General features: G+C 42.5%; 1 protein-coding gene across 2 annotated transcripts; it reads right to left on the reverse strand.

The window, feature by feature from the left end:
- Window positions 1–270: 270 nt before the first annotated feature.
- On the reverse strand, window positions 271–39,033 carry rgs9a (regulator of G protein signaling 9a). 2 transcript variants are annotated; one of them, XM_060901319.1, is made up of 17 exons: window positions 38,917–39,033; window positions 34,340–34,436; window positions 28,874–28,924; window positions 28,683–28,789; window positions 25,303–25,354; window positions 23,268–23,326; window positions 23,101–23,177; window positions 21,806–21,887; window positions 19,038–19,100; window positions 11,411–11,440; window positions 11,265–11,326; window positions 9,629–9,742; window positions 5,828–5,943; window positions 5,654–5,741; window positions 3,407–3,545; window positions 3,137–3,219; window positions 271–990 (listed from the first exon to the last, which is right to left on the reverse strand). In XM_060901319.1, exons 1-17 carry the CDS (start codon window positions 38,980–38,982, stop codon window positions 834–836), a joined length of 1,443 nt encoding a protein of 480 aa, XP_060757302.1. In that variant the 5' UTR covers window positions 38,983–39,033; the 3' UTR covers window positions 271–833. The 2 variants fall into 2 exon arrangements, with proteins under 2 accessions (XP_060757302.1, XP_060757303.1); XM_060901320.1 differs by lacking the exons at window positions 34,340–34,436; window positions 38,917–39,033 and adding an exon at window positions 29,074–29,144.
- Window positions 39,034–59,275: the final 20,242 nt, after the last annotated feature.

Genomic DNA, 59,275 nt, shown 5'->3' on the forward strand with positions numbered 1-59,275 from the left:
ACTCAGGGTCCTTCCAGAACAGGTTGATTTATACAGGTTGTGACTAATGAAGTTAATTGCTTGGACCAACTCTTATTTAGGGGTTTCATACGAAAAGGGGGTGAATACCTATGCACACTCCAGATTTCTGTTTTTTCACTGTAATTATTGTTTGTGTTGCAATAAAACAACAATGTGCACCTTTAAAGTGGTAGACATGTTGTGTAAATCAAATGGTGCTATCCCTCCAAAAATCCATTTTAATTCCAGCTTGTAATGCGACAAAACAGGACAAACACCAAGGGGGATGAATACTTTTGCAAGACACTAGCTGACAGTGACATGGTGCAGACTTTTGTGTGCATGTAAAGTCATATTATTCCTGAGTAGTCAGTGTAACATCAAAAATATGATAGAAAGATACTAAAAAAAACATAAAACCTTCAATCTGTTGGGCATTCTACGGTATAATTTTCTGTAAAGCTGCTTTGCGACAATGTCTGTTGTTAAAACGCTATACAAATAAACTTGATGACTGTTGTGATCATGTTTTTAAAAAAAAATTATTTCCTCAGTATCCAGACTAGCAATCTGAAGATCAGAATATACCATATGACCAAATATAACCAAACACGTCTACTATGTCATTTATATCGGAAAATGGACATTTTTAGCTTTTAAGAAATCAACAAAAGAAAAACTGCAGTCGTTATGAATCATTCTGCCCTTTCTCTAAATATCAAACACAGTTTCACTAGTTAGAGCTAATGTAGAGATGATCATACAGCATATAATGAGATTCATATCTAAAGCCTCATATCAAAGTCGATCAAAATCAATTACATTAAACTGCATCACTTGCGGTCCAGTTTGCTGGCCATTAGTTTTTTAATATCAATGGGTCCGGCCGCAGCAGCCGCTTTGGCTTTTTCCTCTTGTTCCTGCTGCCACAGGATGACTGGGTCGATGCTGGGCTTACGTTTTCTAGCGTTTTGCTCCAGCTGAGCATCACTGCAAAGGAGAGAGAATAACGACTAGTTTGAATCACAAAAACCCAGTCACAAAAATACTAGTTTAGATGAACAATAATGATTTGTTCAGTGTATACAGAAGAGTTAGTGAACATAACATCACTCAAGTGAATCAAACCCAGTGTACATGACAACAATATTATCCATTTTCAATATTACAGTGACTGATCATCACATGGATAATTAGTACTTACTTATTTAAAGGATGTGCCAAAGTCGCTTCCAAGAAAATCTAAGCATACAGTGGTGTTTGAAAGTTTGTGAACCCTTTAGAATTTTCTAAAAGTATGTGAGCCTTTGCTTTCAGTATCTGGTGTGACCCCCTTTTGCAGCAATAACTGCAACTAAACGTTTGCGGTAACTGTTGATCAGTCCTGCACACCGGCTTGGAGGAATTTTAGCCCATTCCTCCGTACAGAACAGCTTCAACTCTGGGATGTTGGTGGGTTTCCTTGCATGAACTGCTCGCTTCAGGTTCTTCCACAACATTTGGATTGGATTAAGGTCAGGACTTTGACTTGGCCATTCCAAAACATTACATTTATTCTTCTTTAACCATTCTTTGGTAGAAGGACTTGTGTACTTCAGGTCGTTGTCTTGCTGCATGACCCACCTTCTCTTGAGATTCAGTTCATGGACAGATGTCCTGACATTTTCCTTTAGAATTCGCTGGTATAATTCAGAATTCGTTGTTCCATCAATGATGCCAAGCCGTCCTGGCCTAGATGCAGCAAAACAGGCCCAAACCATGATACTACCACCACCATGTTTCACAGATGGGATAAGGTTCTTATGCTGGAATGCAGCGGTTTTCCTTTCTCCAAACATAACACTTCTCATTTAAAGCAAAAAGTTCTATTTTGGTCAAATCCATCCACAAAACATTTTTCCAATAGCCTTCTGACTTGTCCACGTGATCTTTAGCACATTGCAAATGAGCAGCAATGTTCTTTTTGGAGAGCAGTGGCGTTCTCCTTGCAACCCTGCCATGCACTCCATTGTTGTTCAGTGTTCTCCTGATGGTGGACTCATGAACATTAACATTAGCCAATGTGAGAGAGGCCTTCAGTTGTTTAGAAGTTACCCTGGGGTCCTTTGTGACCTCGCTGACTATTACATGCCTTGCTCTTGGAGTGATCTTTGTTGGTCGACCACTCCTGGGGAGGGTAACAATGGTCTTGAATTTCCTCCATTTGTACACAATCTGTCTGACTGTGGATTGGTGGAGTCCAAACTCTTTAGAGATGGTTTTGTAACCTTTTCCAGCCTGATGAGCACCAACAACGCTTTTTCTGAAGTCCTCAGAAATCTCCTTTGTTTGTGCCATGATACACTTCCACAAACACGTGTTGTGAAGATCAGACTTTGATAGATCCCTGTTCTTTAAATAAAACAGGGTGCCCACTCACACCTGATTGTCATCCCATTGATTGAAAACACCTTCAAATTAACTGCTAATCCTCGAGGTTCACATACTTTTGCCACTCACAGATATGTAATATTGGATCATTTTCCTCAATAAATAAATAACCAAGTATAATATTTTTGTCTCATTTGTTTAACTGGGTTCTCTTTATCTACTTTTAAGACTTGTGTGAAAATCTGATGATGTTTTCGGTCATATTTATGCAGAAATATACGGTAGAACATTCTAAAGGGTTCACAAACTTTCAAGCAGCACTGTATATCCGTAGTGATTTTGTTGTTGTTTGCCAAAAAACATTAAGAAAACAGCGAGGCAAAAGTATGTCGTCATGGCTACTCAATAATAAGCAGCTTTTTTTTTTTTTTTGCCTGCCCACCCAAAGGTTTCATAATCTCACCAACTTCGTTTCTATTGGCTCACAAGACAAGGCAAAGTTCATTGAAAGAAATTTGGCATGAGGCTAACAGAAACAAATCCTTTTCCCTTCAGTCAATTGACTTTTCTGTTGAATAAATTATTTTCATTCATTTTTGTCCTAACCACAGCTTTATTTGTCACAACAGAAAAGTGTAGCCTTCAAGGTCTCTCGTAAATGCTATGACTAATCTGTGCATGTTGACACCTCTGATTTATAGCTCCTTGAGCTGAATGACTTCATTTCCCTCAGTACAAATGCAATCTGATAAATCATAACACTTACGTGAAGTTATGTGGCATGGGTGAGATCGCCTTTTTCTGAATGTCCTTGTAAACTGGTGACTTCAGATAGCGATAAAATGTGTCCTGCAGGATTACAGAACAATCATTAAGCAATAATCATTAACCCCCCATTTAGAAGGTCAGCAAAAATGGACGGTTTGTGGGCAACACTCATGACGTCTCCTTTTCAAAAAGTTTTCTTAATACTCACACCTGTAAACACTACAAATTAGGGAGGTTTATTCGGTGGACCTCAAAATATGTTCCAAACCTTTTTCATCAGCATGAAGATATGAGTTTGAGCTGCATCCAGGACATAGCGGTGTGGATGTTCTAAACCCTTCACTGTCAGTCCCATCGTCCGACCATCAATGTTAATCCAACGTGGAGCTCCTGGAGCTAAAAACATCCTGCATACAAACAAATTTCAGAGTTTCATTACATCTTGTTTGTTTTCCAGCAACATCCCTCATGGCTTTTCTTTGGGGTTTGGTTTTGCTTTGCTTGACAGGAACACCAAATGGAAATGGACTTGCAGTCATGGCCACTTATGTCTGCCAATACTAAATACGTACAGTGTCTTGCAAAAGTATTCATCCCCCTTGGTGTTTGTCCTGTTTTGTTGCATTACAAGCTGGAATTAAAATGGATTTTTGGAGGGTTAGGACCATTTGATTTACACAACATTCTTTAAATGTGCCAGTTGTTGTTTTATTGTGACACAAACAATAATTCAGATGAAAAAAATCTGAGAAATCTGGAGTGTGCATAGGTATTCACCCCCTTTTGTATGAAACCCCTAAATAAGAGCTGGTCCAACCAATTCACTTCATAACTCTCATAATTACTTGATTAACAGCCACCTGTGTGCAATCAAAGTGTCACATGATCTGTCACATGATGTCTGTATAAATCAATTTGTTCTGGAAGGACCCTGACTCTGCAACACTACTAAGCAAGCAACATGAGAACCAAGAAGCCTCCAAACAGGTCAGAGACAAAGTTGTGGAGAAGTATAGATCAGGGTTGGGTTATAAAAAATATCCCACGGAGCACCATTAAATCCATTATAGCAAAATGGAAAGAATATGGCACCACTACAAACCTGACAAGAGAAGGCTGCCCACCAAAACTCACAAACCGGGCAAGGAGGGTATTCATCAGAGATGCAACAAAGACACCAAAGACAACACTGAAGGAGCTGCAAAGATCCACAGTGGAGATGGGAGTATAGGACAGAACGGGGCTTTGTGGAAGAGTGGCCAGAAAAAAGTAATTGCTTAAAGAGAAAATAAGAAAACATGTTTGGGGTTTGCCCAACAGCATGTGGCAGACTCCCCAAATACATGGAAGAAGATTCTCTGGTCAAATGAGACTAAAATTTAACTTTTTGGGAAACACTATGGGTGGCACAAACCCGACACCCTGAGAAGACCACTCCTACAGTGAAGCATGGTGGTGGCAGCATCATGCTGCAGGGATATTTTTCATCTGCAGGGACATGCAAGCTGGTCAGGACTGAAGGAAAGATGGATGGCACTAAATACAGGGCAATTCTGGAGGAAAACCTGTTTGAGTCAGCCAGAGGTTTGAGACTGGGACGAAGGTTCACGTTCCCGCAGGGCAATGACCCTAAACATAGTGCTAAAGTTACACTGAAATGGTTTAAAGGGAAACATTTAAATGTCTTGGAATGGTCTAGTCAAAGCCCAGACCTCAATCCAATTGAGAATCTGTGGCATAACTTGATTGCTGGATACCAACACAACCCATCTAACTCGAAGGAGTTGGAGCAGTTTTGCCTTGAGGAATGGGCAAAAATCCCAGTGGCTAGCTAAGCTAATAGAGACATACCCCAAGAGACCTGCAGCTATAATTGCAGCAAAAGGTGGCTCGACAAAGTATTGTGAGTGTGTTTGTGGGTGTGGGGGGGTGGTTTTGGAATATCTATGCACATTCCAGATTTCTGTTTTTTTCATCGTAATTATTGTTTGTGTCACAATAAAACAACAATTTTCACCTTTAAATACTTTTGCAAGACACTGTCATGTTAAAGGCAGCACGGTGGTGTAGTGGTTAGCGTTGTCGCCTCACAGCAAGAAAGTCCAGGTTCGAGCCCCGTGGCTGGCGAGGGCCTTTCTGTGCGGAGTTTGCATGTTCTCCCTGTGTCCCCGTGGGTGTGCTCCGGTTTCCCCCACAGTCCAAAGACATGCAGGTTAGGTTAACTGGTGACTCTAAATTGACCGTAGGTGTGAATGTGAAGATGTGTGAATGGTTGTCTGTGTCTATGTGTCAGCCCTGTGATGACCTGGCGACTTGTCCAGGGTGTACCCCGCCTTTCGCCCGTAGTCAGCTGGGATAGGCTCCTGCGACCCTGTAGAACAGGATAAAGCGGCTAGAGATGATGAGATGAGCTCAAAATAAAATATCATTATTCTAAAAGTAAACAGATTATTCTTCATCCCTCAGAAAAGGCCAAGAGAGGAAATTCCACACATTTTTTAAATAAAAGTCTCACTTAAAAATGGTCTCAGCTTTCTCAGACATGGATGCTGCCGCTCCCCACTTCATCTCCTCAGCAGCCTCCCAAAAAGCCAAATTCTCCCCTGCAAATAATCATAAATCTCTCATAATCATTCATCTAAAAGCATAGTTCCATAGTCCAGAAATATCCTTAAGTCGAAACACACACCGCTGAATTCCTTCTTCAGGAAGAGTTTGAAGTCGACGCGGCCACGTGGATCGTTGAGTAATTCATAAAAGCTGAAGGACCAGCGCTCAACTCTCATCTTTGTAGGGATTTCAACACTGTGACAAAATCACATGCAAAAACATCATTACAAATAACGGTCCTTGTTTATCAGTTATCAACAGTTACCATGGGTACATCATCGAGAACTACATAGGCTACAAATCCATAACTCTGCCTTTTTAATGAGAATATATCTACAGCATGATATGGACCATGTTTTCAGTCATGTCATTTTGAAAGTGAAGGAGAATTCTCTCTGGATGGGACTTTTTTAACAAGTTGTTCAAAATGTTTTTTTTTTTTTTAAGATGACAAAAGTAGTTGAACAGGAATATGAATTTTGTCTATGCTCACATTCTTGGTTAAATAAAATAATTTTTTCTATGGAGTCTTTAATAAATGAACATTTTTGCCAACGTTTTAAAACGAAATAATCCGAAATTATATGTTCCAGTTTTGAGATGTTAAAAAAATCAGAATCCTAATTACAAATCACATTAGTTATAACATCTATTTAGGCGTCCAGTACAGTAAAAGTGAAGAGACAGTAGTGTCAAAACTAAAAGGGTGGTATATAGTGGTTCGCACTGTCACCTCACAGCAAGAAGGTCCTGGGTTCGAGCCCAGCGGCCAGCGAGGGCCTTTCTGTGTGGAGTTTGCATGTTCTCCCCGTGTCTGCATGGGTTTCCTCCAGGTGTTCCAGTTTCCCCCCACAGTCCAAAGACATGCGGTTAGGTTAACATGGGGCAGCCTAAGGCTGAAGTGCCCTTGAGCAAGCCACCTAACCCCCAACTGCTCCTCTCTCTCCTCATCATTTAACACATTAGCTCCTCTTGTTTCCAGGCCAGCAAGATCTCGTCCTGGATGTCCAAAACACTTTGCTCCAACAGAAACAGCCTACAAGCAGCAGAGAGGGAGTTACCCAAGTTACCCCTCTGCTTGCTGCCATTCACTGGCTACCTGATGTAGCTCGCATCAAATTTAAGACATTGGTGCGAGCTTACCAGGCAGTCAAGGGGTCCAGCATATCTCCAGAGACTGCACGACCCTACGCACCAGCCAGATCCCTATGCTCTGCTACTACTGGTCATCTGACCATTCCTCCTCTCTGCTCCTGCCCAGCCCACTCAAGACAGCTGTCTGCCCTGGCTCCCTGTTGGTGGAATGACCATCTTGTTACCTTGCCCGGGACGGAGTCCACCAGGGGGTGAGGTATTGTTTTCAGTGGGGTTTCTTTGTTTTTCTGTTAGCAACATTACGGGAAAACGGCTGGACCAACTTTCAGAATAGATCGGGATTGGTCTCAAATCGAACCTCCAACATTTTGAGGTTCATCTGGTCAAGGTCAAGGCCAACAAAAAGGTAAAAATTGTTTTTTTCGTGATATCTTCCTTCATATTCATCATATTTACTTCAAACCAATTCCAAAATGTTCATCTTTCAATTCTGCTTCCATTGATATGCTACAACCCCGATTCCAAAAAAGTTGGGACAAAGTACAAATTGTAAATAAAAACAGAATGCAATGATGTGGAAATTTCAAAATTCCATATTTTATTCAGAATAGAACATAGATGACATATCAAATGTTTAAACTGAGAAAATGTATCATTCAAAGAGAAAAATTAGGTGATTTTAAATTTCATGACAACAACACATCTCAAAAAAGTTGGGACAAGGCCATGTTTACCACTGTGAGACATCCCCTTTTCTCTTTACAACAGTCTGTAAACGTCTGGGGACTGAGGAGACAAGTTGCTCAAGTTTAGGGATAGGAATGTTAACCCATTCTTGTCTAATGTAGGATTGTAGTTGCTCAACTATCTTAGGTCTTTTTTGTCGTATCTTCCGTTTTATGATGCGCCAAATGTTTTCTATGGGTGAAAGATCTGGACTGCAGGCTGGCCAGTTCAGTACCCGGACCCTTCTTCTATGCAGCCATGATGCTGAAATTGATGCAGTATGTGGCTTGGCATTGTCATGTTGGAAAATGCAAGGTCTTCCCTGAAAGAGACGCCGTCTTTATGGGAGCATATGTTGCTCTAGAACCTGGATATACCTTTCAGCATTGATGGTATCTTTCCAGATGTGTAAGCTGCCCATGCCACATGCACTAATGCAACCCCATACCATCAGAGATGCAGGCTTCTGAACTGAGCGCTGATAACTTGGGTCGTCCTTCTCCTTTTTAGTCTGAATGACACGGCGTCCCTGATTTCCATAAAGAACTTCAAATTTTGATTCATCTGACCACAGAACAGTTTTCCACTTTGCCACAGTCCATTTTAAATGAGCCTTGGCCCAGAGAAGACGTCTGCACTTCTGGATCATGTTTAGATACGGCTTCTTCTTTGAACTATAGAGTTTCAGCTGGCAACGGCGGATGGCACGGTGAATTGTGTTCACAGATAATGTTCTCTGGAAATATTCCTGAGCCCATTTTGAGATTTCCAATACAGAAGCATGCCTGTATGTGATGCAGTGCCTTCTAAGGGCCCGAAGATCACGGGCACCCAGTATGGTTTTCCGGCCTTGACCCTTATGCACAGAGATTCTTCCAGATTCTCTGAATCTTTTGATGATATTATGCACTATAGATGATTATATGTTCAAACTTTTTGCAATTTTACACTGTCAAACTCCTTTCTGATATTGCTCCACTATTTGTCGGCGCAGAATTAGGGGGATTGGTGATCCTCTTCCCATCTTTACTTCTGAGAGCCGCTGCCACTCCAAGATGCTCTTTTTATACCCAGTCATGTTAATGACCTATTGCCAATTGACTTAATGAGTTGCAATTTGGTCCTCCAACTGTTCCTTTTTGGTACCTTTAACTTTTCCAGCTTCTTATTGCTCCTGTCCCAACTTTTTTGAGATGTGTTACTGTCATGAAATTTCAAATGAGCCAATATTTGGCATGAAATTTCAAAATGTCTCACTTTCAACATTTGATATGTTCTCTATGTTCTATTGTGAATACAATATCAGTTTTTGAGATTTCTAAATTATTGCATTCCAGTTTTATTTACAATTTGTACTTTGTCCCAACTTTTTTGGAATCAGGGTTGTACATGATGGGGTATCGCTCATAGTTTTCTTTCAAACTTTCATTTGTTTGTTTGTTTGTGTGTGTCTAGCTGTTAACAATCTAGCTTCTAGACGGTTGCACCGATTGACTTCAAATTCTCAGGCTAGGTGGGCAATGGTCTGTAGCTTACCTGATTAAATTTTGGGGGTAATCGGGTCAAGGTGAAGGTTAAGGTCACCAGAAAGGTCAACCTTTTGGTCAAAATAACATTTTCCATTATCACTTAAAAACGGTTGCCGATAGACAGATGCTTACTATTATGAGCATATATATGAGGAACTCCTATATGGTCTTTCAGTTGGCACCATGATCGTTGACCTTGAATGACTTTGAAATGTCAAACTCAACGTCATGGATTTTCATAGGACTATAACCTGACAGCTGATGATTGAGAAATATTACCATTATCAACGTATAGGTATAAAATGAGTGCTGCCGGGCGAGGTTTGTTTTGCCTGGCAATATTTGTCTTTGTTTTGTATTCAAATGAATATAGGTTGAAAATAATTTGCAAACCATTGCATTCTGTTTTTATTTACATTTTATACAGCATCCCAACTTTTTTGGAATCAGGGTTGTATTATTATTATTATTATTATTATTATTATTATTATTATTATTCATAGTAGTAGTAATATGAATCAAAAACTCACTTTCTCATGTTCAAATCCCAGTATGCGGCATCGTCGGTCTGCCAGGGGTTGCTGGGAAGACAAGGTTTGAGAAACGGATCGTGGTCCTGATATGTTGTTATGCGTTTCATAAGGCTGAATGAGTGAGAAGACAAAAGTACACAAACATAAATTTTTATCAAACAAAACCCAACAGACAGATATTTCACAAAGTCCACAAGTTAAAAACACTAAAACACTTCACTTAAACAATATTTCTCTGTTAGGACTGCACCAGTCTTCAGGAATATCACTCTTCGCTTATGTATAAAGTCAATTACTGAGTTCTTATAAACTGAATGCACTAGGGATTATCACATATAACAACCAAAAAGGAACATACTACCGACTATTACCAACAACAACTCACAAACGTGGGCACCTGACGTTCACACCCACATATGGACCTTCCCCAAACTGTTCTCACAAAAGTGGAAGCATGCAATCATCTATGTATGCTGTAGCATTAAGATTTCCCTTCACTAGACCCATAGACACTATGTGCCAGCATGGAAATGTCCCCATGCACAAATCGAGGCCCATAGAGACATGGTTTGCCAAGTATGGTACTCATGTAGCCTGCAGAACACCCTGACCTCAACCCCATTAAGCCGATTTGGGATGAATTGAAATGACTGATCTCATGGGAACAACACTTTGTTCATGAGAGAGATCAGAGGAGAATGCCTCGACTGGTTCAATCTGCCAGGAAGCCTACAGTAACTCAAATAAGCACTCTATACAACTGGGGTGAGCAGAAAAGCTTTGCAGAATGCACAACACATCGAACCTTGACGCAAATATAGTGGTATAAATTCATGACTTGACTTGGACTTGAGCACTGATGACTCAGACTCGGACTCATACATTAACTGCATTGGGACTCGTAAATTGGAGACGAGGACTCTGACTTTTTCTTAATTTTTTTGTAACATGCTATAATAATTTGGCATAAGATATTTCTATCTACATTAATTTTTATACTAATTTTGTGCAAGAGAATGCACTTTCACCTGTTCATACGTCATGTTCAGGAACAAACTAACGTTAATGGCGCTAAAATGCCTGGAGAGACGCCCCTAGGATTGTCCGCTTTGGTTATACAGACTTCTCGTGCAGTGGGGAAAAATACACTGCTATGTGCTCCATATGTAGAAGAACTATCAAGGAGACGACGGGGACAACCTCGAACTTCAATTGTTATTTGACAAGACTCCATCCAGAGAAGGAAGTGACACGCTGTGTTCATTGCTCTGTTTGATAGCAGGGCTTGTTTACTGACCGATGAACTAGCTAGTGTTAACCCTGTCATGTTATTTGCCCTGTTGATAGTGGGCGGGGCTTGCTGAGCGATGAACAAGCTTTTTATCTGTAGCCTATTCACTAAAACGGGGCAGTCGGGCAGGAACGTTGGTCCAACACAGTAGCAGAGACGGTTTCACATAAAGGCAGCAACAGCTACCGTCAAACGGTGCGGTTGGAGTCTTGTTCTCAGACTCGACTCGGATCAATAGTGGACTCGACTCGAAACTTTCTTTCGAAACACTGGGGACTCGAGACTGGACTCGGACTCGAGGTTTAGTGACTCAACTACAACACTGGTCTCTATTATACTTACGCTCCCAGGGACACTGAGGATTTGACCCTTGGTCTCATGATTACCTGCTGCGTGTAGATGATCTACAAGACAAAAGTGCTTAGAACAGCCGAAAACAAGCTCAACCTGATCAAAACACGAAGCACACTTCAACAGATTCCACTTACGATTCTTCTATAGTAGTCAAAGGTTTTTTTCTAGAAAAGAAAGACAGATTTCAGTTTTAGTATTTTAACAACGTGCCACTAGTCTTTGGAACAAACACAACAAACATACACTTTACTAACCCACATAATATCAACCTAACACAATTACAGTCACCATTTAACACAAGAGAGTTACAGCTAATATGTATATCTAATTTAAAGGATACTCAAAGCCACAATAGATAATAGTATCAAGTATTAAGGAATGTTCTCTCTCTCTCTCTCTCTCTCTCTCTCTCTCTCTCTCAAAAAAAATCATGAACACATTCAAGCATATTTTAACAAACAGTACAATTTATAAAAGCCATATTTTTGGAAAAAGGTGGAGGTTTGAGATTCTTTATATAGATGTTAGATGAAAAGTACTAACATCACGTCTCTTCAAATTAACTTTGTAAATTACAGGAATTATGGCTTCAAGCTGTGAGACTGGTTTATGAAGAACGTAGTGCACACTGTATAGTGTATTAGGAATGCACTGGAAGTGTATGGGATATGTGTTTAGGGTATTGGGGGTGTATGGGGTAAACGGGGAAGAGTTTATTTGTCGTGTTTGGTGACCATCTAAACGATTGTATAGGAATGTACGTATATTATATGGGAAATGTCTGGGGAGGATATTTGTGGTATAGTCGGAGGTGTGTATGTGTCGTGTATAAGGAATGTAAGGAATGTATGTGTTGTGTATGGCAGTCTATAGGGTGTATATGTATGGTGTATGGAGGGTTAGGATTTTACACACACACACAGTCCCCTCTGAAAGTATTGGAACAGCAAGGCTAATTCATTTGTTTCTGCTATACAATGAAGACATTTGGGTTTGAGATCAAATGTATTAAATAGCTTAGAACACACAACGGTGGTGTCGTGGTTAGGACTGTCGCCTCACAGCAAGAAGGTTCTGGGTTTGAGCCCAGCAGCCAACGAGGGCCTTTCTGTGTGGAGTTTGCATGCTCTCCCCGTGTCTCCGTGGGTTTCCTCCGGGTGCTCCGGTTTCCCCCACAGTCCAAAGACATGCAGGTTAGGCTAATTGGTGGCTCTAAATTGACCGTAGGTGTGAATGTGAGTGTGAATGGTTGTTTGTCTCTATGTGTCCAGGGTGTACCCCGCCTCTCACCCATAGTCAGCTGAGATAGGCTCCAGCTTGCCCATGACCCTGCACAGGATAAGCGGTTATGGATAATGGATGGATGGAGAACATGCGACTGATAGGTGTTTACTGTTTCCCAGGTGTGCCCTGATTTGAGCCCTGAGTTTTGCCTGTGAAGACTGCATTTGTTGTTACAAAGAATAAACCAACATGAAGCCCAGAGAGCTGATGATGACAGAAACACTGAGAGCTGTGAAGAAAAACCCAAAAACAACAGTCAGTAACCTTTCCATCAACCTCCAGAGGGCAGGGGTAAAGGTATCACAATCCAGCCTTTGAAGAAGACTTTGAGAGCAGAAATAGAGAAGCCCTACAACAAAATGTGAACCACTCATCAGCAGTAAGAAACAGAAGGCCAGGTTGAAATTTGTAAACAAATACAGACATGAGCCATAATAGTTCTGGAACCAAGATTAACCTCTACCAAAGTGATGGAAAGGCCAAAATGTGGAGAAAGAAAGGATCTGCTCATGATCCAAAATGTACAAAGTCATGGGTGAGGCATGGTGGAGGTATTGTCATGGATTGGCAATATATGTATGGCTGCTTCTGGAATGGGCTCACTAATCTTTATTGATGATCAAACTCATGATGGTAGCAGCAGAATGAATTCAGAAGTCTACAGAAGTATTCTGACTGACAATTTACAGGCAAATGCATGTAATCTAATTGGGAGGAGCTTCATCATGTAGCAATACCGTACAATGATCCAAAACAAACGCAACAAAGGACTTCATCAGCAGAAAAAAGGTGGAAGATTTTAGATTGGCCGAGTCAATAATCAGAGCTTAATCCAATTGAGCATGTATTTTACCTCTAGATCAGGAGACTGAAGGGAGAAACCCCCCAAAACAAACAACAACTGAAAGAAGCCTGGAAAAGCATCACAAAAGAATACAACGGTTTGATGGTGTCACTTGGTGACCTGATGCAGTTATTCCAAAAATGAGAGATCTCATCTCATCATCTCTAGCCGCTTTATCCTGTTCTACAGGGTCGCAGGCAAGTTGGAGCCTATCCCAGCTGACTATGGGCGAAAGGCGGGGTACACCCTGGACAAGTCTCCAGGTCATCACAGGGCTGACACATAAACACAGACAACCATTCACACTCACATTCACACCTACAGTGGTGCTTGAAAGTTTGTGAACCCTTTAGAATTTTCTCTATTTCTGCATAAATATGACCTAAAACATCATTAGATTTTCACACAAATCCTAAAAGTAGATAAAGAGAACCCAGTTAAACAAATGAGACAAAAATATTATACTTGGTCATTTATTTATTGAGGAAAATGATCCAATATTACATATGTGTAAGTGGCAAAAGTATGTGAACCTTTGCTTCAGTATCTGGTGGGACCCCCTTGTGCAGCAATAACTGCAACTAAACATTTCTGGTAACTGTTGATCAGTCCTGCACACCAGCTTGGAGGAATTTTAGCCCATTCCTCCGTACAGAACAGCTTCAACTCTGGGATGTTGTGGGTTTCCTCACATGAACTGCTCGCTTCAGGTCCTTCCACAACATTTCCATTGGATTAAGGTCAGGACTTTGACTTGGCCATTCCAAAACATTAACTTTATTCTTCTTTAGCCATTCTTTGGTAGAACGACTTGTGTGCTTAGGGTCATTGTCTTGCTGCATGACTCACCTTCTCTTGAGATTCAGTTCATGGACATATGTCCTGACATTTTCCTTTGGAATTCGCTGGTATAATTCAGAATTCATTGTTTCATCAATGATGGCAAGCTGTCCTGGCCCAGATGCAGCAAAACAGGTCTAAACCATGATACTACCACCACCATGTTTCACAGATGGGATAAGGCTCTTATGCTGGAATGCAGTGTTTTCCTTTCTCCAAACATAACGTTTCTTATTTAAAGCAAAAAGTTCTATTTTGGTCTCATCCGTCCACAAAACATTTTTCCAATAGCCTTCTGGCTTGTCCACGTGATGTTTAGCAAACTGCAGACGAGCAGCAATGATCTTTTTGGAGAGCAGTGGCTTTCTCCTTGCAACCCTGCCATGAACACCATTGTTGTTCAGTGTTCTCCTGATGGTGGACTCATAAACATGAACATTAGCCAATGTGAGAGAGGCCTTCAGTTGCTTAGAAGTTACCCTGGGGTGCTTTGTGACCTAGCCGACTATTACATGCCTTGCTCTTGGAGTGATCTTTGTTGGTCCACCACTCCTGGGGAGGGTAACAATGGTCTTGAATTTCCTCCATTTGTACACAATCTGTATGACTGTGGTTTGGTGGAGTCCATACTCTTTAGAGATGGTTTTGTAACCTTTTCCAGCCTGATGAGCATCAACAACACTTTTTCTGAGGTCCTCAGAAATCTCCTTTGTTCGTGCCATGATACACTTCCACAAACATGTGTTGTGAAGATCAGACTTTGATAGATTCCTGTTCTTTAAATAAAACAGGGTGCCCACTCACACCTGATTGTCATCCCATTGATTGAAAACACCTGACTCTAATTTCACCTTCAAATTGACTGCTAATCCTAGAGGTTCACATACTTTTGCCACTCACAGATATGCAATATTGGATCATTTTCCTCAATAAATAAATGACCAAGTATAATATTTTTGTCTCATTTGTTTAACTGGGTTCTCTTTATCTACTTTTAGGACTTGTGTGAAAATCTGATGATGTTTTAGGTCATATTTATGCAGAAATAGAGAAAATTCTAAAGGGTTCACTAACTTTCAAGCACCACTGTATGGTCAATTTAGTGTCACCAGTTAACCTAACCTGCATGTCTTTGGACTGTGGGGGAACCCGGAGGAAACCCACGTGGACACGGGGAGAACATGCAAACTCTGCACAGAAAGGCCCTCACCAGCCACAGGGCTCAAACCAGACCTTCTTGCTGTGAGGCGACAGCGCTAACCACTACACCACTGTGCCGCCCCAGAAAGAGAGATATGCAACCAAATATTTAAATTATATTGGCTGGCTTTGAGTGGTCTATCATAGAAATTCCATTCAGCTAGCATGACACTGAACAAGTTGAAGAAGAGTTCAATATCATGCGAGCTGAATGAATATCTGATAGACCACAGAACAAGCCAGCCAATATTATTATCATTATTATTATTATTATTATTATACATTCACACTCTTTTCATATCAGCATTCTCGAAGGCCAGTGCTAGCTTACCCACAACTTGGTGCTGTTCGCACAGCAGTCCAGTTACCTTCCGGCCAGTGTAGCAGTACCATTGGCGAAGGCCAACGCCAGCTTACCCGTGACTCAATGCTGTTAGCGCGGCAGTCCAGTTATCTTCCAGCTGGTGTAACAGTCTTGTTTGCGAAGGCCAACACTAGCTTACCCACAATTCAGTGCTGTTATTATGGCAGTCCAGTTACCTTCCAGCTGGTGTAGTGTTAGCAAAGGCCAATGCTAGCACAGTCAAGCTGAATATTATATTGTTATTATTATTTTCCCTGTCTAATTTACTTAGTTACTTTTAAACCCGACGTTGACAGCTACACACAACGGCACTACCTGGCAGCCAAAATTCTCTCAAAATCTTCCGTTTTTAATGAAGCAAACCTGGTAGCCATGTTTATTTACAAATTGTCACTGTCGCTCACAAGCGCAGAAGTTTTACATCTCTGACGTGTGATGTCGTGTTGTCCTGATAACATGCAATATCATAAGAATATTGCATGCTCATTCTCCATTGGGTAGAGCAGCGTAATACAAGGAGGATACGCGATATGATAACAATACTGCATGCTATCAAACCAAACGAATGAAACCCGCCAGAAGGGAATCGAACACGTTTTTATTCCATCGAAAAAGTGTCCTGTATGTATAATAATGTGTTATTTACTTTACGACTATCTGTTTCAATACTTTGGCTCACCTGAAAACCGGGTGGTTTGCCATCAAAGGTGTCACGTTCTAAGTTGTTTAACACATTGCGATGTAAACATCAGGAAATTAAAGCTGAAATTCCGATCGATAGGTTGAGATCTCTCTCTTTTAACCTCAAACACAATGTCTTCAGTGTATCGCAAAAGCAAACGAATCGGCCTTGCTGTTCCAATACCTTTGGAGGGGACTGTATTAGTGTTACGTATAGTACTGTATCTGGGCAGTGTATGAGAAATTCACAGAGGTGGACAGTAACGAAGTACATTTACTTGAGTACTGTACTTAAGTACACTTTTTGAGTATCTGTACTTTACTTGAGTATTATTTTTTTGGAAACTTATGACTTTAACTTCACTACATTTGAAAGGCAAATATTGTACTTTTCACTCCACTACATTTCTATCAAGGTCCTCATTACTATGAAGCGGCTTTGAAAGTGGATGTTTTTTTCTTTTCTTTTCTAAAACGTGATTGTTTTTTTGCAGGTGACACTGAGACAGACTATCAGTAATCACTAGGGTCACATAACATCCATAGACTGGATAAAATCAAGTTCAGTAATTTCTCAGCAGTGTTATTTGAACTTGATCAGTTGATGGCAGAATGGAAAGAAGCGGTTCTTCTGGAGAATACACGCACCCATGGCCCATGAATCCATGTTTCAGTTTTCCGAAAGGATTAAAGATTCGTTTCGTTTTAAATGTTTGCTTTGTTTGCCGAAAACAAACCACATCACGGCCTACAAAAACTCGCCGTCCAACCTGCAGAAGCATATTGAGGTATATAAACGTTTTATTCCAGAAGAAAGCTTGCAATGAAGTTGTCTGTGCTTTTAGAGCTAGCGATAACGTTGCAGTAGCTATGCAGTCTGGTTAGTCAAATGACTTTCTATGGATTTGCCACCAAGTTGCCATCGCCTTGTCCACGGCTAACGTTAACACATAGCTAGTTAACTTGGACACTGTTAGTTAGCATGTAAAAACGGAGTTATGCTAATATGAATAACGTTAACTTATCTGAAGTCCTTTCAGAAATATGTTTCAGCATAATCTTGCCAAATAAATAGAATGTAGAAATCTTTCTTTTCTAGTAGCGTTAGCTACCCAGTATGATTTCGAGTTTGAAAAGAGTTTGCTAGCATGTCAGCTGGCGCTTCACTGACTAACTAGCTTAACGTTAAACCACCATGATGGCACAGCATGCGTTCATTTTGTGAATTCACATTTCTGTCCTTGATAGTGGCATTAGGTTTTGTAAGCACTGTGGCAATAATACAACGATGCATTGACAGAAAATGTACTTTTAATACTTAAGTATTTTTAAAAGCAAGTACTTCAGTACTTTAACTTAAGTAAAAAATTGACTGGACAACTTTCACTTGTATCAAAGTAACATTTGACCAGTGGGATCTGTACTTTGACTTAAGTAATGAAGTTGGGTACTTTGTCCACCTCTGGAAATTCATGGTTAGTGGAAAGGGAGTAGCTAAAGGCTTAGTTGATATTCTTAGGTCAGTAACCAGACTTGTTCTTGAAAACCCATGCAGACTAAAGAGAAACAAACTGCCTGGAAAGAACAGAGAGAATACAAAGAGTTTATTGGAACCAGTCCACACCTGTGCACATAGTGAACATTCAAATATCACAAGAATGAACACACACCCTTAACAAACAGCAAACACAAACTGTCATCTGGATCTTGGATTTTGTCTGTATTAGCTCCGAGCAGAGCCGAGTAAGCTATTTAATCTGCTAAAAGACAGATTATTGCAAAAGAGGCAGTGTGTGAGGTTATTTTGGGCATCTGGAATTAAGGGCAGGGAAGTCTTGTTTGTTTGTTTGTTTGTTTGTTTGTTTGTTTGTTTGTTTGTTTGTTGAGCTTAGCTTTAAAGTTGGACAAACTGGAATAATAGCTTGCTGTTAGGTCATTTTTAGTTTTACAAGATTACGCCTGTACCAGTACGTTTAATTATTCAATATGGACAACATGTTTATTAATAAAACAATGAATGAAGATTTTCAGTCATCAGACAGGCAGTCGTGAGTTATAGTGAACTGGAGATTCTTCTTTTTTTTTTTCTTCAGAAGATTGTATGAAATAATCATTGCACACAATGTAGGCAATGGATGGAGCAATGTATTGGAAGATCAGAGGCCAGAAATCCTCTTAAGCACATTGGCAGAAACTGTCCTTGGCCATTGCAGTACTAAGACGAAAGAAACCCAGCTAAGCTGATCGAACGTTCTTAGGCCTCTTAGCATTAAAGTCTCCACTCAGATGCCATGATAAGAACTGCTTTCTTGTGGCTATGCCCACTGACCATATAAATTAACAGAGCTCCATTAGCTCTCATGGACAGATGAAGCATCTGATTGAGATTATTTTTGGCTAACACACTTCACTATCGCTGATAAAGTATTGGAACGGCTCTTATTTAGGTGACAGAAGTTGAACTGAGGAAAACAGTGAGAGGAATGAGATGAGGGTGCATTAAAACAGTCAGGGATCATTAATCTGCTGGTGCATTTTCACCTTTCACCTCTTCTGTGTTAGGATCAATGAGCCGATCCATGCCGTAGTCCATGGCACTGTGACTTCCAGGCTGTGAAGAAAGCGAGAGCCACATAATACAGTTAGGTCCATAAATATTTGGACAGAGGCAACATTTTTCTAATTTTGGTTCTGTACATTACCACAATGAATTGTGAACAAAACAATTCAGATGCAGTTGAAGTTCAGACTTTCAGCTTTAATTCAGTGGGTTGAACAAAATGATTGCATAAAAATGTGAGGAACTAAAGCATTCATTTCCCCACTGCATCTATTTTATTATTTTAATTTTTACACTATGCACCCACTCCTCCATTGAATCTTATTTATTATTTTTAACCTTTTGTGTGTTTCTTTACATTGTCTTGTGGAAGCGTGAGTGTTGTGCGTACGTGTGTACTATTACTGCAAAACAATTGCCCAAGCTGGGACAAATAAAAGCTACTTGACTTGACTTGACTTGATTTTTTAAACACAATCCCTTCATTTCAGGGGCTCAAAAGTAATTGGACAAATTAAATAATTGTAAATAAAATGTTAATTTCTAATACTTGGTTGAAAACCCTTTGTTGGCAATGACTGCCTGAAGTCTTGAACTCATGGACATCACCAGACGCTGTGTTTCCTCCTTTTTAATGCTCTGCCAGGCCTTTACTGCAGCGGTTTTCAGTTGCTGTTTGTTTGTGGGCCTTTCTGTCTGAAGTTTAGTCTTTAACAAGTGAAATACATGCTCAATTGGGTTGAGATCAGGTGACTGACTTGGCCATTCAAGAATATTCCACTTCTTTGCTTTAATAAACTCCTGGGTTGCTTTGGCTTTATGTTTTGAGTCACTGTCCATCTGTATTATGAAATGCCGACCAATCAGTTTGGCTGCATTTGGCTGGGTTTGAGCACACAGTATGTCTCTGAATACCTCAGAATTCATCCGGCTGCTTCTGTCCTGTGTCACATCATCAATAAACACTGGTGACCCAGTGCCACTGGCAGCCATGCATGCCCAAGCCATCACACTGCCTCCGCCGTGTTTTACAGATGATGTGATATGCTTTGGATCATGAGCTGTACCACGGCTTCGCCATACTTTTTTCTTTCCATCATTCTGGTCGAGGTTGATCTTGGTTTCATCTGTCCAAAGAATGTTCTTCCAGAACTGTGTTGGCTTTTTTAGATGTTTTTTAGCAAAGTCCAATCTAGCCTTTTTATTCTTGAGGCTTATGAGTGGCTTGCACCATGCAGTGAACCCTCTGTATTTACTTTCATGCAGTCTTCTCTTTATGGTAGATTTGGATATTGATATGCCTACCTCCTGGAGAGTGTTGTTCACTTGGTTGGCTGTTGTGAAGGGGTTTCTCTTCACCATGGAAATTATTCTGCGATCATCCACCACTGTTGTCTTCTGTGAGCGTCCAGGTCTTTTTGCATTGATGAGTTCACCAGTGCTTTCTTTCTTTCTCAGGATGTACCAAACTGTAGATTTTGCCACTCCTAATATTGTAGCAATTTCTCGGATGGGTTTTTTCTGTTTTCGCAGCTTAAGAATGGCTTGTTTCACCTGCATGGAGAGCTCCTTTGGCCGCATGTTTTCTTCACAGCAAAATCTTCCAAATGCAAGCACCACACCTCAAATCAACTCCAGGCCTTTTATCTGCTTAATTGAGAATGACATAACGAAGGAATTGCCCACACCTGCCCATGAAATAGCCTTTGAGTCAATTGTCCAATTACTTTTGGTCCCTTTAAAAACAGGGTGGCACATGTTAAGGAGCTGAAACTCCTAAACCCTTCATCCAATTTTAATGTGGATACCCTCAAATGAAAGCTGAAAGTCTGGACTTTATGTCCATGTCCATTATATAACTATAACTTGAATATGTTTCAGTAAACAGGTAAAAAAAACAAAATTTGTGTCAGTGTCCAAATATATATGGACCTAACTGTATTAACTCCTACGTAGTAAACTAAGTATACGCTTTGCATATTTTATAGTTGAGAAGTGAAACGGACTTCATTGGGATGGTCATGAAGCTACACGATATAGCCGGTAATATTTTAGTCGGAAGAAGATCAATGTAGTTTGCAAAATTATTTACAAATAGAAAACATAAATGTTGTGGCAGCACAAGCATTCACTCCCATTGGTATGAAACCCTTAAATTCGTTCTCGTGCAACCAGTTGCCATCAGTAGTCACATAACTAGTTGAACAGAGTCGACGTGTGCGAATAAAGTGTCACATGGTCGCAATATAAATACACCTGTTACCAGAAGGCCCCAAAGTTTGCTAGAGAACAAACAACCTCATGAAGGACAATGTGCAACTGAAACGAATCCTGGATAAACTTATCCAGGACAGGAGGCGCCGTGGTTCAGTCGACTAAGGCGCCATACCATAAATCCGGGGACCTGGGTTCGATTCCGACCCGAGGTCATTTCCCGATCCCTCCCTATGTCTCTCTCCCGCTCATTTCCTGTTTCTACACTGTCCTATCCAATAAAGGTGAAAAAAGCCCAAAAAAAATCTTTAAAAAAAAACTTATCCAGGACAAAAGGAACAATTACCATAAAAATTAACATAATACATTTGATATTGAAAATATACACCTCTGTTTATAATTCACAGACCCTACTTTGAGAACTAGGGGTTTATACTATATACATAATGACTGTATTTGGGGTATTCTTTTGGAGGGTGACTAAAATTCTATACAGTCGATAAAAATAAGTGGCCTTAAGTGATACACAAAAAGGTACTCACTGGAGGCCTGTGTACTATCCAGTAGGCCCTTTCCTGACAATCAAATACAACCCGGTCTGATTTGCTCCTCACTTTTCCAGCGCTGCGGAAAGTAAACAGACTTATAAGCAAACCATTACTGGGAATCTAAGTACTTGATTGCTTCTTCATAAGGTTTAGGTTTGTTAAGTGAAGTACAATGCATGTAAAATTTGTGAATTTCTACACCGCTGACAAGAATTTCACATCGCCTTGAATGTAATGGAGGTAGAGAAAATGCTGAAATTAAAAGACTGATGTTGGTAATCTGATCCCAAACATTTTATCAAAGCAATGCATGAATTAAAAAAAAAGCCTTTTTTTGGAGTTTGCCCAACAGCATGTGGCAGACTCCCCAAACACATGGAAGAAGATTCTCTGGTCAAACGAGACTAAAATTGATCTTTTTGGCCATCATGGGAAACGCCATGCGTGGTGCAAACCCAACGCCCTGAGAAGACCATTCGTACAGTGAAGCATGGTGGTGGCAGCATTATGCTGTGGGGATATTTTTCATCTGCAGGGACAGGAAAGCTGGTCAGGACTGAAGGAAAAATGGATGGCACTAAATACAGGGCAACTCTGGAGGAAAACCTGTAATTGAGTCAGCCGCAGGTTTGAGACTGGGACGAAGGTTCGTGTTCCAGCAGGACAATGACCCTAAACATACTGCTAAAGCTACACTGGAATGGTTGAAAGGGAAGCATTTAAATGTCTTGGAAAGGCCTAGTCAAAGCCCAGACCTCAATCCAATTGAGAATCTGTGGCATAACTTGAAGATTGTTGTACACCAAAGCAACCCATCTAACTCGAAGGAGTTGGAGCAGTTTTGCCTTGAGGAATGGGCAAAAATCCCAGTGGCTAGATGTGTTAAGCTAATAGAGACACACTCCAAGAGACTTGCAGCTGTAATCGCAGCAAAAGGTGGCTCGACAAAGTATTGCCTTGGGGGGGACCTACTGTATGCACACTCCAGATTTCTGTTGTTTTTTTTTTCATCTTAATTGTTGTTTGTGTCATAATAAAACAACAATTTGCACCTTTAAAGTGGTAGGAATGTTGTGTAAATTAAATGGTGCTAACTTCCCAAAAATCCATTTTAATTCCAGGTTGTAATGCGACAAAACAGGATAAAAACCAAAGGGGATGAATACTTTTGCAAGACATTGTACATGTAAGATAGAACACTTCAGTTTAGTATAATACAAACATTTCATATGTTTTGACTGTATTCTCTGGGACATGAAACTTTTATGAATGTCAGAGTGAAAACTGACCTGTATTGCTCTTTGGCTTGCATCACAATAAAATCCCATTTGTGGTTGAGCCATTTGTGAAGATGGTTGTAGTTCTCCTGTTCAGTGCATTAACAAGCTGCTGTTATTGCTTTTCTCAGAAAACAGGATATTGTGTGACGCTATAGATGCTTTGTGTAGAGCAGAACCTGTTCATAGTTATCAAGTGTCCCCTTCTTTCGAATGTTTCTCTTCGCCAGATAAATCGCTTTTGGGAAAACAACACACGGGGTTAAACAATATACAAACTCTCTCGTATATTCGGTTCATTTCTATCATTCCATCTACCGTCTCCTCTTCTATGCAATGGGATGAACAAAAAGTTTGCTTGATTATGGCACAACGTATGGTACAACTACATACAATGCAAACAGCACCATGGCATAGGATAACACACACACACACACACACACACACACACACACAATCACTTTTCGTAAAACTAGTGCATCAGTGGAATACACACAGTACAGTACCAATAAACACAGTACACACTGAATAGCAGCTGCACCAGGACAGAACAATTCTACAGTTATTGGTTTTGTCTGTTTGTAGGTAGATCTAAGTTGGTAGAGTTCACCCAAACAGGAAATGCATATAATGTAATCCATAAGTCAATTAAGATACAGTGTTTTGCAAAAGTATTCATCCCCCTTTGTGTTTGTCCTGTTTTATCGCATTTTACAAGCTGGAATTAAAATGGATTTTTGGAGGGTTAGCACCATTTGATTTCCACAACATGCCTACCACTTTCAAGGTGAAAATTGTTGTTTTATTGTGACACAAGCAATAATTAAGATGAAAAAACAGAAATCTGGACTGTGCATGTGTATTCTTCCCCCCAAAGTCAATACTTTGTTGAGCCACCTTTTGCTGTAATTACAGCTGCAAGTCTCTTGCAGTATGTTTCTATTAGCTTAACGCATCTAGCCACTGGGATTTTTGCCCATTTCTCAAGGCAAAACTGCTTCAACTCCTTCAAGTTAGATGGGTTGCGTTGGTGTACAGCAATCTTCAAGTTATGCCACAGATTCTCAACTGGATTGAGGTCTGGGCTTTGGCTAGGCCATTCCAAGACATTTAAATGTTTCCCTATAAACCACTTCAGTGTGGCTTTAGCAGTATGTTTAGGGTCATTGTCCTGCTGGGACGTGAACCTTCATCCCAGTCTGAAACCTCTGGCTGACTCAAACAGGTTTTCCTCCAGAATTGCCCGATATTTAGTGCCATCCATCTTTCCTTCAATCCTGACCAGCTTTCCTGTCCCTGCAGATGAAAAATATCCCCACAGCATGATGCTGCCACCACCATGCTTCACTGTACGAATGGTGTTCTCAGGGTGTTTGGGTTTGTGACGCCCATGGCATTTCACATGATGGCCAAAAAGATCAATTTTAGTCTCATCTGACCAGAGAATCTTCTTCCATGTGTTTGGGAAGTCTGCCACATGTTGTTGGGGGGAAACTCCAAACATGTTTTCTTATTTTTTTTCTTTAAGCAATGGCTTTTTTCCAGCCACCCTTCCATAAAGCCCCACTCTATGGAGTGTACAGCTTAAAGTGGTCCTATGGACAGATACTCCCATCTCTGCTGTGGATCTTTGCAGCCCCTTTTGTGTTATCTTTGGTGTCTTTGTTGCTTCTCTGATTAATACCCTCCTTGCCTGATCTGTGAGTTTTGGTGGGCGGCCTTCTCTTGTCAGGTTTGTAGTGGTGCCATATTGTTTCCATTTTGCTATAATGGATTTAATGGTGCTCCGTGGGATATTCAAAGTTTGGGATATTTTTTATAACCCGACCCTGATCTATACTTCTCCACAACTTTGTCTCTGACCTGTTTGGAGGCTCCTTGGTTTTCATGTTGCTTGCTTAGTCGTGTTGCAGAGTCAGAGTCCTTCCAGAACAGGTTGATTTATACAGACATCATGTGACAGATCACGTGACACTTTGATTGCACACAGGTGGATCTTAATCAAGTAATTAAGTGATTTATGAAGTGAATTGTTTGGACCAGCTCTTATTGAGGGGTTTCATACGAAAGGGGGTGAATACCTCTGCACACTCCAGATTTCTGTTTTTTCATCTTAATTATTGTGGGGTGAATCCTTCTGCAAGACACTGTATGGCGTGTTAAGGGCTGCATAGGAAATTCTATCAGTACCATAACACAAGAAGTTAAATGTACCATAATCAGTGTCTTCTGCCTTCCATTTCTGCACAGGCCAAAAGTATGGTGTCTGATAAGAGTGTAAACATTTATAATGATCATTTGATTTATACCAGAGTTCACAAAGAGACAGAGACAATCTAGCTGTCTGTATTAAAAGATTCCCTGTAAATCTGTAACATACAAATACAGAACATATCATATAGACGTTCATATCAAATCAGTCTGGGTAAGTGCACTACTATGAGCTGAATGCGAATAAAAATGTTTGAATCCCTTTGACATGCGAGCAAAAACATGGACTAACAAATAAGAGGTTTCCTCATTAGCATTACCCAAGTATTGCACAATATTCCTAATTGGGAAAACTGGACTTCCAGACAGATATTTTTCCAGGCCTGATAAAGATAAAGCACACTACACCACATCACTGGGACTAAAGTTCTGTATTTAAGGCAATACAAATACTAAAGGAAAACTCTGGGATTTTTTTTTTAACCTGGGCTCCATTTTTCTATCTTTTTGGGTCCAAAATTTTAGGGATAAAAATGATTGAAATAAACCCAGCATTGAGTTAGGACGCTATACTCGGCCACTGCAAAACAGCTATACGATATAATCCTATCACACAACCATCTGCGTCAAAGTAACCATTTATTTTTGCCACGGACAGGCTCGTAATGTTATCACGAGTGTCTAACAACATGGAAAGGATCCCTACAGTGATACGCTTGTGTCTATTAACCTCAATAACTGTAAAGAGAGTGTAGAAAACGCCTGTTTCTTCACTCACTGGTTGACCTTGCTTTTCTTCTGGTCTCTGACGCAGCAGCTCATTCAGTGCCTGTGGTCAGTTATCGCACGGGGGCTGTTTTATGATCTTTACGAAAGGAGAAGTCATGCAAAATTTGTGAAGAAGCCTATTTCCAAAGTAATACCTGAATATTTAGCTGATTACTACAATATAAATGAGTGTCTGACACCATGAAAAGGATCCCTTCTGGAAATATCAGAAAACAGCCTCTGTGTGATAATCATCATTTCGAAACTTTATTCATCACCAGTGGCGGCTGGTAGTCTTTCAAACAGGGGAGGCTGGTCGGTTACAATATTTCCAGATTTTAAAAGAAAAAAGAAAAAACACATCAATTTTGCCCATACTCTTGCCTCTGATCTGGCTGATTGTTGGCAGGGTCACAAACTGTGAAATAACAGGTTCTTTTGGCCCATTAGCCTACTGTCCAATATACATGATGGTGGTGTTGGGGGGGGGTATATTTTAACATTTTATATTTTAAAATTGTGGCATGTTGTTTAAAAATTGATCATTATTGAAAACAGCTCTTTGTCAGGAACCTCAGCAGTAACAGCAGAGTGTTCTGGAATAGGCACAAGCACTGACCTTGGGGAGCCAAACATAGAGCTGGGTGCCACACATTTCATTCAATGACACTTTCCCTATATTTTACTTATTTTGACTGAGAAATGTTTTATTGACAATTTTGATAACCCTTCACTTTTAATCCAGGTCTGTAGTGTGAAATGTTCTCGGCTGTGTTTTTGTTTAAAAATATGTTTTCCAAATTGTAGCTGTGTTTAATTCATATCCAGAAAAATATATATTCCAATAGAATATACTCAGCATAAAAATTTTAAATAGATTCTATATTTTTGGTCCATCCATGACATATTACTAAAGTAGCCTATTTACTGTTGTTGATGTGGGTCACTTGCTGTTAGCAAATTCACTTTCTCGTACCAGGAGAGCTGAAAGGAACGAGTATTATTCCCTACCTTTTTCACCAAGTCAATTTGAGGCGTTGGTCTACCCTGCTCTTTAATTTAAATTTTTTCCTCGAAAGGAAGACTGGCAAATGGCTTCGCCAGAATTAAATCAGCAATGCTTGGCATCTGTGCACAGCTTTCTTGCTAGCTGACTAGCCCCCTCAAGTTCAAGTTCAGTCACTCAAATAAACGAAATTTCTGGAACTAAGATAGCAAACTTGACAACACTATATTTACACTTTATTTACAATGAAAATATATACAAACTAAAAAAGCTGGTAGAAACCGTATGTAATGAATGAAATCGAAATGTAAGCTGATCTCTTACAATACACCACAGCACTTGCGAATCCGCATGGGACTGAACTGAGAGTCACCGCTGCCTGTCTATATTTGAAACGAGCTGTCAATCAAAGAAAATATCCGGCCGCTTTCACCAATCACCAGTCTCCTCACGGAAACTGCCATGTCCCTCCCACTGTGAGGCTCAGAGTCCGTGGGCGGGCGTTTTCGCAGTATTTGTCCAATAACCGTCTTGCATTTTGAGATTGAAACGCGCATAGCTCCCAAATGCTATTGAAGTGCACTGAGGCTGGGCTGCATCGCGCTGTCACGAGGGGGAGAAACTCACGCACACATTCGGTGAAGTGGGGAAAGTTATAACGGAATGATTTCGCACTGTAGTTGGCTTGAGCACATATATTTCTATGATTCTGGATCTGAAATAGCAATGTTATAAGGTCGGCTATAACATAAGCCTAGCGCAATTCATCCTACACGATGTTCGTCATTTTTAGAGGAGGCTGAGCCTCCCTCGTTGTCTTAGAGCAATCGCCCGTGTTCATCACACACTTGTGAAATTTCCTCTCTGCATTTAACCCATCTGAAGCAGTGAACACACACATGCGCACACACATGAGCAATGAGCGCACACACGTACCCAGAGCAGTGGGCAGCCATGCTAACAGCGCCCGGGGAGCAGTTGGGAGTTCAGTGCGTCGCTCAAGGGCACCTCAGCCCAAGGCCGTCCCATATTAAACTAACCGCATGTCTTTTAATTGTGGGGGAAACCGGAGCACCCGGAGGAAACCTACGCAGACACGGGGAGAACATGCAAACTCCGCACAGAAAGGCTCCCGCCGGCCACTGGGCTCGAACCCAGAACCTTTTTGCTGTGAGGCGACCATGCCACCCATCATCATTTTCTATAGTTTCTTTACAGTTTTTGAGGTGAACAGACACAGGTGTATCTCGGTCGGGATCTCTGCCATGTTGTCAGACACTTATAATAACATTATGAGTGTCAGTGATGAAAACAAGCGGTTTACTTTGACGCGGATAATTGCCCCATAAGATTACATTGTATAGCCATTTTGCGGTTGCTGGTTATAGTGTTCTAACTCCATACTTGACCGATTTAGATTATTTTTGTTCCTAGTAAAAATTTGGATCCAAAAAATGGAAAAATACAGCCCAGGTTTGAAAAAATACCGACTGTCCCTTTAAGGGAACTAAAAATATCAACTAGACTTGGGCAGCTTTTCTGTAAGTGGATGGAATTTAGAGAATTAGTATCATAGTTGTATCTAAAGATGCATAAAAACAGCTTTTACCTGAAAGCGATAAAGACTGTTATCTGACTTGAGGATGAGTCTTTTGTGGTCCCGCAGTGGGTAGATGAAGCCAAAGGCAACTAACATGGTGCCAGTTGTCTGAGCCTCTAACAAACATAATTATAAACCACAATGTGAAGAACTTAGAGATGCAAACACAATATGTCAAGATGCAAAGGAAAACAAATTACCTTGATTATCCACCTTCATATAATTGGAAATCCACACAACAATGTCCTGTCCTGTCACACAGACACATATTGTATATAAAACATACTGTATATACAAAATATCATTTCCGATTGTATTGTTGTAATATATTATTTTATTATAATAAGAGAACAGAAGCAGAGGCGGCACGGTGGTGTAGTGGTTAGTGCTGTCGCCTCACAGCAAGAAGGTCCGGGTTCGAGCCCCATGGCCGGTGAGGGCCTTTCTGTGCAGAGTTTGCATGTTCTCCCCGTGTCCGCGTGGGTTTCCTCCAGGTGCTCCAATTTCCCCCACAGTCCAAAGACATGCAGGTTAGGTTAACTGGTGACTCTAAATTGACCGTAGGTGTGAATGTGAGTGTGAATGGTTGTCTGTGTCTATGTGTCAGCCCTGTGATGACCTGGCGACTTGTCCAGGGTGTACCCCGCCTTTCGCCCGTAGTCAGCTGGGATAGGCTCCAGCTTGCCTGCGACCCTGCAGAACAGGATAAAGCGGCTAGAGATAATGAGATGAACAGAAGCAGACAGACAGGATTATTAATTAATTAGTTAGGTGTTTATATAACACATTTAATTGTCAATAAAATCAAGGTGCAGGAACAAATCATAAATAATAGAGGTTATAGATTATACTAGTAGAGGTTTTTCAGCTCAAACTGCAATCTGGATCACAGCAATACATGTTAGACTAATACATACAACATGTCTTAAAGAACAAATAAATCAAAGTACAAATTAATTTCCAGGGTCTTGCAAAAGTATTCATCCCCCTTGGTGTTTGTCCTGTTTTGTCGCATTACAAGCTGATATTAAAATGGATTTTTGGAGGGTTAGCACCATATGATTTACACAACATGTCTACCACTTTAAAGGTGCAATTTGTTGTTTTATTGTGACACAAACAATAATTAAGATAAAAAAAAACCAGAAATCTGGAGTGTGCATAAGTATTCACCCCCTTTCGTATGAAACCCCTAAATTAGAGCGGGTCCAAACAGTTCACTTCATAAGTCACATAATTAGTTGATTAAGATCCACCTGTGTGCAATCAAAGTGTCACATGATCTGTCACATGATGTCTGTATAAATCAACCTGTTCTGGAAGGACTCTGACTCTGCAACACTACGAAGCAGGCAACATGAGAACCAAGGAGCCTCCAAACAGGTCGGAGACAAAGTTGTGGAGTAGTATAGATCAGGGTTCGGTTATATAAAAATATATATATCAAACTTTGAATATCCCACAGATCACCATTAAATCCATTATAGCAAAATGGAAAGAATATGGCACCACTACAAACCTGACAAGAGAAGGCTGCCCACCAAAACTCACAAACCGGGCAAGGAGGGCATTAATCAGAGATGCAACAAAGACACCAAAGACAACATTGAAGGAGCTGCAAAGATCCACAGTGGAGATGGGAGTATAGGACAGAACGGGGCTTTGTGGAAGAGTGGCCAGAAAAAAAGTCATTGCTTAAAAAAAAAAAATCACATTTTGAGTTTGCCCACGGGCGGCACGGTGGTGTAGTGGTTAGTGCTGTCGCCTCACAGCAAGAAGGTCCGGGTTCGAGCCCCATGGCCGGCGAGGGCCTTTCTGTGCGGAGTTTGCATGTTCTCCCCATGTCCGCGTGGGTTTCCTCCGGGTGCTCCGGTTTCCCCCACAGTCCAAAGACATGCAGGTTAGATTAACTGGTGACTCTAAATTGGCCGTAGGTGTGAATGTGAGTTTGAATGGTTGTCTGTGTCTATGTGTCAGCCCTGTGATGACCTGGCGACTTGTCCAGGGTGTACCCCGCCTTTCGCCTGTAGTCAGCTGGGATAGGCTCCAGCTTGCCTGCGACCCTGTAGAAGGATAAAGCGGCTAGAGATAATGAGATGAGATGAGTTTGCCCAACAGCATGTGGCAGACTCTCCAAACACATGGAAGAAGATTCTCTGGTCAAATGAGACAAAAGTTGAACTTTTTGGCTATCATGGGAAATGCCATGTGTGGTGCAAACCCAGCACCCTGAGAACACCATTCGTACAGTGAAGCATGGTGGTGGCATCATCATGCTGTGGGGATATTTTTCATCTGCAGGGACAAGAAAGCTGGTCAGGACTGAAGGACGGCACTAAATACAGGGCAATTCTGGAGGAAAACCTGTTTGAGTCAGCCACAGGTTTGAGACTGGGACGAAGGTTCATGTTCCAGCAGGACAATGACCCTAAACATACTGCTAAAGCTACACTGGAGTGGTTTAAAGGGAAACATTTAAATGTCTTGGAATGGCCTAGTCAAAGCCCAGACCTCAATCCAATTGAGAATCTGTGGCATAACTTGAAGATTGCTGTACACCAAAGCAACCCATCTAACTTGAAGGAGTTGGAGCAGTTTTGCCTTGAGGAATGGGCAAAAATCCCAGTGGCTAGATGTGCTAAGCTAATAGAGACATACCCCAAGAGACTTGCAGCTGTAATCGTAGCAAAAGGTGGCTCGACAAAGTATTGACTTTGGGGGGGTGAATACCTATGCACACTCCAGATTTCTGTTTTTTTCATCTTAATTATTGTTTGTGTCACAATAAAACAACAATTTTCACCTTTAAATTGGTAGGCATGTTGTGGAAATCAAACGGTGCTAACCCTCCAAAAATCCATTTTAATTCCAGCTTGTAATGCGACAAAACAGGACAAAAACAAAGAGGATGAATACTTTTGCAAGACACTGTATAAGCAATGCATATGTTGGAGTTTTAAGCTTGGGGATTCTCTGTACTCTTGATGAGGATTAAAGGACAACTTGAGAGAACAAATCAACAGACACACCTCATCTGACTGAATGTTGCTATATTTAGCCAAACCTGATTACCAGTGTCTTATATAAACTTTATTTGCAGTGCCAGTGATTGACAGGACAGAAAGTATGCCGTCCTTCTTCAGCAAGAGCACAGCCAACGTTGCGTCCTTGTTTCCATGGACAGACAGGGATGGTGGCAGTGTCAGGATTCAAACTCGCAATCTCCTAATTACTCTAAATGGTGAATGCTTTTCGGTGGTACCACTCAGGAGCCATAAAGTATTTCCTACTTTTAGCGGTAACCTAGAACTAGTTTGTAAGTTGTTCATAAATTAGCAGCTGGCTAAATTCAAGCATGTTCCACTCAATGGAAATGACATTAAAAATGTGCATGATGTAAATCACAGTGGGGACTGCCTTCTCAATAACTGCTAACAAATGCTAGCTCAATAACTTCACCAACAGAGTTTGCCATCTATGTGTGTAAACTTTTCATTTTAATGGTGTTCATTGTCTGTTTTGAGATATAGAAAAGGTGTTGTTGTTTTTTTTAAACTTCAGTGCGTGGGTGGCATGGTGGTGTAGTGGTTAGCGCTGTCGCTTCACAGCAAGAAAGTCCGGGTTCGAGCCCCGTGGCCGGCGAGGGCCTTTCTGTGTGGAGTTTGCATGTTGTCCGCGTGGGTTTCCTCCGGGTGCTCCGGTTTCCCCCAAAGACATGCAGGTTAGGTTAACTGGTGACTCTAAATTGACTGTAGGTGTGAATGGGTGTCTATGTGTCAGCCCTGTGATGACCTGGCGACTTGTCCAGGGTGTACCCCGCCTTTCGCCCGTAGTCAGCTGGGATAGGCTCCAGCTTGCCTGCGACCCCGTAGAACAGGATAAAGCAGCTAGAGATGATGAGACGAGTTCAGTGCGTTATCTGCTAAAATCTCCCATTTCCTTCACCCCACACTTCATTTGTTCAGCAATTACAGTCCATCCTCTGGCTCTTTTTTATTCCTGCATGAGAACCATGATTTCTTATCGAAATTTCATTTTAGAATTTGGCGGCACGGTGGTGTAGCGGTTAGCACTGTCGCCTCACAGCAAGAAGGTTCTGGGTTCGAGCCCAGTGGCTGGCGGAGGCCTTTCTGTGTGGAGTTTGCATGTTGTCTGGGTGGGGGTGCTCCGGTTTCCCCCACAGTCCAAAGACATGCAGGTTAGGTTAATTGGTGGCTCTAAATTAACCGTGAGTGTGAATGGTTGTTTGTGTTTATGTGTCAGCCCTGCGATTATCTAATGACTTGTCCAGGGTGTACCCCGCCTCTCGCCCATAGTCAGCTGGGATAGGCTCCAGCTTGCCCGTGACCCTGCACAGGATAAGCGGCTACAGATAATGGATGGATGGAATTTGGCAGCATGGTGGTGTAGTGGTTAGCACTGTTGCCTCACAGCAAGAAGGTTCTGGGCTTGCAGCCAACGGGGGTCTTTCTGTGTGGAGTTTGCATGTTGTCTGTGTGGGTTTCCTCTGGGTGCTCCGGTTTCCCCCACAGTCCAAAGACATGCAGGTTAGGCTAATTGGTGGCTCGAAATTGACCGTAGGTGTGAATGTGAGTGTGAATGGTTGTTTGTCTCTATGTGTCAGCCGTGCGATGATCTGGCAACTTGTCCAGGGTGTACCCCGCCTCTCGCTCATAGTCAGCTTGGATAGGCTCCAGCTTGCCCGCAACCCTGCACAGGATAAGTGGTTCCGGATGATGGATGGAATTTGACTTTGATAAAATCATGTTTTGGAGGCATGTGTGATTTCTACTTGCACTCTTGCAAATGCAGCTCCATCTCTGCTCTGTGCTCAGAGTACTAGATAAACTTTAACTCAACACGGACAGACAGAAAACTTATTTATCAGTCATATGTCCAGGAATAATGTGGCACCCTGCATATTTACTGAAACAAAAAAGGTGCAGTAAATGCCGAAAGAGTAGCTGTAATAATACGAATGTCAACGTTAAATATGTGTAATTATAACTGGAGTCAAGAATGCAAATTAAGAAGAAAATAAAAGACATTTTAAGTGGCACTGTCTGTTCCAGGAGTCCAACTGACCAAGTTAAAGGTGACATACCTTTTTTTCTACAGGTTGACGCAGTTCTCTGAGGTCTTCATGAAATATCTAACATTCTTTGGCCAAAATACCACAAGGATAAAGCACCACAGCTCCCTTCTCACCCTGTCTAAACAGCCTTGTTCAAAACGGCCGATTTGAGGAAAGGCCTGTTTCTTTAAATGATAATGAGACACTGTTCACCCCACCCCCTCTTCCTCTAGCCAATCAGGCAGAACTTTCCTCATGAATATTCATTCGCAAAGGCAGTTCTCATGAGTGGAGATACTCAGATGAGGGGGAGGCATAATTCTAATGAGCTCCCCTTGTGACATCGAAAGGAGAGCCGAATCTGAACAGCTTACTGAAGCGCAAGTTTTCTGAAATAAGCTGCCCAAAAGAAACTGTCTGGGTTGTCTTATTTCAGAGTTTGTGGCTTGGTAGGCACTTCAGATGCCCAAATGTATGTGCACAAGCACTGAAAATGTGGGGTTTTTTTAAAAAATGTGTCGCCTTCAAAAAGAGATTCACAATAATGTACAATAATGCGGAGATGAGATTTGTACTTTTTTTTTCAACTCACCTGTCATGACGTGTGGGATAGAAGTGGTGTTCAATTTCTGTTCAGATGATTTTACACTGGATTTTGGGTCCTGCATTGCCAGCATCAAGGCCTCAAGCTGAGAGAAAGGGTTAACATGATAGCACACACTACTAACACATCTATAAACACACACAGACTGCATTTTATTTAGAGGGTTTATGAATTTTTGAGAAATGAAACCATACAAATCTCAAAAATATTCGAAGGGATCACTGACATATTTTCCATAATATTAAAGATCTTAAGGAGGGGCGGCACGGTGGTGTAGTGGTTAGCACTGTCGCCTCACAGCAAGAAGGTCCTGGGTTCGAGCCCAGCAGCTGGCGAGGGTCTTTCTGTGTGGAGTTTGCATGTTCTCCCTGTGTCTGCGTGGGTTTCCTCCGGGTGCTCCGGTTTCCCCCATGGTCCAAAGACATGCAGGTTAGGCTAATTAGCGGCTCTAAATTGACTGTAGGTGTGAGTGTGAATGGTGGTTTGTCTCTATGTGTCAGCCCTGCGATGACCTGGCGACTTGTCCAGGGTGTACCCCGCCTCCAGTGGCGGCTGGTAGTCTTTCAAACAGGGGAGGCTGGTCGGTTACAATATTTCCAGATTTTAAAAGAAAAAACACATCAGTTTTGCCCATACTCTTGCCTCTGATCTGGCTGATTGTTGGCAGGGTCACAAACTGTGAAATAACAGGTTCTTTTGGCCCATTAGCCTACTGTCCAATATACATGATGGTGGTGTGTGTGGGGGGGTATATTTTAACATTTTATATTTTAAAATTATGGCATGTTGTTTAAAAATTGATCATTATTGAAAGCAGCTCTTTGTCAGGAACCTCAGCAGTAACAGCAGAGTGTTCTGGAATAGGCACAAGCACTGACCTTGGGGAGCCAAACATAGAGCTGGGTGCCACACATTTCATTCAATGACACTTTCCCTATATTTTACTTATTTTGACTGAGAAATGTTTTATTGACAATTTTGATAACTCTTCACTTTTAATCCAGGTCTGTAGTGTGAAATGTTCTTGGCTGTGTTTTTGTTTAAAAATGTTTTCCAAATTGTAGCTGTGTTTAATTCATATCCAGAAAAATATATATTCCAATAGAATATCTCATCTCATTATCTCTAGCCGCTTTATCCTTCTACAGGGTCGCAGGCAAGCTGGAGCCTATCCCAGCTGACTATGGGCGAAAGGCGGGGTACACCCTGGACAAGTCACCAGGTCATCACAGGGCTGACACATAGACGCAGACAACCATTCACACTCACACCTATGGTCAATTTAGAGTCACCAGTTAACCTAACCTGCATGTCTTTGGATTGTGGGGGAAACCGGAGCACCCAGAGGAAACCCACGCGGACACGGGGAGAACATGCAAACTCCACACAGAAAGGCCCTTGCCGGCCCCGGGGCTCGAACCCAGGATCTTCTTGCTGTGAGGCGACAGCGCTAACCACTACACCACCGTGCCGCCCCCAATAGAATATACTCAGCATAAAAATTTTAAATAGATTCTATATTTTTGGTCCATCCATGACATATTACTAAAGTAGCCTATTTACTGTTGTTGATGTGGGTCACTTGCTGTTAGCCAATTCACTTTCTTGTACCAGGAGGGCTGAAAGGAACGAGTTATTCCCTACCTTTTTCACCAAGTCAATTTGAGGCGTTGGTCTACCCTGCTCTTTAATTTTAATTTTTTCCTCGAAAGGAAGACTGGCAAATGGCTTCGCCAAAATTAAATCACCAATGCTTGGCATCCGTGTGCAGCTTTCTTGCTAGCTGACTAGCCCCCTCAAGTTCAAGTTCAGTCACTCAAATAAACGAAATTTCTGGAACTAAGATAGCAAACTTGACAACACTATATTTACACTTTATTTACAATGAAAATATATACAAACTAAAAAAGCTGGTAGAAACCGTATGTAATGAATGAAATCGAAATGTAAGCTGATCTCTTACAATACACCACAGCACTTGCGAATCCGCATGGGACTGAACTGAAATTCACCGCTGCCTGTCTATATTTGAAACGAGCTGTCAATCAAAGAAAATATCCGTCCGCTTTCACCAATCACCAGTCTCCTCGCGGAAAGCTTTGCCATGTCCCTCCCACTGTGAGGCTGGGAGTCCGTGGGCGGGCGTTTTCGCAGTATTTGTCCAATAACCGTCTTGCATTTTGATATTGAAAAGCGCATAGCTCCCAAATGCCATTGAAGTCCACTGAGGCTGGGAGTCCGGTGGGCGGGTGTTTTCACAGTATTTGTCCAATAATCGTCTTGCATTTTGATATTGAAAAGCCCATAGCTCCCAAATGCCATTGAAGTGCACTGAGGCTGGGCTGCATTGCGTTGTCACGAGGGGGAAAAACTCACGCACACATTAGGCGAACTGGGGAAAGTTATAACGGAATGATTTCCCACTGTAGTTGGGTTGAGCACATATATTTCTATGATTCTGGATCTGAAATAGCAATGTTATAAGGTCGGCTATAACATAAGCCTAGCGCAATTCATCCTACATGATGTTCGTCATTTTTAGAGTAGGCTGAGCCTCCCTCGTTGTCTTAGAGCAATCGCCCGTGCCCGCCTCTCGCCCATAGTCAGCTGGGATAGGCTCCAGCTTGCCTGCGACCCTGTAGAACAGGATAAGCGGCTACAGATAATGGATGGATGGATGATCTAAAGGAATAAATGCTGTTTTGAAAGAAATACAGAGGTTGATTTCCAAAATGGCAGCTGAAGGGTGTGTGATTTTGCTTGGTTGTTATTATAACCATATTGGCATATTTTGCTGTTTGTATCACTCCTTTCATCTGTGTCGGCCACATAAAATTCCACTTCCTAGTTCGAAACAGTTCCTACAGTCATAGCACCATCATCAGTGGACATGGCAAATGATATATTTTCTTTCACATCACTTTCAATTTAAAATATGATCGCAACTGTCATTAGCTACAGCACTTGTCTTGTGTCTATATAATACGGCCGAATCACAGCCGTATCAGTATTCTTATAAGTGCGATATTGCTTGATTATGAATGACATATAAATTTAGCTACAAATGTTGTCCCCATTATCAATTACATGCTTGCAAAGTTTGTTCTTCAAAGGATTCTTTGCATAGTTAAAGGTAGACTCCCTTTCAGATTTTTCAAGTGTAGGTCATAAAAAGAATTTTCCCTGACACTCAGTTATTTTTGTTTAGTGGACCGAAAGCTACTGAATTCGAATCACAGACTTCCAATTTTATTAGGTTTTTATTAAACAGAACCAGTAATAAATTTAGGGCCACATGGCCCGAAATTCTCCGCTATTTTTCCCTGCTTCACCATGACCCAGTTCAAGATACTACTGCTGAAGACATGTACACGATGTGCTACATTAGGAACTCTGCTCGAAGCAGATATTAAATCACAATCGTTTTGCTTTGTCTGGATTAATGCACTTAAACGCAGACTGCCTTTCAGATTTTTCAAGTGGTGGTCATAAAAAGAATTTTCCCTGACACGCGATTATTTTCATGCCAAAAGCTACCGAATTCGCATCACAGACTTCCAGTTTTATTAGTTTTTTTAAATAGAACAATTAAAGGAGAACTGAATTCATTTTCAACTTGCTTTATTTCTTAATTAACGTGTTATTCAATTACGTTTTCGGTTTTAGTAACCTTATATCGTGACTCGTACTGGCAACTAATTGCAATTAAATATTATACTTATCGGCCTATTCGGTTTTTAGCCATGTCAAATTGAGTTTGTTTGGTCCACGGCAGGCGTCGCTTATCCGCGCGATCTTCACGAGACTTCGAAACGTGACGTGTCAGCCAGGTGTCAGCGCCGCCATTTTGAAAACTGTTTTCCAAACAAAATATTGCACAAAAATGAGTTAAAATGACGATTCCTGCGTACTTTTTTCAAACTTTCCTGATTGCTTTCAAAACAAACAAAAGTTCCGGCTTGATTACGTCAGCATTCGAAAGAGGGTGCGTGTGTCTTTTGACAATGTTGGCAGATGTTGGTCACTTTGACTTCCGCTGTACATTTTACTTCCGTCCTACGACGTCTCGCACAGGCCTCGACGAATCTCGTTTACGGCCATTGCTTTGACATATGGACTGATATGTTACCTAGCGTATTTCAAACACTCAACTTGCTATAGCAGTGACACAATAGCTATCAAAAATGCATTTTTATATCTAATAAAATGAGAAATCGAATTTTGATAATAAAAAATTTGCCTTCAGTTCCCCTTGAATAGTGTTTACTGTATAGTTTGTTTAATGTGTTGTTTATTGTACAAATTAGGCCACAATTTCCCAACCCTGCTTCTTGATTATCGCCTGTTCTGTACTTTTTAGTGCTTTCCCGGCTCAAACACACTCACTTGAACTCAGGAAGGACTGTTAATATGCTGATTAGTTGAATCAGGTACAGTATGTTGGCAGAAGGCAGGAATAAGATGTTCAGGACAAGGATTACTCCATGACCAGGGCTGGAAATCTGCGCTCTAGGCTACAGTCTATTGTCTTTTGCACTCTTGGTTATGAGTGAATGTACACCTACCTTCTTCAGACAGGCCATTCGAGGTCTATAATGCTGTCCATGGTCACGGATTAATTTAATCGTCATTTTTTTTCCAGTTAAAGAACTAACTCGTACAAACAGAACTGCAGCTCCCAAATGACAGACTGGCAACCTGAGCTGGTGCTGCGCGTGAAAAGCAAAGTGTGAGGGCAAATTTGTTCACCAATCACAGCACAGCCTTGTAATCTGCCCAAACACGCTGGAACCTGGCGACAGAGAGTCACGTCAAATCCGTTCACTCCAAAATCAGTAGAGTTGAAGCAGAACAGATGATTTGTGATGCACTTTTGAGGGACTGGATTGTATATTATCAGAACATCTGAATGATATTAACGTACGTTAAAGCCTATTAGTGGATTGTCCCCCACTAGATTTAATTTAATTTAATCTAATTAGACTTTAGATTGCATTACTACATTCATTGTCCCATTTTTCAGTTCATATAATAAGTTCATTTTATTCACGAATGAATAAAATATTTATTCCTTGCTTAGAGTTTCAGTTATTATTACATTTCTGGAGTATTTAAAATGATTTAAAACACTCATTTATTTGTTTAAAATAAAATCTGTTTCAGACCTGAGGCCTGATTTTTTTTTTCCGTTTATAATTAACCATGAACAAAAGTTGATGTAAAAATATCTTTAATCGTTCAATGATGTTGATAATATGTTTACAGTGAGTGCATTTAAAATCTTTTCTTTTACTCCTAAAGGGGGAGTGTCTCATCTCATCTCATTATCTCTAGCCGCTTTATCCTGTTCTACAGGGTCGCAGGCAAGCTGGAGCCTATCCCAGCTGACTACGGGCGAAAGGCAGGGTACACCCTGGACAAGTCGCCAGGTCATCACAGGGCTGACACATAGACACAGACAACCATTCACACATCTTCACATTCACACCTACGGTCAATTTAGAGTCACCAGTTAACCTAACCTGCATGTCTTTGGACTGTGGGGGAAACCGGAGCACCCGGAGGAAACCCACGCGGACACGGGGAGAACATGCAAACTCCACACAGAAAGACCCTCGCCGGCCGCGGGGCTCGAACCTGGACCTTCTTGCTGTGAGGCGACAGCGCTAACCACTACACTACCATGCCGCCCATGAATAAAGATATTGGATTAATATTTTAAAGCTAGACTGCCTTTCAGATTTTTCACGTTTCGGTCATAAAAAATTTTTCCCTGACACCCAGTTATTTTTGTTTAGTGGACCGAAAGCTACTGAATTCGAACCACAGACTTCCAATTTTATTATTTTTTTAAAAACAGAACAGTTAATGAATTTAGAGCCACATGGCCCGAAATTCTCTGTGATTTTTTTCTTGCTTCACCGTGATGCAAAACAAGATACTACGTCATGCATGACATGGTGGGCTTTCCCCATTCGCACAAGGCATTATGGGATACAAATTTGAAACAGGAGAGAACGACGAAGGACGTGAGTGTGCGAATGAAATGTGAAAGACCGACTGCAATAACGAAAAGCAAGAAGAAAAAACATTGTGTTGCGAAGGAAAGGAAACGCAGGACCAACCTAATAAATATCGGCGGTCAGCGAGCACCTCGGTGCGATCAGCTGTTCGAATGATGGAACTGTCAGTGCACGGTCAAAGGTAAACCTGTAGATGGCGGTAATGCAACACTGTGGATGCCAGCTGCTATAAAACCCTAACGATAAAGAAGAAGGTAAGTGTGCACGCGCCCACACGGACTTCCTCTGTGTACTTGACTGAGCGAAGCGAGTGATTTCATGCATATTATTTGCTCGGGAATCCCCTCAAATTAAATAACTTCCCAGCCACGGAATGGCCTGGGGATTTTTAGATATTACAGAAATAAACATATATCACAATGACCAAATTTCAAAGGGAACTAAATTTCACCGATTTTATGAAATCTTAAGGCCGTCTAGCTTAAATTTTCATGTCCACGTAAATATTAATACAGGACACAGGAATATGAAGCTCTTAGAGCCTTGATTTAATTTTACATTCTATCAGAATGATTCATTTGTGCGAATAAATATATGTGTAATAATAATAATAATAATAATAATAATAATAATAAAAAAACCTATGTAAAGGTACATAATATTCATGTTACTGATGTAAATACTAACAGACACTTAATAGCAGTAGTTCAGGTTACTTTAGTCTAAAATGTGTCAACAAAGCAGGTAAGGCTAGCTGTTCACACAAATCATCAAATACTGAATTTTACTTTCTTTTTTTTAATATATCGATGTAATTACATACACATGTCAGCGTGCTATATAAATATTCTAAATCAATGCATTTGTTGACTACTAACTACCAAAAAATTGTCGTTCCGTCTCTCTGTATTTACGCATTCAAATTTTCCGCCCACAAAAATTTTTCTGGAACTTCCTGGAACTGTCTTGCCCCTTTTCCACCAAAGCAGTTCCAGGGCTGGTTCGGGGCCAGTGCTTAATTTGGAACCGGGTTTTCTGTTTCCACTGACAAAGAACTGGCTCTGGGGACAGAAAAACCGGTTCCAGGCTAGCACCAACTCTCTGCTGGGCCAGAGGAAAGAACCACTTACGTCAGCGGGGGGGAGCGGAGTTGTTAAGACCAACAATAATAACAAGACCGTGAAAGATCGCCATTTTTAAGTGACGAGAAGCAGCAGCTGTACAAACGCGAAGTCATCCATTATTATTATTGTTGTTGTTGTTGCTGTTGCTGCTTCTTCCGTGTTGTTTTTGCTTCGATATTCGTGCCAAGGTTTATGTAAACGTAGCGACGTAACTGACGTATACAGCGACGTAAAGACGTGGCTTCCCTTAGCACCGCGAGCTATGGAAAAGCAAACTGGTTCTCAGCTGGCTCGCAAGTTGAACGAGTTGTGAACCAGCACCAGCACTGGCCCCGAACCAGCCCTGGAACTGATTTGGTGGAAAAAGGGGATCTGAAGTCTACATGAGTCACATAACACATCAAGCACGCGACTCTCTCTCTCTCTCTCTCTCTCTCTCTCTCTCTCTCTCCACGGCTCCAAGAGTTATGGTTAGGGACAGGATTATGGGCGGGGATCCATGTGTAGCCATGGCCCCTTGTGGGAGGGGCTGTGTATGTATGCATGTATGTATGTATGTATGTATGTATGTATGTAGCCCCGCCCTGTGAGCTAAGGTTAGGGGCAGGGCTACACATGCCCCGCCTCGCTCTTGAGGGTGCAGTCAGGACCTTCTAGTCAGCTGGATTACACTGTGCTGTGTCAAGATATAACACAGAAAATGTTTCCAGATATTTGTTTACAAATGTACAAAAGTTGTGTCCTTGTTCTTCTTTTCAACCGTTTGAAAAAAATCCGAGCGTTTAATTCCAAATGTAAGATTTTATTTAACTCAAAATGCAAAACTACAAGGCAAAAAGGAGTGCATGTGGGTGTAATTAATCCTGTGGCAGTGATGATTTATTGAAATGTTAAGGATAATTGGTATTTTTTTAAATAGTGGTGGACAGACAAATCTTCATGAAATGGTAAACCTTTCCAGCCAACGGTTTTGAAAATTGTTTAAAATTGCATATCACGGGTAAATTCAGGAGCAAGATCAATGTAATTCTCCTATTTTATATTAAACTTTGGTCAAATATCTGTCACATTTTGCATTTTGGGCAATTTTTTTTACCTTGCGCAATACCAGAAAAATTCAGTTGAAATCAAGCCATTTGAGTTGAATTGGTCCGCCCCTGAAAAAACTTGGCATTTGGATTTCCCGGCAGACGTTGATTTTCATGACGTCGCATGCGGGACGCCTGCCTCTGAATCCTACGTCAGCGCTGGTTTGTTTATGAGAAAACGACCTGGTGGTTTTCTGCAAATTTCTTCAACGTTATCACGTAATTATTAAAATGGTTAACAGATGTATCGTAGGAGGGTGTAGCAACACCAATCTTGATGGGATTAGTACTCATAGTTTCCCACATTGCGCTCAGGTGACAATTCCATATTTCAATGCAACATCGCTAGCTGCTAAACCTGGTCTACACAGGCTGTGCACTGAAACCGTGCAAGTTTTCGCAGCCTGTTGGCGCTTCCACAGGTGACATCACGAATCTGGCTCCAGACTCCCTTGGGATTTTTCCAGATGAGTTTTGTTATTTTATTTTTTTCTGTTGTAGACAGATGGCCTTGTACAAAATTATCCTTCTGGATGAGTGTGTCAAGGGACATACTTTCATATAAAAAAAAAACGAATTTGGTCCAGGATATGCACTTTAATGTCTAGAGGCTTCAAGCGTCCACTACAGGCCTCTAGTGGTCAGAAAATGGAGGTGTGGTGGCTGAGGAGGCCATTGACCATGCCACGCTGAACTCACTGGCCTGTTCAGGAAAGCAGTTTGAGATTATTTGTGCTTTGTGACATTATTATGCTGAAAGCCGACATTGCAGGATGGGTAAATTGTGGCCATAAAGGGATCAATGTGGTCAACAGTACTCATATATGCTGACGTATCCAAAGGAGGCTCAATTGGTATTATGGGACCCAATGTGTGCCATGAAAACATTCCCCACATCATTAGAACAACCCATCACCTGTCTGAACTGTTCACATAAAGCAGGTTCGATCCATGGATTCATGCCAATATCTGACCCTCACATTTGCAAGTTGCTGCAGAAATCAAGATTCATCGAGTCAGGCAACATATTTCCCATCTTCAACTTTCTGATCTTCAACAGATTCCTGTTCTTTGTTGAGGAGAGGAGTCAGAAACTGATGTAATATCCTGCTGTTGAAGTCTATGCGCCTCAAGGTTAAAAATTATGTTTATTTTATTTTTTATTTTATTTTATTAGCGTCGCCATTACAACACACACAAAAAATAAAAAGGTATAAAATTTAACACACTTATAAAAACAAACACAGGCTGAGTGACCAGAACAGCCAAAGCCAATGACTGTGGACCCATAATATTTAAAAAAAAAAAAAAACATATAATATTCAAATTACTGGCAGCATGATACAGGGCGTGCAAGGCTACGCGCCAGGTTACATTTAAGGCATATCGATTTAAAGGTGCGAGGATTGTCACAATCATAGTTATTTAAAGCACAAAAATAATAATTAAGCATTACGCGTTTAAAAGAGCTAAGATTGTCCATATTCAAGTTCAGTTCCTCAGCAAGAGTGTTCCAAATTCTAGTAGCCCTGACTACAAATGATTTTTGATAAGATGTTTTACATTTCCGGACATACTTTATTACATTACTATTTGAGGACCTTGTAGGTCTAGTAAACCGAAAAGCAGGCAGAACAAAGGAAGATACATTTGTAAGACCATGTGTCATCTTAAAAAACAAAACCATATCTAAATATTCATGCCAATAGGTAATGGGAATAAGATGTAACGCTTTTAACCTATCACTATATGTCTCTGTACGTTTAAATGGTAACTTAAGAATATATTTAGTTGCACGCCTTTGAGTGCGTTCTAGCGTTCTATTCTAATGACAAGATCTATAAATTGTGGTGCCCAGATTTGGGTAGCATAACCAAAGAGAGGTCTAACTAATGTAAGGTACAGTATACAATCTTCCTAATATGAACTGACTGAATAAATCTTGTATTTCTCTTAATATAGCCCAACAGCCTATTAGCACGAGAGGTCTGCTCTAAAACTTGCTGGTTCCACGTGATGTTACTTGACACAGTTACCCCCAGATCCCTCTCGGTGGTCACTGTCTCTAAGGGATTTGTTCTTAACATACAGTGGTGCTTGAAAGTTTGTGAACCCTTTAGAATTTTCTATATTTCTGCATAAATATGACCTAAAACATCATCAGATTTTCACACAAGTCCTAAAAGTAGATAAAGAGAACCCAGTTAAACAAATGAGACAAAAATATTATACTTGGTCATTTATTTATTGAGGAAAATGATCCAATATTACATACCTGTGAGTGGCAAAAGTATGTGAACCTTTGCTTTCAGTATCTGGTGTGACCCCCTTGTGCAGCAATAACTGCAACTAAACGTTTGCGGTAACTGTTGATCAGTCCTGCACACCGGCTTGGAGGAATTTTAGCCCGTTCCTCCGTACAGAACAGCTTCAACTCTGGGATGTTGGTGGGTTTCCTCACATGAACTGCTCGCTTCAGGTCCTTCCACAACATTTCCATTGGATTAAGGTCAGGACTTTGACTTGGCCATTCCAAAACATTAACTTTATTCTTCTTTAACCATTCTTTGGTAGAACGACTTGTGTGCTTAGGGTCGTTGTTTTGCTGCATGACCCACCTTCTCTTGAGATTCAGGTCATGGACAGATGTCCTGACATTTTCCTTTAGAATTCGCTGGTATAATTCAGAATTCATTGTTCCATCAATGATGGCAAGCCGTCCTGGCCCAGATGCAGCAAAACAGGCTCAAACCATGATATTACCACCACCATGTTTCACAGATGGGATAAGGTTCTTATGCTAGAATGCAGTGTTTTCCTTTCTCCAAACATAACGCTTCTCATTTAAACCAAAAAGTTCTATTTTGTTCTCATCCGTCCACAAAATTTTTCCAATAGCCTTCTGGCTTGTCCACGTGATCTTTAGCAAACTGCAGACGAGCAGCAATGTTCTTTTTGGAGAGCACTGGCTTTCTCCTTGCAACCCTGCCATGCACACCATTGTTGTTCAGTGTTCTCCTGATGGTGGACTCATGAACATTAACATTAGCCAATGTGAGAGAGGCCTTCAGTTGCTTAGAAGTTACCCTGGGGTCCTTTGTGACCTCGCCGACTATTACATGCCTTGCTCTTGGAGTGATCTTTGTTGGTCAACCACTCCTAGGGAGGGTAACAATGGTCTTGAATCTCCTCCATTTGTACACAATCTGTCTGACTGTGGATTGGTGGAGTCCAAACTCTTTAGAGATGGTTTTGTAACCTTTTCCAGCCTGATGAGCATCAACAACGCTTTTTCTGAGGTCCTCAGAAACCTCCTTTGTTCATGCCATGATACACTTCCACAAACATGTGTTGTGAAGATCAGACTTTGATAGATCGCTGTTCTTTAAATAAAACAGGGTGCCCACTCACACCTGATTGTCATCCCATTGATGGAAAACACCTGACTCTAATTTCACCTTCAAATTAACTGCTAATCCTAGAGGTTCACATACTTTTGCCACTCACAGATATGTAATATTGGATCATTTTCCTCAATAAATAAATGACCAAGTATAATATTTTTGTCTCATTTCTTTCTGGGTTCTCTTTATCTACTTTTAGGACTTGTGTGAAAATCTGATGATGTTTTAGGTCATATTTATGCAGAAATATAGAAAATTCTAAAGGGTTCACAAACTTTCAAGCACCACTGTAGTACGATAACTTGATGGGCTTGATCTTCCTGGTGATAGTTTGATGCTTGCACTTGCTCTCATTGAACATGAGGCCAGATTCGTTCGACCATGCGCCTAGGCGATCCAGATCTAATTGGAGAGCATCGACATCCGCAAGACCTTTGATTTCCTGGCAAAGCTTCGTGTCGTGTCAGCAAACATGGCTACATGGCTTGTTGTAACTGCATCTGGAAGATAATTTACGTAAATCAGAAACAGAGCCGGGCCTAGAATAGAACCCTGAGGGACTCCGGAAGAGACTTGAAGAGGATCTGACGTGGCACCAAGCACAGTAACACGCTGACAACGGTCGGACAGGTAAGATTGGAACCACTGGAAAAGACTTCCACCAAACCCGAACTGGCGTAGCTTGAGCAGCAAACGGCGATGACAGACCTTATCAAACGCCTTTGACATATCCATATAGACAACATCAATCTGCCTCCCATTATCCAGCATTGAGCCAATATGGTCAAGCACTTCTTAGAAGTGCAAGATTTACCCTTTATAAACCCATGTTGGCATGACTTGATGACCTCGTGCAGATGGTCCTTAAAGCTGTTAAGCACACATCTCTCCAACACTTTAGAAACCAACGACAGCAAGGATATTGGGCGATAGTTTTCAACCTGCTCAGCCTCACCTCTCTTGAACACTGGAACCATATTAGCCTCCTTCCATTCCTGTGGAATGGTTCCAGATCCCAGAGACTTATTAAACAGCTTACAGAGAGATGGCGCAATCTCAGTGGCTGTTTCCCTAAGCAGCCTAGTTGGAATGTCATCTGGGCCTGTAGCTTTGGTAACATCGAGACTCTTTAATATTAACTGCACTTCACTGGTTGTAAGACTTAACTCAGACATAATGGAAGGTCCTGGTGGAACTGGATAGTCATCTGACTGGTCCTCATGAGTAAAGACAGACGCGAAATACGAGTTAAACAGGTTAGCAATTCCTCGCGGGTCCTCAGCTGTTGGTCTGGATGACTGTTGTAGACCGAGGTCATTGATTGTATTTGACCCAGCTGGTGCAGAAACAAAATTCGGGAGAGTATGAGATTTGGAGCTGTGCTTCAAGATAGACCAAAGACGCTTAGGATTAGCAATACTGTTTGATTCGAGAGAGGCAAAAAACTGTTTGCGACGCTCTAGGAGCATGCGCTTTATCTCAGATCGTAGTACCCTGAACTTCTCCTTGAGGTAATTTGTAGGTGACTTCTTCAGCTTTTGCCTAACAGAATTCTTCTTTCTGATCAAGTTCAGAATAGTTCCATTGATCCATGGCACAGGATTACGACCCTTAAGCGTCTTAGATGGAATAAAATCAAATGTGCATTTGAACATACTTTTCTGCTCACCACAGTCGGAAAAAGTGATTATTTCAGATACCGTAGCCTTTCTGTCATCGCAAACCAATCTGAGCTGGGTTTCCCCAAAAGCCTCTTAACTCTAAGAGCATCTTAACTAGGAGAGAGAGTGTTCATTGTGCTGCTCGCGCTACCATTTAACGACGATCTTTGTGCTACGATGCTTTTGGGAAACTCACTCCTAGTCATTCTCCTATGATCTCTCTCAACAAGGCTTTCCACTTACAGAGTTGCTGGTGTTTTTTTTTTGTGGTATTTGGTGTAATTTGTAGGGACTGTTTAGTTTGAAAATCCCAGGAGATCAGCAGTTTCTGAACTATTTAAACCAACCGATCTGGAACCAACAACCATGCTACAGTCAAAGTCACTGAAATCACTCCCCCCACCACATGCTGATGTCGATGTGAAAATTTACTGAAAATTTACTCCATGATTTTACGCATGATGCTGCTGCTCCATTCTTGGCTGATTGGATAAATGCATGAATGAGCAGGTGTACAGGTGTATAATAAAGTGTCTGTTGGTTAGATACAGTGGTGCTTGAAAGTTTGTGAACCCTTTAGAATTTTCTCTATTTCTGCATAAATATGACCTAAAACAACATCAGATTTTCACACAAGTCCAAAAAGTAGATAAAGAGAACCCAGTTAAACATTCATCATTCATTCATTATCTCTAGCCGCTTTATCCTTCTACAGGGTCGCAGGCAAGCTGGAGCCTATCCCAGCTGACTATGGGCGAAAGGCGGGGTACACCCTGGACAAGTCGCCAGGTCATCACAGGGCTGACATATAGACACAGACAACCATTCACACTCACATTCACACCTACGGTCAATTTAGAGTCACCAGTTAACCTAACCTGCATGTCTTTGGACTGTGGGGGAAACCGGAGCACCCGGAGGAAACCCATGCGGACACGGGGAGAACATGCAAACTCCGCACAGAAAGGCCCTCGCCGGCCCCGGGGCTCGAACCCAGGACCTTCTTGCTGTGAGGCGACAGCGCTAACCACTACACCACCGTGCCGCCCCCCAGTTAAACAAATGAGACAAAATTATTATACTTGGTCATTTATTTATTCAGGAAAATGATCCAATCTTACATATCTGTGAGTGGCAAAAGTATGTGAACCTTTGCTTTCAGTATCTGGTGTGACCCCCTTGTGCAGCAATAACTGCAACTAAACGTTTCCGGTAACTGTTTCTGTTTTTTTCATTGTAATTATTGTTTGTGTCACAATAAAAAAAAACAAGTTTCACCTTTAAAGTGGTAGACATATTGTGTAAATCAAATGGTGCGAACCCCCCCAAAAATCCATTTTAATTCCAGCTTGTAATGCGACAAAACAGGACAAACACCAAGAGGGATGAAAACTTTTGCAAGACACTGTAGCTGAAATAACCATATGGGCTCGGTATTACTTTGGCAAACTGTTGTCAAGCAATACAATTAAGAACACACCCACAAATGCCAGTTAAAACTTCTCATCTCATCATCTCTAGCCGCTTTATCTTGTTCTACAGGGTCGCAGGCAAGCTGGAGCCTATCCCAGCTGACTACGGGCGAAAGGCGGGGTACAGCCTGGACAAGTCGCCAGGTCATCACAGGGCTGACACATAGACACAGACAACCATTCACACTCACATTCACACCTACGGTCAATTTAGAGTCACCAGTTAACCTAACCTGCATGTCTTTGGACTGTGGAGGAAACCGGAGCACCCGGAGGAAACCCACGCGGACACGGGGAGAACATGCAAACTCCACACAGAAAGGCCCTCACCGGCCACGAGGCTCAAACCCGGACCTTGTTGCTGTGAGGTGACAGCGCTAACCACTACACCACCGTGCCACCCCAGTTAAAACTTGATTGTGCAAAAAGAAAGCCTTATATTAACTGTGTCCAGAAGCGCTGTTGACCTCTCTGGGCTTGGAGCCATCTGGGTTGGACCATCACACAGTGGAAATATATACTGTGGTCAAACGAATCAGTATTCCAGGTTTTTTTGGAAGAAATGGACACCATGTGCTCCAGACCAAAGATGAAAAGGACCATCCAGTGGTGGGTTTCCTAAAAGCCTCTTAAGGCTAAGAGCATCTTAACTAGGAGAGAGAGTGTTCGTTGTACTGCTCACGCTACCCTTTAACGATGATCTTTGTGCTATGATGCTTTTGGGAAACTCAGCACAGACTGTTACCAGCAGCAAGTCCAAAAGTCAGGGTCTGTCATGGTATGGGGTTGCGTCCGTGCCCTTGGCAAAGGTAACTTACACTTTTGTGATGGCAGCATTAATGCAGAAAAGTAGATTGAGATTTTGGAGCAACATATGCTGCCTTCAAGATGACAGCTTTTCCAGGGAAATTTCAACAAGACAGTGCAAAACCACATTCTGCACACATTACAAAGGCATGACTGGAGAAGGAGAGGCTGTTTCCCCTCTGTTCCCAGGAAAGAACGTGTGGCGAATTTTGAAACTGAAAGTATAACAATGACGACCCCCTGCTGTTGCACACCTTAAGACCTGTTTGCAGGAAGAACGGGACAAAATAGCACCTGAAACACTTCATCACTTGGTGTCTTCAGTCCCTAAACATATTTTAAGTGTTGTGAGAAGGAATGGCAACATTACAAAGTGGTAAATGCTTTACTGACACAACTTTCTTTTTTTTTTTTTAAATCAAAATGGAAATAGACCCGGCGACTTGTCCAGGTTGTACCCCGCCTTTCGCCCGTAGTCAACTGGGATAGGCTCCAGCTTGCCTGCGACCCTGTAGAACAGGATAAAGCGGCTAGAGATAATGAGATGAGAGATGAAAATGGAAATGTGTTTATTTTGAAAAAATATATATATTGAGGTGAAACATCAAATAATGTGCTGTTGTATTGTTTTGAGTGCAATACAGGTCAAAGAGTATTTACAAATCATTATTTACAGTTTTAATTTCAGCAGAATTTCCCAACTTGGCAGCACGGTGATGTCATGGTTAGCACTGTCACGTCATAGCAAGGTTCTGGGTTCGAGCCCAGTGGCCGACAGGAGCCTTTCTGTGTGGAGTTTGCATGTTTTCTCCATGTCTGCGTGGGTTTCCTCTACAGTCCAAAGACATGCAGGTTAGGCTAATTGGTGGCTCTAAATTGAACGTTGGTGTGAATGTGAATGGTTGTTTGTCTATGTATCAGCCCTGTGATGATCTGGTGACTTGTCCAAGGTGTACCCAATTAACCTAACCTGCATGTCTTTGGACTGTGAGGGAAACCGGAGCACCCGGAGAACATGCAAACTCCACACAGAAAGGCCCTCGCCAGCCGCTGGGCTCGAACCCAGGACCTTCTTGCTGTGAGGCGACAGTGCTAACCACTACACCACTGTGCCGCCGTGATGGACATCCATCCATACATCCATTATCTGTAGCCGCTTATCCTGTCCTACAGGGTCACAGGCAAGCTGGAGCCTATCCCAGCTGACTATGGGTGAGAGGCGGGGTACACCCTGAACAAGTCGCCAGGTCATCGCAGGGCTGACACATAGACACACAACCATTCACACCTACGGTCAATTTTGATCCACCAATTAACCTAACCTACCTGTCTTTGGACTGTGAGGGAAACCCACACAGAAACGGGGAGAACATGCAAACTCCACACAGCAAAAAGCCCCCGCCGGCCTCAAACCCAGGACCTTCTTGCTGTGAGGCGACAGTGCTAACCACTACACCACCATGCCACCAGTCGACTATTATTACTGGTAGTAGTGCCTCTGAGCAAGGACCTAACCCCCAACTCCTACCCGGATGCTGTAGTGTAGCTGCCTACTGCTCTGGGTACGTGTGTGCTCAGGGGTGCAGCTCCGATGTCAGGATTGGGGGGGACACAAAAGTCTCTCATCTCATCTCATCTCATCTCATTATCTCTAGCCGCTTTATCCTGTTCTACAGGGTCGCAGGCAAGCTGGAGCCTATCCCAGCTGACTACGGGCGAAAGGCGGGGTACACCCTGGACAAGTTGCCAGGTCATCACAGGGCTGACACATAGACACAGACAACCATTCACACTCACACCTACGGTCAATTTAGAGTCACCAGTTAACCTAACCTGCATGTCTTTGGACTGTGGGGGAAACCGGAGGAAACCCACGCGGACACGGGGAGAACATACAAACTCCACACAGAAAGGCCCTCGTCGGCCACGGGGCTCGAACCCAGGACCTTCTTGCTGTGAGGCGACAGCGCTAACCACTACACCACCGTGCCGCCCGCACAGGGAATCATTCTCATTCTCATTATCTCTAGCCGCTTTATCCTGTCCTACAGGGTCGCAGGCAAGCTGGAGCCTATCCCAGCTGACTACGGGCGAAAGGCGGGGTACATCCTGGACAAGTCGCCAGGTCATCACAGGGCTGACACATAGACACAGACAACCATTCACACTCACATTCACACCTACGGTCAATTTAGAGTCACCAGTTAACCTAACCTGCATGTCTTTGGACTGTGGGGGAAACCGGAGCACCCGGAGGAAACCCACGCGGACACGGGGAGAACATGCAAACTCCACACAGAAAGGCCCTCGCCAGCCACGGGGCTCAAACCCGGATCTTCTTGCTGTGAGGTGACAGCGCTAACAACTACACCACCGTGCCACCCCAGTTAAAACTTGATTGTGCAAAAAGAAAGCCTTATATTAACTGTGTCCAGAAGCGCCGTTGACCTCTCTGGGCTTGGAGCCATCTGGGTTGGACCATCACACAGTGGAAATATATACTGTGGTCAAACGAATCAGTATTCCAGGTTTTTTTGGAAGAAATGGACACCATGTGCTCCAGACCAAAGATGAAAAGGACCATCCAGTGGTGGGTTTCCTAAAAGCCTCTTAACGCTAAGAGCATCTTAACTAGGAGAGAGAGTGTTCGTTGTACTGCTCACGCTACCCTTTAACGATGATCTTTGTGCTATGATGCTTTTGGGAAACTCAGCACAGACTGTTACCAGCAGCAAGTCCAAAAGTCAGGGTCTGTCATGGTATGGGGTTGCGTCCGTGCCCTTGGCAAAGGTAACTTACGCTTTTGTGATGGCAGCATTAATGCAGAAAAGTAGATTGAGATTTTGGAGCAACGTATGCTGCCTTCAAGATGACAGCTTTTCCAGGGAAATTTCAACAAGACAGTGCAAAACCACATTCTGCACACATTACAAAGGCATGACTGGAGAAGAAGAGGCTGTTTCCCCTCTGTTCCCAGGAAAGAACGTGTGGCGAATTTTGAAACTGAAAGTATAACAATGACGACCTCGTGCTTTTGCACACCTTAAGACCTGTTTGCAGGAAGAACAGGACAAAATAGCACCTGAAACACTTCATCACTTGGTGTCTTCAGTCCCTAAACATATTTTAAGTGTTGTGAGAAGGAATGGCAACATTACAAAGTGGTAAATGCTTTACTGACACAACTTTCTTTTTTTTTTTTTAAATAAAAATGGAAATAGACCGGGCGGCATGGTGGTGTAGTGGTTAGCGCTGTCGCCTCACAGCAAGAAGGTCGGGGTTCGAGCCCCGTGGCTGGGGAGGGCCTTTCTGTGCGGAGTTTGCATGTTCTCCCCGTGTCTGCGTGGGTTTCCTCCGGGTGCTCCGGTTTCCCCCACAGTCCAAAGACATGCAGGTTAGGTTAACTGGTGACTCTAAATTGACCGTAGATGTGAATGTGAAGATGTGTGAATGGTTGTCTGTGTCTATGTGTCAGCCCTGTGATGACCTGGCGACTTGTCCAGGGTGTACCCCGCCTTTCGCCCGTAGTCAGCTGGGATAGGCTCCAGCTTGCCTGCGACCCTGTAGAACAGGATAAAGCGGCTAGAGATAATGAGATGAGAGATGAAAATGGAAATGTGTTTATTTTGAAAAAATATATATATTGAGGTGAAACATCAAATAATGTGCTGTTGTATTGTTTTGAGTGCAATACAGGTCAAAGAGTATTTACAAATCATTATTTACAGTTTTAATTTCAGCAGAATTTCCCAACTTGGCAGCACGGTGATGTCGTGGTTAGCACTGTCACGTCATAGCAAGGTTCTGGGTTCGAGCCCGGTGGCCGACAGGAGCCTTTCTGTGTGGAGTTTGCATGTTTTCTCCGTGTCTGTGTGGGTTTCCTCTACAGTCCAAAGACATGCAGGTTAGGCTAATTGGTGGCTCTAAATTGAACGTCGGTGTGAATGGTTGTTTGTCTATGTATCAGCCCTGTGATGATCTGGTGACTTGTCCAAGGTGTACCCAATTAACCTAACCTGCATGTCTTTGGACTGTGAGGGAAACCGGAGCACCCGGAGAACATGCAAACTCCACACAGAAAGGCCCTCGCCAGCCGCTGGGCTCGAACCCAGGACCTTCTTGCTGTGAGGCGACAGCGCTAACCACTACACCACCATGCCGCCGTGATGGACATCCATCCATACATCCATTATCTGTAGCCGCTTATCCTGTCCTACAGGGTCACAGGCAAGCTGAAGCCTATCCCAGCTGACTATGGGCGAGAGGCGGGGTACACCCTGGACAAGTCGCCAGGTCATCGCAGGGCTGACACATAGACACACAACCATTCACATTCACACCTACGGTCAATTTTGATCCACCAATTAACCTAATCTACCTGTCTTTGGACTGTGAGGGAAACCCACACAGAAACGGGGAGAACATGCAAACTCCACACAGCAAAAAGCCCCCGCCGGCCTCAAACCCAGGACCTTCTTGCTGTGAGGCGACAGTGCTAACCACTACACCACCATGCCACCAGTTGACTATTATTACTGGTAGTAGTGCCTTTGAGCAAGGACCTAACCCCCAACTCCTACCCGGATGCTGTAGTGTAGCTGCGTACTGCTCTGGGTATGTGTGTGCTCAGGGGTGCAGATCCGATGTCAGGATTGGGGGGGGACACAAAAGTCTCTCATCTCATCTCATTATCTCTAGCCGCTTTATCCTGTTTTACAGGGTCGCAGGCAAGCTGGAGCCTATCCCAGCTGACTACGGGCGAAAGGCAGGGTACACCCTGGACAAGTCGCCAGGTCATCACAGGGCTGACATAGACACAGACAACCATTCACACTCACATTCACACCTACGGTCAATTTAGAGTCACCAGTTAACCTAACCTGCATGTCTTTGGACTGTGTGGGAAACCGGAGGAAACCCACGCGGACACGGGGAGAACATGCAAACTCCACACAGAAAGGCCCTCGCTGACCACGGGGCTCAAACCCGGATCTTCTTGCTGTGAGGTGACAGCGCTAACAACTACACCACCGTGCCACCCCAGTTAAAACTTGATTGTGCAAAAAGAAAGCCTTATATTAACTGTGTCCAGAAGCGCCGTTGACCTCTCTGGGCTTGGAGCCATCTGGGTTGGACCATCACACAGTGGAAATATATACTGTGGTCAAACGAATCAGTATTCCAGGTTTTTTTGGAAGAAATGGACACCATGTGCTCCAGACCAAAGATGAAAAGGACCATCCAGTGGTGGGTTTCCTAAAAGCCTCTTAACGCTAAGAGCATCTTAACTAGGAGAGAGAGTGTTCGTTGTACTGCTCACGCTACCCTTTAACGATGATCTTTGTGCTATGATGCTTTTGGGAAACTCAGCACAGACTGTTACCAGCAGCAAGTCCAAAAGTCAGGGTCTGTCATGGTATGGGGTTGCGTCCGTGCCCTTGGCAAAGGTAACTTACGCTTTTGTGATGGCAGCATTAATGCAGAAAAGTAGATTGAGATTTTGGAGCAACGTATGCTGCCTTCAAGATGACAGCTTTTCCAGGGAAATTTCAACAAGACAGTGCAAAACCACATTCTGCACACATTACAAAGGCATGACTGGAGAAGAAGAGGCTGTTTCCCCTCTGTTCCCAGGAAAGAACGTGTGGCGAATTTTGAAACTGAAAGTATAACAATGACGACCTCGTGCTTTTGCACACCTTAAGACCTGTTTGCAGGAAGAACAGGACAAAATAGCACCTGAAACACTTCATCACTTGGTGTCTTCAGTCCCTAAACATATTTTAAGTGTTGTGAGAAGGAATGGCAACATTACAAAGTGGTAAATGCTTTACTGACACAACTTTCTTTTTTTTTTTTTAAATCAAAATGGAAATAGACCGGGCGGCATGGTGGTGTAGTGGTTAGCGCTGTCGCCTCACAGCAAGAAGGTCGGGGTTCGAGCCCCGTGGCTGGGGAGGGCCTTTCTGTGCGGAGTTTGCATGTTCTCCCCGTGTCTGCGTGGGTTTCCTCCGGGTGCTCCGGTTTCCCCCACAGTCCAAAGACATGCAGGTTAGGTTAACTGGTGACTCTAAATTGACCGTAGATGTGAATGTGAAGATGTGTGAATGGTTGTCTGTGTCTATGTGTCAGCCCTGTGATGACCTGGCGACTTGTCCAGGGTGTACCCCGCCTTTCGCCCGTAGTCAGCTGGGATAGGCTCCAGCTTGCCTGCGACCCTGTAGAACAGGATAAAGCGGCTAGAGATAATGAGATGAGAGATGAAAATGGAAATGTGTTTATTTTGAAAAAATATATATATTGAGGTGAAACATCAAATAATGTGCTGTTGTATTGTTTTGAGTGCAATACAGGTCAAAGAGTATTTACAAATCATTATTTACAGTTTTAATTTCAGCAGAATTTCCCAACTTGGCAGCACGGTGATGTCGTGGTTAGCATTGTCACGTCATAGCAAGGTTCTGGGTTCGAGCCCGGTGGCCGACAGGAGCCTTTCTGTGTGGAGTTTGCATGTTTTCTCCGTGTCTGTGTGGGTTTCCTCTACAGTCCAAAGACATGCAGGTTAGGCTAATTGGTGGCTCTAAATTGAACGTCGGTGTGAATGGTTGTTTGTCTATGTATCAGCCCTGTGATGATCTGGTGACTTGTCCAAGGTGTACCCAATTAACCTAACCTGCATGTCTTTGGACTGTGAGGGAAACCGGAGCACCCGGAGAACATGCAAACTCCACACAGAAAGGCCCTCGCCAGCCGCTGGGCTCGAACCCAGGACCTTCTTGCTGTGAGGCGACAGCGCTAACCACTACACCACCATGCCGCCGTGATGGACATCCATCCATACATCCATTATCCGTAGCCGCTTATCCTGTCCTACAGGGTCACAGGCAAGCTGAAGCCTATCCCAGCTGACTATGGGCGAGAGGCGGGGTACACCCTGGACAAGTCGCCAGGTCATCGCAGGGCTGACACATAGACACACAACCATTCACACTCACATTCACACCTACGGTCAATTTTGATCCACCAATTAACCTAATCTACCTGTCTTTGGACTGTGAGGGAAACCCACACAGAAACGGGGAGAACATGCAAACTCCACACAGCAAAAAGCCCCCGCCGGCCTCAAACCCAGGACCTTCTTGCTGTGAGGCGACAGTGCTAACCACTACACCACCATGCCACCAGTTGACTATTATTACTGGTAGTAGTGCCTTTGAGCAAGGACCTAACCCCCAACTCCTACCCGGATGCTGTAGTGTAGCTGCGTACTGCTCTGGGTATGTGTGTGCTCAGGGGTGCAGATCCGATGTCAGGATTGGGGGGGGACACAAAAGTCTCTCATCTCATCTCATTATCTCTAGCCGCTTTATCCTGTTTTACAGGGTCGCAGGCAAGCTGGAGCCTATCCCAGCTGACTACGGGCGAAAGGCAGGGTACACCCTGGACAAGTCGCCAGGTCATCACAGGGCTGACATAGACACAGACAACCATTCACACTCACATTCACACCTACGGTCAATTTAGAGTCACCAGTTAACCTAACCTGCATGTCTTTGGACTGTGTGGGAAACCGGAGGAAACCCACGCGGACACGGGGAGAACATGCAAACTCCACACAGAAAGGCCCTCGCTGACCACGGGGCTCAAACCCGGATCTTCTTGCTGTGAGGTGACAGCGCTAACAACTACACCACCGTGCCACCCCAGTTAAAACTTGATTGTGCAAAAAGAAAGCCTTATATTAACTGTGTCCAGAAGCGCCGTTGACCTCTCTGGGCTTGGAGCCATCTGGGTTGGACCATCACACAGTGGAAATATATACTGTGGTCAAACGAATCAGTATTCCAGGTTTTTTTGGAAGAAATGGACACCATGTGCTCCAGACCAAAGATGAAAAGGACCATCCAGTGGTGGGTTTCCTAAAAGCCTCTTAACGCTAAGAGCATCTTAACTAGGAGAGAGAGTGTTCGTTGTACTGCTCACGCTACCCTTTAACGATGATCTTTGTGCTATGATGCTTTTGGGAAACTCAGCACAGACTGTTACCAGCAGCAAGTCCAAAAGTCAGGGTCTGTCATGGTATGGGGTTGCGTCCGTGCCCTTGGCAAAGGTAACTTATGCTTTTGTGATGGCAGCATTAATGCAGAAAAGTAGATTGAGATTTTGGAGCAACGTATGCTGCCTTCAAGATGACAGCTTTTCCAGGGAAATTTCAACAAGACAGTGCAAAACCACATTCTGCACACATTACAAAGGCATGACTGGAGAAGAAGAGGCTGTTTCCCCTCTGTTCCCAGGAAAGAACGTGTGGCGAATTTTGAAACTGAAAGTATAACAATGACGACCTCGTGCTTTTGCACACCTTAAGACCTGTTTGCAGGAAGAACAGGACAAAATAGCACCTGAAACACTTCATCACTTGGTGTCTTCAGTCCCTAAACATATTTTAAGTGTTGTGAGAAGGAATGGCAACATTACAAAGTGGTAAATGCTTTACTGACACAACTTTCTTTTTTTTTTTTTAAATCAAAATGGAAATAGACCGGGCGGCATGGTGGTGTAGTGGTTAGCGCTGTCGCCTCACAGCAAGAAGGTCGGGGTTCGAGCCCCGTGGCTGGGGAGGGCCTTTCTGTGCGGAGTTTGCATGTTCTCCCCGTGTCTGCGTGGGTTTCCTCCGGGTGCTCCGGTTTCCCCCACAGTCCAAAGACATGCAGGTTAGGTTAACTGGTGACTCTAAATTGACCGTAGATGTGAATGTGAAGATGTGTGAATGGTTGTCTGTGTCTATGTGTCAGCCCTGTGATGACCTGGCGACTTGTCCAGGGTGTACCCCGCCTTTCGCCCGTAGTCAGCTGGGATAGGCTCCAGCTTGCCTGCGACCCTGTAGAACAGGATAAAGCGGCTAGAGATAATGAGATGAGAGATGAAAATGGAAATGTGTTTATTTTGAAAAAATATATATATTGAGGTGAAACATCAAATAATGTGCTGTTGTATTGTTTTGAGTGCAATACAGGTCAAAGAGTATTTACAAATCATTATTTACAGTTTTAATTTCAGCAGAATTTCCCAACTTGGCAGCACGGTGATGTCGTGGTTAGCATTGTCACGTCATAGCAAGGTTCTGGGTTCGAGCCCGGTGGCCGACAGGAGCCTTTCTGTGTGGAGTTTGCATGTTTTCTCCGTGTCTGTGTGGGTTTCCTCTACAGTCCAAAGACATGCAGGTTAGGCTAATTGGTGGCTCTAAATTGAACGTCGGTGTGAATGGTTGTTTGTCTATGTATCAGCCCTGTGATGATCTGGTGACTTGTCCAAGGTGTACCCAATTAACCTAACCTGCATGTC

This window comes from Neoarius graeffei, chromosome 20 (genome assembly GCF_027579695.1).
Source record: "Neoarius graeffei isolate fNeoGra1 chromosome 20, fNeoGra1.pri, whole genome shotgun sequence".
NCBI lineage: Eukaryota > Metazoa > Chordata > Actinopteri > Siluriformes > Ariidae > Neoarius > Neoarius graeffei.

What these genes read in the sequence shown, in the direction of transcription:
- rgs9a (XM_060901319.1), bottom strand. Translation starts at nt 38,982, where the DNA reads ATGACGATTAAATTAATCCGTGACCATGGACAGCATTATAGACCTCGA. An exon ending in TTGATCCTAACACAGAAGAG is followed by an intron (nt 11,441 to 19,037) that starts GTGAAAGGTGAA and finishes TTTCTTTTCTAG; the next exon opens with AAAAAAACCTTTGACTACTA. An exon ending in AAAGCTGAGACCATTTTTAA is followed by an intron (nt 3,546 to 5,653) that starts GTGAGACTTTTA and finishes GTTTGTATGCAG; the next exon opens with GATGTTTTTAGCTCCAGGAG.